Source organism: Barbatula barbatula, assembly GCF_947034865.1.
Source record: "Barbatula barbatula genome assembly, chromosome: 7".
Lineage (NCBI taxonomy): Eukaryota > Metazoa > Chordata > Actinopteri > Cypriniformes > Nemacheilidae > Barbatula > Barbatula barbatula.
The window spans coordinates 14,201,907-14,271,659 of NC_136770.1; the positions used below are offsets into that span (position 1 = coordinate 14,201,907).

General features: G+C 41.2%; 1 protein-coding gene across 2 annotated transcripts; it reads right to left on the reverse strand.

Moving 5' to 3' along the window:
* Nucleotides 1-47,728: 47,728 nt before the first annotated feature.
* Nucleotides 47,729-57,642, reverse strand: c1ql4b (complement component 1, q subcomponent-like 4b). 2 transcript variants are annotated; one of them, XM_079461109.1, is made up of 2 exons: nt 56,807-57,642; nt 47,729-48,200 (listed from the first exon to the last, which is right to left on the reverse strand). In XM_079461109.1, the coding sequence occupies exons 1-2, from the start codon at nt 57,338-57,340 to the stop codon at nt 48,075-48,077; spliced, it is 660 nt and encodes a 219-aa protein (XP_079317235.1). In that variant the 5' UTR covers nt 57,341-57,642; the 3' UTR covers nt 47,729-48,074. The 2 variants fall into 2 exon arrangements, with proteins under 2 accessions (XP_079317235.1, XP_079317234.1); XM_079461108.1 differs by having other exon boundaries at nt 47,729-48,276.
* Between the last annotated feature and the right edge of the window lie 12,111 nt (nt 57,643-69,753).

A 69,753-nucleotide genomic window follows, 5' to 3' on the forward strand; every position in this document is an offset into this window, starting at 1 on the left:
AAAATCAAGTAATTTTAATATTTTTACCATGTTGCTTTATTTAACATTTCTCACTTGCCAACAAGGCAATAGCACAATGGCAACGCTCTGACAAACCTCTGCTAGAGGTTTAATGGATTTTTGCACCCACATTTGAACCAAACCGTTTTAAACAGACCGCATACTCAAGAACATCAAAAAAAAATTTACAGATAGCGTTTTACATTATAAATGAAATACAATAACAATAGTGTAAATTATTAGATTTATTAAAATAATTAAATGGATGCCAACTAATTGGGAAAATAAAGACCTCCCCACTACCCCTAACCTCACACTTGATTCCAAAACCACTGTTAGGCATTTTGTAAGCAGTTTCTTTATTTTATTGAAAATAAATGCCTGTATATGATCTTAAATGTGGAAAATGCAGACAAACGAGTTTAGCCAAAAAGAGCTTCGAACCAACATTACGATGATGCCACGTCAAAACTACATATCTTCGGTCTTACCGACTACGTCAATGAAGCTAGGGTGACTTAACGGTGTTTATACATTCTCAAATACACATGCTTCCGACGCCTATGCTACATGTACAGATCAGTGTAAAGTAGTTTAATTATCTTTAATGAGTCTCATTATGCACACGTAATTGGTTTCAACAATGTTTTCTGAACGCTATAGGGATATACGCAAACGCCGCCCCTGAAATCAATAAACCTAAACCAGCAAAGAAGGCAATATAGCAATGTTCTGACACACCTCTGAACCTGACCGTGTTATACACGCAGCATAGAGCAAAGAAGAGAAAATAATCAATAATCAGCTGACCGGTCGTGATGTTTTCAAGTAAAAAAAAAATGTTATATTTAGCATTTTATATGACGCTATTGGCTACCCTTCCCTTGCCTTTATTCTTTATTCATATAAAAATACCCCCAAATCGCATGAAAATAACACACAAAACACATATTCTTCAATCGTGCATTTATTAGCTTCTTGTTTTGGTGAAGAAATGTCACTTTAACTTTATCACGGATGTCCTGAATGAGGAAGTGTATAGGACGTGTCATGCAGACGTGAGATGATTGACAGCTGTACAGCAAATGATAGAGCTCTGAGGTCTGGGTGATTGTTGCTGATAGGCTGTCCCAATAAGTGGTGCCTGCACAATCCAATCACGTTTGAGAGGGAAAAAACAAATTGGTGGTTTCCGAGATTTTTATTTTTTCCTTTTTAGAAGTAACGGGTACTTACGGTTATGGATAGAAATGTAGCGGAGTAAAGAGTACAATATTTGCCTCTCAAATGTACTTGAGTAAAGTCATGAGTACTCCCCAAAAATGATACTCGAGTAAAGTACAGATCCCTCAAAATTGTACTTAAGTACTGTACTCGAGTAAATGTACTCCGTTACTGTCCGGCTCTGGCTAAGGGAAATCATACTCACCACCCTCGGAATGATGCCTCACCTCCTCACTTCAATCTCCCTTTTGTTTTGACCTCCGTGCTCCTGGAGGCTCACGGCAGGCACTGCGCCAGTGCCCCGTCTTTCCGCAATTGAAACATTTCTCTGGATCATAGGTGCTAGAGGGTTTAAAACCTCCTCTCCCTCTTCCACGTCCACGCCATTGACCTCCTCTCCTCCAGTTTCCTCTTCCTCCATGCTCTACTCCGATATTCATTAGAGCCATGTGGAGTTCTTTATCTTGTGTGTTTTTCTTCTGAAACTGTTTCTTGTCTGTTTCTCTTTCGGCATGTACAGCATGACGGACGATCTCGCTCATTCTCGTGCGATCTGGCTCGATGCATGATTTTTCCACTTTTCGTCTCAGCTCTCCCCTTAGGTTTCGGAGAAAAGCGGATCTGAGATGTCCTTCGAACGGACCAATGTCCGCTCCGTCTGCATCAGGTTGAAGTCCAGAATGTTCTTTAAATACTTCCTCCAGCCTGGCCAAGAAATCCTCTACTCTTTCTTCCATTTTTTGCACACAAGCAGCGATCTTGTCCAGGTTCAGAGATTTGTGAAACGTAGTTATTAATCCTTCTAAGAATTTTTCCAGAATCCTCCTGTACTCAGCATTGCCTGCATGCGACCAGTTGACATGTTCCCTTCTATAATCCTCCACAGGCCATTTACCCTGTATATTTCTTAGGTCAGATGGTTTCAGTTTGACTTTCAACAGTCTCTGTAATTCTTTCATTGAGGGTGAGAATTCTTTGCAAAATGTCAAAAGTTGTCTGTACGTGGGTGCTGGACGCGCTCTTTCTTGCTTTTGACACACCACGGGCTGTGGTGAAGACGGCACTGGTGCTGGTGGAGACACTGGTGGGGCACTGGAGATACCTCGATGGGGTCTGGGATCGGGTTCAGATGTCGGTGAGGAGGGACACAATCATCCTCCGGTTGGTGTTTGTAACAAGTCATAGATGGGGGTAAAGAAGACAGAGGGGTTAAATCATTATACTCAGGCAAAACAGGGTACAATGGAGCATGCGGCGGTGGGGGTGTATGACACGGCGGTGGCAGTTCTTCCAAAGCCTTTTCTTTAAAAACATGGTCACGTCTATTTGCTTCCTTTTCCCATAATTCTAAACATTTACATGCTTCATCATATTTTTCCCTTTCTTTTTTTGTGTCTTTTTTCCCCATGTGTTCTCTTATTTTCTCTAATTTTGTGGTACTAAATGTACCGTTTTCTGGAAAGTTAGCTTTTTCTTTTAAATAGGGTACACCTTGTAAACTTCCCGTTCCCCAATTTTTCCTCATTTCTCTGTAATTAACAGACTGTTTTAAGCAGTCCCCTCTTTAACCAGACTGTTTTAAGCAGTCCCCCAGACTGTTTAGCGCTAAGTAGTCTCCCCTTTTGTTCCAGACTGTTCAGAAATCTATCTGACTCACCACTTTTCCTTTTTGTGCCTTGCACTGAGTTCTTTTGGGATCACGTCAGCTTGGGGTCCGGAGTAGAGTTCTCTCGTCCCTGTATGGGGTTAGAGCTGGATTTGCTATGTCCAGGATGATCAGTCAACTCTAGTCCGTTCTCCGTCAGCCTTGTGATCCCATCCCTCGTCGCCGAATTGTTGTGGAATTTTCTTATTCCTTAATCAAGGTGAGTCAATTTTGACAAACGCAACACACATAGACATCAGGTACTTTGCAAAGTATTTTATTGTAATTTAATCTGCATCATAAGCAATGAGCTGGTGCAGAGAAAAGGCGCTCTTTCCTCCTGCACCCAGAGTTTATATATTAAAACGTGACACCCCCTCCCTTTGCCCCCTAGCCAGGATCCCGAGCTGGTTTACAAGAAGTGATGTCCGTTATTCCAAACAGAACATCTTGGCCTCTGCTCGAGGGCAAAGGCAGAGTGGTATGACGTGTTTAGAGAAAAACATGATTTTTTGTTTAGAGAAAAACATGAACACATTTAATTCAAGATGATTGTGAGCAAATGACTAAGATGATTTAATGACTTAATGTTACCTGTGGCCTAATGGTTAGAGCGTTGGGCTTGTGATCAAAAGGTTGCCAGTTCTAATCTCAGTGCCAGCAGGTCATGACTGAAGGGCCCTTGAGCAAGGCACCTTACCCCTGATTGCTCTGAAGTAATGTGCCACTGTATAAAACTACTTGTAAGTCGCTTTGGATAAAAGCGTCTGCCAAATGAATAAATGTTAATGTTCTAATGACTTAATGTTACAATCAGTATACCTGTTTAGTGATTATTTACATAAAAATACTTATATAGCATGTTTAAGAATACTTTTCAACATTTTACAGCAATATAAAATCCAGTGATGTCTGTGAGGCCTAGAGCCCTGAGGCCTAAAGTTCAAATAAAGTTTAGAGGATGACATGCAGAAAACACTTTTTACATAGAACACCTGCACGTACCCTACACACATTTTGGTAGACAAATCCAATTTATTGCATAGAGCCAAGGACGCATCCAATTTATTGCATATAGCCAAGGACACCTTATGAGTTCACTAAGTTGCTTCACCGGAAGAGAACCGGAAAAGTGTCCAAATATGGGCACATGAATTATTTGTTTATGCGCCAACCACGACTCCACGATTAAAAACGCATCCTGTTGCCTGGGATCTATTGGTGGCAGAAGCAGGGTTATTAGTTATAAAAAATAAGAAGATAACGGGAATTTACCTGATTGGTGTAACAGACGAACCCCCGGCACCAGTTTCACTATAAATATGGGCTTGAAAACACTGTATTTTCAGATGCTTTGGGAAGATCTCACTTTGTTTGGCATGCGCAAATAAAGTTTACTCTTTGACACCTGGACCTTCTTTGTTTGAGCAATTTTTTGAAACTACAAGATCAATTTTCCACAACAATAGCTAAGAAGAGGTCCTGTAGAGGTGAAAAAAGAGACCTGTAATTCTGAAATGGTGGAAAATGAAAAATGTAATATGAAGACAATAAAATTTAAACCATATACACTGTAGCTAGAATCGTAAAGTAACCGGGCTTATAAACTTCGAAAAGGAGGGGAAAACATTTCCAGGAAACGTCTCGGTTCCGTATGTAACCTCTGTTCCCTGATGGAGGGAACGAGACGTTGTGTCGAACCGACAGATGGGGTTCGCCCCTGAGAACCTATCATCTTCTGACTATTTTGAAAAGGCCAATGAAATTGGCGAATGAAATTTGCATGCCGGGCTCCGCCCCCAGATATCCGGGTATAAAAGGGGAGCCGGCGTGCTCATTCATTCACCTTTTGTGCTGAGGAGCCTGAGAGCATCTCACGTTCGCTGCAGCGGACGGCTAATGTTGTGGCATGAGGGACACAACGTCTCGTTCCCTCCATCAGGGAACAGAGGTTACATACGTAACCGAGACGTTCCCTTTCTGTCGGTCTCTCGACGTTGTGTCGAACCGACAGATGGGGTTCCTATTGAAAACGCCACAGCACTAAGCCGCGTCTCAATCTCTAGCGAAGCGACGTTGACCGGCCTGGGCGAGCCACACGTGAGCGCTATCGCGAAATTTGTAACCTTCCAGTGGGCAGGCAGGGGCTCCCAGAGCTTTTGGCAAAGATGAGTAGCCCCTGCCCTCGGCCACCGCAGACGGAGGCCTTGTTCTCTAAACGAGAAGCCGTCCGGTACTGTAGGGCTACTGGGTAAGCGCTGTTCCCTCAATGTGGAGTGCCTCTGGTGCGATCAGGACCGGTAGCTGTGCCTGGGAAGGCCGGGGATTTTGACCCTCTCGGCCTTCCATATTCCGCTGCGGCAGAATCCCGGAAGCGCACTCACTCTGCTGGCGCTGTTGTGCCCGCCGACGTGGATGGCGCCGACGGGACTTCGTGGAGGAGTGGAGCGCGGTCCCAAAGTGAGTCGGAACGACCCCCACGCAGATCACCGGTACCGGACGCGCACCGTTCAAGCCACCGTCCAGCTCCCCAACGCAGTTCACGGATTCCTCCCCCGGGAGAACCTGACTGATCATCTCCTCCAGGGGAAAGTCGTCCGCGTACGGGAGCAGAACGGCGGCGAGCATGTCGTCGTCCAGACCGGTCAAAAACATACTGTTAAGTGTGGGATCGTCCCAACCCACCCGGTAACACACCCCAAGGAATTCCTCCACGTACCTCTCCAGTGGCTGTCCGTCTTGAAGAAGACCCACGAGCTGGTCCACTGGAGAGATGCAGATGTAATCCATTTTGGAGGTCGGTTATTCTGTCACGGTGTCGTGCCGGACGAGACAGACGAGAATCCAGGGGTTACGAAAACGGGTAACTTTTAATAACTTAAACAGACTGGTACACAAAACGCAAGACAAGACAATCAATAACCGACAATGGGAAAACAGAAACACAGAGTATAAATAGTCTTTGGTGATGAAACTGATGGCTGGCAGGTGCGGGAAACGACGTGATTACAAATGACGAACAGGTGCGGGATTGCGAATTGAAGTCCATGGGGAAAAACAGGCAGGGAAACGGACGGGAGTGTTACACACGCGTTACAAAAGATTGTAGCTACGGCATTTGTGCAAAACAACACCAGGACTTTGGTAATAAAACAATGTAAGAAGAAATTATACAGGAGTTTATGTATGCATGTACAGTAAACATAAATAATTGTATTATTATACATACATTTATGATGTTGTTCTCACAAACATAACAGATCAAAATGTTTTCCAATAAATATACAAGCCCATCAAGATATGTTTTGATTATTTTAAGATACATGTGTGTTTTGTATATGTATTATTTTGAAAATAAACTATTGCTCAACCCTGTCATTTTAAAGATGTTGCTGTTCGTAAATATGTAAATAAATATGTATGCTCTGTAAATATGTGAACGTGTGCACAAGCACCAGTAAATGTACAGTATATCATTGTACATATATTGTTTTCTTGTTAATATAAATACGATGAAACAGAATTGTTATCACATTGCCCACCACTAACGTTAATGAGTTTCTCACATCGATGGGAAAACTGGTGAGACTGTGGAGGATGCTAAACCAGTGTATTCTTATTAAGAGCTTTCTGTCAAAATGGGGGACATATTAAGCAGGCATCAAGATCTCTCATGTCATGTTGACACCACAGGATGAGACAGAATGCCGGCCCATCATCACCCCTTACCCAATATAAATAGACATACAACGAAGAATTAAATCAAAGTATAGACCAGATTACCAACTTACATAGGTAGTCTTACTATACATGCACTGAAAATAAATGATTATTACCTATGCATATGCATTTATCAGTCATTGTTTATTCACCCACACGTCCTTTACGGATACTTCATCCAAAAGTTAAAATTCTGTCATCTTTTACTCACCTTTAAGTTGTTCCAAATGTGTATAAATGTCTTTGTTCTGATGAACACAGAGAATTTGGAAGAATGCTTATAACCAAACTGATTTTCCCCCCCATTAACTCCCAAACTTTATCATTTTATCAAGACGTTATGAAGCATGTAGGACAGCAAACAGTTCTGGAGCACTTTCGACTACCATTGTATTTTTTCCTACTATCGAAGGAAAAAGATGTCCAATATAGATAGATGTGTCTACCTAGTATTAAAAGCATGTTTAGACAGATGTTTTTCAATAACAACAATGAAATCAGTAAATATACACAGGGGTATATTCAAGATGTTAACTTCACAACTGTGGTGTTTTTGAATGAATAAAATTGTCATCAGTTATTCATCCCCACGTCATGGAAAACTGTATACTGTAAGACTCTGTGAAACAGAAAATAATACAATTGGTCTCAGTGGCTTAGTGTGTCCATACAATGAATGGGACTCAAATGAGGGCAAATGTTGTTTGGTCACCAACGTGCTTTTTAGTGTCCTGCAGAAGTCACATAGATTTGGAATGACATGAGGTTGAGTAAATACTGAAAATAACCAAAATTGTACATTTTATTTCCCTTTAAAAACTGTGTACAGTATGCCATTTCAATGATGTCAATGAGTATTAACTGAGACACATCATGCAAAGGGATGCATTATTCAGCACAAAATTGATGTCAAAACAAACAAGCACCACATACAGGGCTCTAGACTGCGAGCATAACATTGAATGTGATTTGAGAGTGTTAAACGACGCGCTTGTGATAAGTGCAGGAAAGAGCGAGCAGAGAGCTTGTGCACTCCCTCTGTCTCCAAACTAAAGTTTGTGTGTTTGACTTCATTCGGTACCAAACAGCATAAAAGCATCGCGGGACAGAGTGCTCCATATATGCTTTCAAAACGCTCTCGTGGATTATTAGCCAGGTTTCCATTATGGATTTGCGCCAGATTTAAGCGATGTTTTCTAAATGTCGATTAAAACAATATTGTTTGACGGAATGACTGCGTTTCCATTAAATGCGATTTAAGTGTATTTTGATTTTCTCGCAATAAGTCATTCTTGCCGTACTTCTTTTGTGTACGTTATATGGCAGGTTGCAAACAAACTTTACTGCATAGAACCTACTGTGATGAAAGAGTGAAGAGAAATGTCTATATTTCATTATATTTTTTACCTCACTGTTCCTTATAGAGCTGCATCCTGCATTCACTCGTTTTCCTGCATTTGGGCCATCATATAAGATATTACTCAATGTGAATTACATCCTATCTTTCCAAATGTTTTGCTAAAACATACCGCAAATGGTCATGTGACTTTTTTATAGGGCTGAACGATGAATTGTAGTTGCGATTAAATCCCGATGTGGTGAAACACGATTTTCGAATCACAAAGACTGCGATTAATTATGGGGATGCACAGTGTGATGCGACCCTGCTCGGAGCTGACCAGTACCATCTCAAAAGCATAAAAAATGTGTCCTTTTACCCAAAGTGCATCGAGACGAAAGCTTGCTCTGCGAGTGAAGAGAACTGGTTAAACCGTATTCTCTATTTCAGAGTGCTTGCTGTGTCTGTATTTGAACCATGAGCCACGGCTGAAGAGTGCGTTGCCCCACATGTCTCTATTTTAGGGGGCTTCCCGCACGTCTGCATTTGCCAGTGGCAAAATTACAGCTTTTTGCCAAGAGGGCAATAAAGAAGGATTATGAAGAGTGACAGGTTATATTTGTGTCAGATCATTTCATTGCAATTGTATAACTTGAATATTCAACTAAGTAATAACAAATGTATAAAAGAACACATTTTCTTTGTATTTACTTTGGATTTATTGGGCTTTGGATTTATAGCGCAAATATAAAGCAGTCTATAGCCGACTATTTTAAAAGACAAATGAATGTAACGATTCATCAACTAAGGTCATTATGATTACTATAAAAATGGTGCGACCAAATTGTAAGTTGGTACGACCAAATGAGAACGTGTGAAAAAATGAGTCAATTAGACATAGACTGAAGCTTTCAGACTTAATGCGTCGCTGTGCAGACCGATCAGTGTATGACATCGCAATACAGTACGGTATGTAAGGTAAGACAAAAGCTACTCAAATTTCCAGCAATGTGTTTTGAATAGGATTTCAAACCACATATGAATGGAGCCTGAAACAGATTTGTAAAAATCGGATTTCATATGATTTTGCTGTTCACACATGTTAAATATGATCGGTCATTGTCCGAACGTAGCTAAAAGGGTTTCAAACAAAACTGATTTCCACCTGCAACCCAGTGTCCCCTTTTGCACACATTAAGGAGAGTGCTGGGAGATCACATGATTCACCGGTGAAAGAAACTTAAAACCAACACCTTCTGCGTCCAAGAACATGTGATGCTCAGAACTTGCACACACACACACACACACACACACACGCAGAAGACAAGAAACCCTCTCTAATTCAACTAAATCTCCACCCAAAAGACATCCTGAAGTGGTCCTTCATCCAAATAGCCATATCATTTACAGCATCATGCACTGCACATGCTCCCTGTGCCAATTTATCAAAGCTGAACACTCAGCGAGTAACCAGCGCGGGCAAAGAACCTTCAAACCAAATAATCCAACCATCCATTTGTCTGTGAACAGAGGTAGTTTATTAAAAATTCATTAGGAATAACCAGTGGTAAACGACACAAATGAGGGAATTTTGTATTTACCGTAGCAGTCATAAAGAGTAGAATAGGAATTACATGAGAGAAAGTCCGGTATTTGAAGGTACCTCTGTATGCTCTTATGTAAGTGTTAAACAAAATATGATCTGTGTGAATCTCATGAGCGTCTAGGGACCAAGAGCCCAAACGTCTCCATCATCCTACACCTCTGAACAGGGACACATGGATTAACAGTGGAGGAATGGTGGGGTACAACTGAGCACAACTCGCATCATCAGCCCAGCGCTGAAATGAAGACAGGGTCTATATTTAACCCTGACTCTACACTGTTGGATGAGAAAAAGAGTAGAGGCGCACAGTCAGCATCTGCATGAACAACAGATCTGACACATCTCGCCGTAGAGGAGACACACTGCGTATAGCATGCACATATACAGGTATATGTGTACACTGTGCCCTAGGACATAATGGTTCGTTGTCAAATCTTTATAATGGTCTCTCGCTACAAAAACAGTTGTTTAACTACGGTCATACTTTTAGAACATCATGCAACTTACAAATAAAATGAAATACTGTATGTATGAGATAATGTAGACCGAATGCAGCGAAAGACCAACATAATAACCTTAAGAAATATATGCAAACATGTATTATTACAAAATTAGAGCCAAACTCAAATTGTTCTTGTGACTACTACTAGTAACATGTTTACAGTCATTTTTGTCAATTGGCGAAAATACCACTTTTGACATCATTCTTTTAACACGCATCTACAAAACTCTGAATAGAAATGAATAAAAAACAGCTTTTTTACGCACGTTTCCATTTTTATTTCATAAAATCCACCTAGAATCTGCATCAGCTTTGCAGCATCCACCAGACTTTGTCTTAAATGATCACAAAGTGATAAAAATCTCAACTTTATATCCACATTTCTAATCGCATCGAATATCCCACGACACTTGACATGACCATTAGCAGAAAGACTTCAAAACCTGAACCACTTTTCAGGGACCAAAGCAGCTTTCCGGGTATCGCGTTAACCAGACCGACCAATGCATCACGAAGCACAGCTTTACCTTTCACGGTGAGGTCAGTTTTATTCCCAGATTTGATTTTTCCTCCAGCTTCTGTGTGCTGATGGTTCAGGCAGCTCGGGCTCCGACGCAGCTGCTGCTGACGTACAGGCGCGCTGAATGAAACCTGAGGTACGAACATAGACGCGCCGCATTGAGCCCTTTGGCCCGTTACTGCTATACGTCAACGGCGCCGCCATTTTGAAGCGGGCAAAACCAGACACGCCATTTTCCTCAATAAAAACCCTTTTGACTGCCGTTTGCGGTTGTCAACCGATTCCGATGCTTTACTATGTGCTTGAAGTACAAAAACGTCTCGTCTCAAAATACAGATAGGGTGGATATATGGCGATGAGTTCAGTGGCGGGAGATCGATAGGACATCGTGGTTTACCACAGGCACATAAAGTCAGGTAACGTTACAGTTCCAGTCACAATTTAAGATTATACTTTCATTTGTTCATTAAAAACAGCTTTATTGTATATACAAATGAGTGTGGGATATTTAATATCGGGTTAAATACGGTTCAATAGTAATACTGCTTGCCACCTCCTTGGTAGGCCTATACGCTAACGGTATTGTTTTTTATCGTAAAATATGTTAAAGATAAGCAGACAGGTTGATGATTCGTTCAATAATACAGTTTATTCAGCTTGTGAAGAAGCACTTCACTACTTTAGCATGAAGCGTGTACATCCAGCGCTAGGACACATACATACACACGCAGTCTCTCGTTATACACAAGTATCAACAGCATGTAACCAAAACAGACGAATGACACGAATGACTACATTCTCAAGTCAAATGAATGTAAAGTTTAGATTTCAAATGGCCGAACAGCGAGCACCGCGGCTTTGCATTTTTCAGCTGAGCGTTTGGCTCAGTGACGTCATCGAGTAAGACGTCAGACGCTGTCAACGAGTCAGACGCTGTCAACAAGCCAGACGCTGTCAACAAGCCAGACGCTTTCATCGAGTTCATCGAGACAGACGCTTTCATCGAGTTCATCGAGACAGACGCTTTCATCGAGTTCATCGAGACAGACGCTTTCATTGAGTTCATCGAGTCAGACGCTTTCATTGAGTTCATCGAGACAGACGCTTTCATTGAGTTCATCGAGTCAGACGCTTTCATCGAGACAGACGCTTTCATCGAGTTCATCGAGTCAGACGCTTTCATCGAGTTCATCGAGACAGACGCTTTCATCGAGACAGACGCTTTCATCGAGTCAGACGCTTTCATCGCTTTTATCGAGTCTTTTATCGAGTCAGACGCTTTCACATTCTTATCTGATAGAAAGATTTTATAAACTTGCTCAGTTTTCAACTCATTCGCTGACGGAAGACTACTAGTGCGTTTGACCGAAAGCTAAAATGGGGCAAAAGTTTTGCAAGTGCTTTAAAGCTGGAAACGAAGAAGGCAATGGCGATGTTTACGAGCGAAATCCACCTTCGCGATCAACCGACATCGACTGCGATCATTCTCCTCCATCCGTAGCTGCTACACATGGAGATGCGAATGGTCAACGAGATGAAGGAAAGAAAAAGAAGAAAAAGAAAAGGTTTTGGAGATCGAGAAAAGGTCGAAGAGCCGACGAAACGGATCCGAATAACGAGTGTAAGTAATGATGATAACATCTCATGACACGCTTTGACAATATGTAAAGTTTTTTTGACAGTTAATGTCAGTGAATTATTTTACATGATGCCTGTCCAGAAATGCGAGTGAAATTTGCTCAGTAGAGCTCTGCTGTGCGGTACAAGTTTAATCATTAGATTGGACCATTAATGTTAAGGTTCAGTATTGAATTAATATTATTTGATTTAAACAATCTGTTTGATATTATACCCCTCTACAGATGGGAATCGGGTAACGGTAGAGCGTGTTTCTACTGCTGCTGAGGTCCACCAGACTCCAGCCGTCACAGAGCCTCCAGTCCCCCCTGGGTCTGGCTCAAGTGATGGCCAGGCTCCGGTCAGGTTTATGCCCGGGCACCATGAGAGTGTGAGAATTGAGGGTGAGTTCTCAACATAACATACACACACATATGCAAGCTTTTCATACAATATCTGCACAACTGTGCCACTGTTTTAATGTCTCTGTCTTCTGGACATTGTCCTTTTCTATCTGGCTAAAGTGTGCTGAGTCTTGCTGTAATTCTTTAATCAGGTATAATAAGAACAAGAATAGAACAAGACAAATATTGTAAGTATTGTGTGTCAGCCAGTAGGACAGTACTGCTAATGCCTCGTATTTCATGTCGACTACATTTATCTTTGAACAGAAATCAACTCCTGCCAGTACGAGATCGGCGAGGAGCTGGGTAAAGGCGCTTTTGGAACCGTCTATGAAGGCACCCGCGTGTGCGATGGCTTGAAGGTTTGAATGTGTTTCTTCTGTCTAGTGCTTAACCTTTTGACATTTCACTCTGTCCTTTACCAATATTTTTTTGTCTGTGTGCTACATTCACTATAATGAATGCTTCAACAGACAGACTAATCAAACATATTTTACATTTATTACACATTTGCTCCGTAAGAAAGCTTTGCACGATAGGAATTCTCCATGCCTTTAATGATTTTTGTTTTTCAGGTGGCAGTGAAATTTGTGTACAAGACTGAGGGAGATAAATATATCAGCATTGTAAGTAGGCCGTACTGTTATTCGATTGAAAACATCTTCATTGTTTTCTATTTACGTCTGTTGACTTTGTCTGACTACTGAGGTAAATAATTGTTTGGAAAAGCACCTCTATCTAATCATAAAAATATTTGTCTTTCTACCAGCCGGGTCATCCAGAACCTCTGGCGCAGGAGCTGGCTCTTCATATCCTCATCAGTGAGGGAGACGGAGTTCCAGAGATCATTCAGCTTCTGGACTGGCAGGACCATGAGGACCGTTATGTCATGGTCCTTGAGAGCTTCTCTCCCTGCAAGGATTTGGCAATGTTTCTCAAAGACGAAGGTGTTCTCTGCGATGATTTAGCTAATGTTATCATGTACCAGGCAACCACAGCTGCCCAAATGTCCTGCAAACGAGGGGTTTTTCACAGAGACATCAAGCTGGAGAACCTCCTCATTAACACAGACATGTTTGACGTCAAACTGATTGATTTTGGGTGTGGCGATCTACTGAAAGTCTCGGCCTACGATACATTTACAAGATTTATGGGTATGTCACTTCACACATTTCCATATGAAACAGGTCTTTACATGAATTCTAAGATGATAGCATTCAAACAACATAAAATCTTGTATCCTTCAGGCACATTGGAATATCGCTGCCCTGAATTCTTCGAAACGGGAGAGTATCATGGGAAGCCAGCGACCGTCTACTCTCTCGGTGTGGTGTTGTTCATCATGGTCTGTGGGGACTTCCCCTGCTCTAGGGATCTTGACAGCATCAACAAAAAGATCTGGTGTAAAGACGGCGTGTCTAAAGGTGAGATCTTCATCAGGCCATTTCTAATTCGAAATGATATAAAACACATGTCCATTTTTATTGTCAAACACTTTGAATGGCACATTCAGTTAAAGCTGGTGTAAAGTGACATTCAGATGTATTTACAGTTTAAGGTTATAACAGACTCTTCTTTCTTTCCACACAGAATGCTGCAGTTTGATTCAGGCGTGTCTGCAGGCGAATCCAAAGAAACGCATACGATTGGAAGATGTCCTTAAACACAAGTGGTTTACGTTGGTAGGTTCAGATCACAACAGACTGGATGAGGAGATGCTGGAGGATGAAGAGCAGCAGGCCATCAGAATTGAGGGTGAGTTTACCTGCACAGCTGTGCCACCGTCTTTAATGTCTCTATCTTCTGGACATTGTCCTTTATGCCGTGATAAAGAAGTTTACTTCGTCTTGCAGTTATTTTAAGATCAAATAACTGACATATTTTGTACAAATAGTTTTTGACGAGGTTTTACACATCATCCATTAAGACAGTAGTGCTAATGTCGACTACATTTATCTTTGAACAGAAATCAACTCCTGCCAGTACGAGATCGGCGAGGAGCTGGGTAAAGGCGGTTTTGGAACCGTCTATGAAGGCACCCGCGTGTGCGATGGCTTGAAGGTTTGAATGTGTTTCTTCTGTCTAGTGCTTAACCTTTTGACATTTCATTCTGTCCTTTACCAATATTTTTTTGTCTGTGTGCTACATTCACTATAATGAATGCTTCAACGGACAGACTAATCAAACATATTTTACATTTATTACACATTTGCTCCGTACGAAAGCTTTGCACGATAGGAATTCTCCATGCCTTTAATGATTTTTGTTTTTCAGGTGGCAGTGAAATTTGTGGACAAGACTGAGAAAGATGAATATATCAGCATTGTAAGTAGGCCGTACTGTTATTCGATTGAAAACATCTTCATTGTTTTCTATTTACGTCCGTTGACTTTGGTTTGTCAGATTACTGAGGTAAATAATTGTTTGGAAAAGCACCTCTATCTAATCATAAAAATATTTGTCTTTCTACCAGCCGGGTCATCCAGAACCTATGGTGCAGGAGCTGGCTCTTCATATCCTCATCAGTGAGGGAGACAGAGTTCCAGAGATCATTCAGCTTCTGGACTGGCAGGACCATGAGGACCGTTATGTCATGGTCCTTGAGAGCTTCTCTCCCTGCCAGGATTTGTTAATGTTTTTCGTAGACGAAGGTGTTCTTGTGGAGGATTTAGCCAATCATATCATGTACCAGGCAACCAGAGCTGCCTACATGTCCTGCAAACGAGGGGTTTTTCACAGAGACATCAAGCTGGAGAACCTCCTCATTAACACGGACACGTTTGACGTCAAACTGATTGATTTTGGGTGTGGCGATCTACTGAAAGACTCTGCCTACGATACATTTATGGGTATGTCACTTCACACATTTCCATTAGAAACAGGTCTTTACATGAATTCTGAGATGACAGCATTCAAACAACATAAAATCTTGTATCCTTCAGGCACATTGGAATATCTCTGCCCTGAATTTGAGGAAACGGGAGAGTATCATGGGAAGCCAGCGACCGTCTACTCTCTCGGTGTGGTGTTGTTCATCATGGTCTGTGGGGACTTCCCCTGCTCTAGGGATCTTGACAGCATCAACAAAAAGATCTGGTGTAAAGACGGCGTGTCTAAAGGTGAGATCTTCATCAGGCCATTTCTAATTCTAAATGATATTAAACATTTGTCCATTTTTATTGTTAAACACTTTGAATGGCACATTCAGTTAAAGCTGGTGTAAAGTGACATTCAGACGTATTCACAGTTTAAGGTTATAACAGACTCTTCTTTCTTTCCACACAGAATGCTGCAGTTTGATTCAGGCGTGTCTGCAGGCGAATCCAAACGAACGCATACGAATGGAAGATGTCCTTAAACACAAGTGGTTTAGGCTAAAAGGTTCAGATCACAACAGACTGGATGAGGAGATGCTGGAGGATGAAGAGCAGCAGGCCATCAGAATTGAGGGTGAGTTTACCTGCACAGCTGTGCCACCGTCTTTAATGTCTCTATCTTCTGGACATTGTCCTTTATGCCGTGATAAAGAAGTTTACTTCGTCTTGCAGTTATTTTAAGATCAAATAACTGACACATTTTGTACAAATAGTTTTTGACGAGGTTCTACACATCATCCATTAAGACAGTAGTGCTAATGTCGACTACTTTTATCTTTGAACAGAAATCAACTCCTGCCAGTACGAGATCGGCGAGGAGCTGGGTAAAGGCGGTTTTGGAACCGTCTATGAAGGCACCCGCGTGTGCGATGGCTTGAAGGTTTGACTGTGTTTCTTCTGTCTAGTGCTTAACCTTTTGACATTTCACTCTGTCCTTTACCAATATTTTTTTTGTCTGTGTGCTACATTCACTATAATGAATGCTTCAACTGACAGACTAATCAAACATATTTTACATTTATTACACATTTGCTCCGTACGAAAGCTTTGCACGATAGGAATTCTCCATGCCTTTAATGATTTTTGTTTTTCAGGTGGCAGTGAAATTTGTGTACAAGACTGAGGAAGATGAATATATCAGCATTGTAAGTAGGCCGTACTGTTATTCGATTGAAAACATCTTCATTGTTTTCTATTTACGTCTGTTGACTTTGTCTGACTACTGAGGTAAATAATTGTTTGGAAAAGCACCTCTATCTAATCATAAAAATATTTGTCTTTCTACCAGCCGGGTCATCCAGAACCTCTGGTGCAGGAGCTGGCTCTTCATATCCTCATCAGTGAGGGAGACGGAGTTCCAGAGATCATTCAGCTTCTGGACTGGCAGGACCATGAGGACCGTTATGTCATGGTCCTTGAGAGCTTCTCTCCCTGCAAGGATTTGGCAATGTTTCTCAAAGACGAAGGTGTTCTCGATGATGATTTAGCTAATGTTATCATGTACCAGGCAACCACAGCTGCCCAAATGTCCTGCAAACGAGGGGTTTTTCACAGAGACATCAAGCCGGAGAACCTCCTCATTAACACAGACATGTTTGACGTCAAACTGATTGATTTTGGGTGTGGCGATCTACTGAAAGACTCTGCCTACGATACATTTATGGGTATGTCACTTCACACATTTCCATATGAAACAGGTCTTTACATGAATTCTAAGATGATAGCATTCAAACAACATAAAATCTTGTATCCTTCAGGCACATTGGAATATATCTGCCCTGAATTCGACGAGACGGGAGAGTATCATGGAAAGCCAGCGACCGTCTACTCTCTCGGTGTGGTGTTGTTCATCATGGTCTGTGGGGACTTCCCCTGCTCTAGGGATCTTGACAGCATCAACAAAAAGATCTGGTGTGAAGACAGCGTGTCTAAAGGTGAGATCTTCATCAGGCCATTTTTAATTCGAAATGATATAAAACACTTGTCCATTTTTATTGTTAAACACTTTGAATGGCACATTCAGTTAAAGCTGGTGTAAAGTGACATTCAGACGTATTCACAGTTTAAGGTTATAACAGACTCTTCTTTCTTTCCACACAGAATGCTGCAGTTTGATTCAGGCGTGTCTGCAGGCGAATCCAAAGGAACGCATACGATTGGAAGATGTCCTTAAACACAAGTGGTTTAGGCTAAAAGGTTCAGATCACAACAGACTGGATGAGGAGATGCTGGAGGATGAAGAGCAGCAGGCTATCAGAATTGAGGGTGAGTTTACCTGCACAGCTCTGCCACCGTCTTTAATGTCTCTATCTTCTGGACATTGTCCTTTATGCCGTGATAAAGAAGTTTACTTCGTCTTGCAGTTATTTTAAGATCAAATAACTGACAAATTTTGTACAAATAGTTTTTGACGAGGTTTTACACATCATCCATTAAGACAGTAGTGCTAATGTCGACTACATTTATCTTTGAACAGAAATCAACTCCTGCCAGTACGAGATCGGCGAGGAGCTGGGTAAAGGCGCTTTTGGAACCGTCTATGAAGGCACCCGCGTGTGCGATGGCTTGAAGGTTTGAATGTGTTTCTTCTGTCTAGTGCTTAACCTTTTGACATTTCATTCTGTCCTTTACCAATATTTTTTTGTCTGTGTGCTACATTCACTATAATGAATGCTTCAACAGACAGACTAATCAAACATATTTTACATTTATTACACATTTGCTCCGTAAGAAAGCTTTGCACGATAGGAATTCTCCATGCCTTTAATGATTTTTGTTTTTCAGGTGGCAGTGAAATTTGTGTACAAGACTGAGGGAGATAAATATATCAGCATTGTAAGTAGGCCGTACTGTTATTCGATTGAAAACATCTTCATTGTTTTCTATTTACGTCTGTTGACTTTGTCTGACTACTGAGGTAAATAATTGTTTTGAAAAGCACCTCTATCTAATCATAAAAATATTTGTCTTTCTACCAGCCGGGTCATCCAGAACCTCTGGCGCAGGAGCTGGCTCTTCATATCCTCATCAGTGAGGGAGACGGAGTTCCAGAGATCATTCAGCTTCTGGACTGGCAGGACCATGAGGACCGTTATGTCATGGTCCTTGAGAGCTTCTCTCCCTGCCAGGATTTGATAATGTTTCTCGGAGACGAAGGTGTTCTCGATGATGATTTAGCTAATGTTATCATGTACCAGGCAACCAGAGCTGCCTACATGTCCTGCAAACGAGGGGTTTTTCACAGAGACATCAAGCTGGAGAACCTCCTCATTAACACGGACACGTTTGACGTCAAACTGATTGATTTTGGGTGTGGCGATCTACTGAAAGACTCTGCCTACGATACATTTATGGGTATGTCACTTCACACATTTCCATATGAAACAGGTCTTTACATGAATTCTGAGATGACAGCATTCAAACAACATAAAATCTTGTATCCTTCAGGCACATTGGAATATCTCTGCCCTGAATTTGAGGAAACGGGAGAGTATCATGGGAAGCCAGCGACCGTCTACTCTCTCGGTGTGGTGTTGTTCATCATGGTCTGTGGGGACTTCCCCTGCTCTAGGGATCTCGACAGCATCAACAAAAAGATCTGGTGTAAAGACGGCGTGTCTAAAGGTGAGATCTTCATCAGGCCATTTCTAATTCTAAATGATATTAAACATTTGTCCATTTTTATTGTTAAACACTTTGAATGGCACATTCAGTTAAAGCTGGTGTAAAGTGACATTCAGATGTATTCACAGTTTAAGGTTATAACAGACTCTTCTTTCTTTCCACACAGAATGCTGCAGTTTGATTCAGGCGTGTCTGCAGGCGAATCCAAAGGAACGCATACGACTGGAAAATGTCCTTAAACACAAGTGGTTTCAGGTACTGCGCCTAAGATCAGATGTTTTTATTTTGAAATGTTTTCGGTTTGGTGCGGGCAGATAATTTACTTTAACTGTTATTATTTTCATTCACTGCACCCCCTGCAGACCACACTCGATCGAATTCCAGTTGATACTCTATCTGACGCAGATGAGGATGAACTGCCACCCACCTCATTCAATCTAAGAGGAAGCTAGTGTACAAAGAAAGTACAGTTTAAGAATTGAGGGTGAGTTTCCTTCTGCTTCTGATACTGCTTTTGTATTTGGATTAGAGAGAAAAAATTATATTTTCAGATATTTAAAGATCATATGGAATTAGATCAAGTATAGATCAAGTTAGACAAATATTGTTTAAATAATTTTCGATGAAGTATTGCATGGCATCCAATAGGACAGTACTTGTGATTAGATTATCTGTTACTATGAACCTCATCTTTGGTGCTGTATGCCCAGTCTCACTGTTGTGTTGTTGAGTTAGCAAATCAATCCTGTAGTCATTGTCATTTAATTAAAACCGCTAAGCATTTTGATGTTTTAAATGCTTTTAGTTTGTACGTATATTTTAATGGTAACTGTATCATTCATTGCACGTTTCTTCACACACTATTTACTCTTTTATACACTGCAATGCTACAATTATACATTTTATTTGAAAGTCATTTAATGACCCAAACAAGACCACAATGAAGAACAACAGGATTTCACTAGGATGAATGAGAGCAAGGTAGAATGAAACAACTGGCAATGAAGAGTTGTATACTGATAGTAATGTCCTTTTCCATGCAGTCAGAGCGCACCAACACACAGGATATAGAAAAACAGGCTAGAACACCAGGTAAGTTACTTTAATATTAGAAATACCAGAAGAACGAAGGGGATAAACAGGATCGACCTGGAAGGCGACAAGGTCAACACACAGAGGTAACACTACAGAACAGGTAATAACTTTATTAAGTGTTGATATCGAGCCTCAATATTAGCTGGTCACTTCGATGTTTTAGATGGTTGTCAATCAATTTACTAGGTGTTGCTAAAGTATTGTAGGATGTTTTGTTTGGTAACTAGGTACTCTATGTTGTAACTAGGACATTTTATCTGGTAATTAGGTGCTGCTAAGGTTTTTTTAGAGTGTTTCATCTGGTTTTTCGGGTCTATATGCTATGTTTCCTGTATGTTGCTTAGGTATTCATGGTTGTTACTAGGGTATTTGTCTAAAAATTTAAGTAGCTGGTTACTAAATGTAAAAGACTGTCTCCTGTGTGCTCTCTTCCACTGTCTCCTGTGTGCTCTCTTCCACTGTCTCCTGTGTGCTCTCTTCCACTGTCTCCTGTGTGTTCTCTTCCACTGTCTCCTGTGTGCTCTCTTCCACTGTCTCCTGTGTGCTCTCTTCCACTGTCTCCTGTGTGTTCTCTTCCACTCTCTCCTGTGTGTTCTCTTCCACTCTCTCCTGTGTGTTCTCTTCCACTCTCTCCTGTGTGTTCTCTTCCACTCTCTCCTGTGTGCTCTCTTCCACTCTCTCCTGTGTGCTCTCTTCCACTCTCTCGTGTGTGCTCTCTTCCACTCTCTCCTGTGTGCTCTCTTCCACTGTCTCCTGTGTGTTCTCTTCCACTGTCTCCTGTGTGCTCTCTTCCACTGTCTCCTGTGTGTTCTCTTCCACTCTCTCCTGTGTGTTCTCTTCCACTCTCTCCTGTGTGTTCTCTTCCACTCTCTCCTGTGTGTTCTCTTCCACTCTCTCCTGTGTGCTCTCTTCCACTCTCTCCTGTGTGCTCTCTTCCACTCTCTCGTGTGTGCTCTCTTCCACTCTCTCGTGTGTGCTCTCTTCCACTCTCTCCTGTGTGCTCTCTTCCACTCTCTCCTGTGTGCTCTCTTCCACTCTCTCCTGTGTGCTCTCTTCCACTGTCTCCTGTGTGCTCTCTTCCACTCTCTCCTGTGTGCTCTCTTCCACTGTCTCCTGTGTGCTCTCTTCCACTGTCTCCTGTGTGCTCTCTTCCACTGTCTCCTGTGTGCTCTCTTCCACTGTCTCCTGTGTGCTCTCTTCCACTGTCTCCTGTGTGCTCTCTTCCACTGTCTCCTGTGTGCTCTCTTCCACTGTCTCCTGTGTGCTCTCTTCCACTGTCTCCTGTGTGCTCTCTTCCACTGTCTCCTGTGTGCTCTCTTCCACTCTCTCCTGTGTGTTCTCTTCCACTGTCTCCTGTGTGCTCTCTTCCACTGTCTCCTGTGTGCTCTCTTCCACTGTCTCCTGTGTGTTCTCTTCCACTGTCTCCTGTGTGCTCTCTTCCACTCTCTCCTGTGTGTTCCTTCCACTGTCTCCTGTGTGTTCCTTCCACTCTCTCCTGTGTGTTCTCTTCCACTGTCTCCTGTGTGCTCTCTTCCACTGTCTCCTGTGTGCTCTCTTCCACTGTCTCCTGTGTGCTCTCTTCCTCTGTCTCCTGTGTGCTCTCTTCCACTGTCTCCTGTGTGTTCCTTCCACTGTCTCCTGTGTGTTCCTTCCACTGTCTCCTGTGTGCTCTCTTCCACTGTCTCCTGTGTGCTCTCTTCCACTGTCTCCTGTGTGCTCTCTTCCACTGTCTCCTGTGTGCTCTCTTCCACTGTCTCCTGTGTGCTCTCTTCCACTGTCTCCTGTGTGCTCTCTTCCACTGTCTCCTGTGTGTTCTCTTCCTCTGTCTCCTGTGTGTTCTCTTCCTCTGTCTCCTGTGTGCTCTCTTCCACTGTCTCCTGTGTGTTCTCTTCCACTGTCTCCTGTGTGTTCTCTTCCACTGTCTCCTGTGTGCTCTCTTCCTCTGTCTCCTGTGTGCTCTCTTCCACTGTCTCCTGTGTGTTCCTTCCACTGTCTCCTGTGTGTTCCTTCCACTGTCTCCTGTGTGCTCTCTTCCACTGTCTCCTGTGTGTTCTCTTCCACTGTCTCCTGTGTGTTCTCTTCCACTGTCTCCTGTGTGCTCTCTTCCACTGTCTCCTGTGTGTTCTCTTCCACTGTCTCCTGTGTGCTCTCTTCCTCTGTCTCCTGTGTGCTCTCTTCCTCTGTCTCCTGTGTGTTCCTTCCACTGTCTCCTGTGTGTTCCTTCCACTGTCTCCTGTGTGCTCTCTTCCACTGTCTCCTGTGTGTTCTCTTCCACTGTCTCCTGTGTGTTCTCTTCCACTGTCTCCTGTGTGTTCTCTTCCTCTGTCTCCTGTGTGTTCTCTTCCACTGTCTCCTGTGTGCTCTCTTCCACTGTCTCCTGTGTGCTCTCTTCCACTGTCTCCTGTGTGTTCTCTTCCACTGTCTCCTGTGTGTTCTCTTCCACTGTCTCCTGTGTGCTCTCTTCCTCTGTCTCCTGTGTGTTCTCTTCCTCTGTCTCCTGTGTGTTCTCTTCCACTGTCTCCTGTGTGTTCTCTTCCACTGTCTCCTGTGTGCTCTCTTCCTCTGTCTCCTGTGTGTTCTCTTCCTCTGTCTCCTGTGTGTTCTCTTCCACTGTCTCCTGTGTGCTCTCTTCCACTGTCTCCTGTGTGTTCTCTTCCACTGTCTCCTGTGTGTTCTCTTCCACTGTCTCCTGTGTGTTCTCTTCCTCTGTCTCCTGTGTGCTCTCTTCCTCTGTCTCCTGTGTGTTCTCTTCCTCTGTCTCCTGTGTGTTCTCTTCCACTGTCTCCCGTGTGTTCTCTTCCACTCTCTCCCGTGTGTTCCTTCCACTGTCTCCCGTGTGTTCCTTCCTCTGTCTCCCGTGTGTTCCTTCCACTGTCTCCCGTGTGCTCTCTTCCACTGTCTCCCGTGTGTTCTCTTCCACTGTCTCCTGTGTGTTCCTTCCACTGTCTCCTGTGTGTTCTCTTCCACTGTCTCCTGTGTGTTCCTTCCACTGTCTCCTGTGTGTTCCTTCCACTGTCTCCTGTGTGTTCTCTTCCACTGTCTCCTGTGTGTTCCTTCCACTGTCTCCTGTGTGTTCCTTCCTCTCTCTCCTGTGTGTTCCTTCCACTCTCTCCTGTGTGTTCCTTCCTCTCTCTCCTGTGTGCTCTCTTCCACTCTCTCCTGTGTGTTCTCTTCCACTCTCTCCTGTGTGTTCCTTCCACTCTCTCCTGTGTGTTCCTTCCAGTCTCTCCTGTGTGTTCCTTCCACTCTCTCCTGTGTGTTCTCTTCCACTGTCTCCTGTGTGTTCTCTTCCTCTCTCTCCTGTGTGTTCTCTTCTACTCTCTCCTGTGTGTTCCTTCCTCTCTCTCCTGTGTGTTCCTTCCTCTCTCTCCCGTGTGTTCCTTCCACTGTCTCCCGTGTGTTCCTTCCACTGTCTCCCGTGTGTTCCTTCCACTGTCTTCCGTGTATTCCTTCCACTGTCTCCCATGTGTTCCTTCCATAGTCTCCCGTGTGTTCCTTCCTCTCTCTCCTAAAGGAACACACAGGAGACAGTGTAAGGAACACACAAGAGAGAGTGGAAGAGAACACACAGGAGACAGTGGAAGGAACACACAGGAGACAGTGGAAGGAACACACAGGAGACAGTGGAAGGAACACACAGGAGACAGTGGAAGGAACACACAGAAGAGAGTGGAAGAGAACACACAGGAGACAGTGGAAGGAACACACAGGAGAGAGAGGAAGGAACACACAGGAGACAGTGGAAGGAACACACAGGAGACGGTGGAAGGAACACACACGAGACAGTGGAAGGAACACACAGGAGACAGTGGAAGAGAACACACAGAAGACAGTGGAAGGAACACAGAGGAGACAGTGGAAGGAACACACAGGAGACAGTGGAAGTAACACACAGGAGACAGTGGAAGGAACAGGGCAAGAACATATTTTCTGTAAACAAAAAACAGTTTAACCCTTGTGCATCAATTAAAAAAAACTCTCACTTAACACCGCATCCTAACCAAACACGATGTGATGAGATTTCCGCGATAAGCAATTTGTTTGTCCATACCAAACGCGAAAAAGGTGCAGGACTCGACAATCGATAATAAAACCCAGCCAACCAGAACAGTTTTTGTCTCTCCACGCACTGTCTCTCCCGCTGCAGCTGAAGAGTGCACATGCAGAGATGCGTCCTGTACTCATGACTTCAGTGGTGCCTTACCAGACGCTATGCTATAATTTCAGAATTTTACGTATGTAATCAATTGTATATAGCCTATCATCATCCATGTTTGGTGATTAATATTCATGAGGTGCAGAATTTATATCAAATAATATCCTTATCTGGGCAGAGCTCTCTCTAAAATAGAAACGGCCGTTGCTCGTCACGGCTGGTTAGGACAAAACATGGTAAAGATACCTTTTATCACGTGTCGTTAAACCTTATGTTGGCTTGACAAAGCATGTTCTATAAAGTTTAAAATAGTCTGAAAGGTTTAGGTTAGACATTTCTAACATGATGGAAACAAACATTATAACATTGCAAAAATTGCTTTGACCAGTCTTTCAAAAGCAGTCACATAAAAAGGTAGATTGGTCTTATTAAAATCTAAAAAGTAAGACTTATTTGTCCTAATTAATGGTTTGTCAGTGGGACTAGTTGTTAAGACATAGTCTTAACTTAGCAGTTATGCTTATGCAACTGGCCCTAGAGTTCAAAGAAAAACGGTCTGTTTTAGCATGCATTAACATGTCACTAACATGATGCTTTCATGATTAGCACATTGTGAATATGATGTTAACGCTATCAACATTTGCTGACATGATTATAATGCAGTAGCATGTTTGCTAGCATGACGCTAACAGGAGAAGCAAGTTTGCATGTTTCTAGCATATTCCTAACATGATTTGCATGTTTGTTAAAACGAGAAGCATGTTGCTAGCACGATGCTAACACAATAAGCATTCTGCTAGCATGACGCTAACACGATAAGCATTTTGCTAAAAGGAAAAGCAATTTTGCAAGTTTCTAGCATAATGGTAACATGATTAGCATGTTTGCTAAAACGATAAGCATGTTGCTAGCACGGTGCTATCACGATAAGCATTCTGCTAGCAGTACGCTAACACGATAAGCATTTTGCTAGCATGATTAGCATGTTTGCTAGCATGATGCTAACACAATTAGCATGTTATTAGCACGATGTTGACGCGATAAGCATTTTAATAGCATGATTAACTAGTGAAAACTAGTAACATTGTATAAGCACCTATCGTACTATTTCTTTGTATAAGCACCTATCGTACTATTTCTTTGTATAAGCACCTAGCGTACTATTGTATGACGTATCGCTTATTGCTCACTGAATTCTTTGTAAGTCGCTTTGGATTAAAGCATCTATTAAATGACTAAATGTAAATGTAATTAACATGTTGGTAGCTTTCCTAACATGATAGGCATGTCGTTAGCGTGATGTTAACATGTTGTTAGCGTGACGCTAACATGATTAACATGTTGCTAGCTTTATATTAACACGATAAGCATGTTTGCTAACATGATGTTAACATGATTGGCATTTTGCTAGCATGATACGCCAAGCCATGAGTGAACTCCCGTGTCTCTACGATGTTCTGTTGCAGAGATATAGGTTTTCCTGAATGGTTGCTATGGGCGTGGCTTGGCTTCTGCCAATCGATGATACCTTAAGCTATGAGTGAAATGAACTAACCCCCATGTCTTTACAATGTTCTGATGCAGAGACATATGTCTTGTTAAACGGTTGCCAAGTTATGATGTTTTGTTGCTATGGGCGTGGCTTCATAGCTTAATGAAGTTCCTTTGACACTGATTGGCTGCCTGAGTCAACTGAGCCCAACCACATGTCTCTACGGCACTGTGCTGCAAAGATATTCATCTGGACTTTTTATAATGGTTGCTGTAATTGGTTGCTATGGGTGTGGCTTAATAGCTTCATTATGATAATGTGACAGTGATTAGTTGCCTGAGTAAAATAAGCCCACCCCTTGTCTCTAAGTGGTTGTACTGCGAAGATATTCATCACGGGACGTTTTAGTCCTTATATGGGCATGTTTCCTGTCAGTGGGGAATTTGGGGGGGTTCTTACGATATAGAGATATAGGTCTTGGTAAACGGTTGGTAGGCTGATGTGTTTGATTGCTATGGGCGTAGCTTGGCATCTACCAATTTATGCCATGAGTGAAACAAACCAAATCCCATCTAGGCGATAGTCAATTTATCGACTTATCGGGCAATATATGGAAATTAGTGCGATAATTTTTGGTGCTGCGATATATTGCGATTGATTTTTAAATAGTTATTATATTATTCTTTACATTAAATGTCACCAACATTTTACACGATTGCGCTGCATCGTCTGCTCTCTGTGGCAGAGGCGGGGCTTCAGGCAGCGCGTCTATCCACACACACACGTGAGAGGCGGAGTCGGCGGAAAGCGACAGGTTTCAGAGAAGTGAAGCCACTGCGTTGTAAAGTGTTTCATGGCAACTACAGACAGTTAGGAAGAACAAGTCCCAATGAATTTGGTTTTTAAAGCCGCATCTTCAGACTTTTCCCGTCAGTGCAAATACAAACGTGAAACGTGAAATTTATTATTATTTATTTGGGTTTCTTGAATTCATATTTTTAGACAATGTCTAAATATTCTTAAGAATAAAACGTTCTTTGTTCTTTGAAAGAGTACATTTGTATGCTATTATATTGTAATTCTGTCATTATATAACCAGTAGCATTAAATAGTCTTAAAATGGCAATAATATCGCATATCACAATTAATTTTGTTGCAATATATCGCACAACAAAAAGTAGTTATCGCGACAGGCCTACTCCCATGTCTCTACGATGTTCCTATGCATAGATATTGCTATTGCTAAAGGGTTGCTAGGCTAACCTATTTGGTTGCTATGGGCGTGGCTTAGCATCTGGCAATTGATGATGCTCTAAGCTATGAGTATTACGAACCAACCCCTGTGTGTCTACGTTGTTCCGATGCAGAGATATAGGTATTGCTAAATGGTTGCAAGGCTGACATGTTTTGTTGCTATGGGCGTGGCTTCGAAGCTTAATGAAGCTCCTGGGATACTTTATGGTTGCCTGACTAAAATGAGCTCTACAACACTGTGCTGCAAAGATATCCATATGGACCTTCTACAATGGAAGTCTATGGGATCAATTGCTAGGTTGCTGTAGATGGTTGCTATGGGCGTGGCATAATAGCTTCAATATGACCATGTGACAGTGATTGGTTTCCTGAGTAAAATGAGACCACCCCCTTGTCAACATGATAATCAACATGGGACGTTTTAAGCCTTATATGGGCATGTTTCCTGTCAATGGGGAATTTGTATAAGCGATCGGGTGGGGGGAAAAAGACCACCCGAAAAATGGTGCTTTGTGGATAACCGCGGAACTGGTTACTAGGTAGATAACACATTAAGCCACAAATGAATCTAACCAGTCCTCATATCGCTACGATGTTCTGATGCAGAGATATACATATTGCTAAACGGTTGCTAGGCTAATGTGTGTGTGGTTGATATGGACATGGCATGGCATCTGCATTTGAGAATACTGTAACCTATGAGTGAAACAAATCAATCCCTTGGTCCCTATGATGTTCTGAAACAGAGATATAAGTGTTGCAAAATGGTTGCTAGACTAACCTGTTTGGTTGCTATGGGCAGTGGCGCAAAAAGTGGATATGCGCTATATGTCCATATATGCACCATGGGGGGCGCCAACGCGATGGTTTAAAAAATGTGAAATAATAAAAGTTATATAAATTTTTATCAAATTTATATGTTATTGTATATATAAAAAGTTATATACATTTAAGAGGACTAACAGGCTAGGCGGCCCCGGTGCCCTCATAAGATTCCATCATATAATTTATTTAGACATAGAAGAGTAATATCGCGAGTGGGCGGGGCGCCGTGAGTTACGTTAAGTACGCAGTAACGTTAGTGAGTTGTCGTTGAAATTTGAATTTGAAAAAGATGGATAAACCAAAGAAGCCTTCGGGGGCTAAAAATAGTAAAAGAAAGATGGAAAAAGGAGATGGCCTGTCGAGGGATGCGACAGCAGCTAAATACGTGGATGGTGAAAGGCAACATGTAGGATTTAAAATGTGACGTCTATTCTTGCAAATACAATATTCATGTTAACAGACTAACGTTAGCTAGCGAGCTTGCTGAGCACCCAACCGTGGAATCATGAATAGATTTGCTACCAAACTTGGAGGCTTGCAAATATAAATATTGACTGGCAAGTGTTTGCTAACTTAATGCAAAATAATGTTGCTGCTGATATCTACATTTATATTTTGGTTAAACCCTATTGTACCAATGCCATGCATGACATATAGCAATTTTATTAAAGTAAAATAAGAACCGGTAAATATAAGGTAGCACTCACAATAAATGACTAGAAGCTGGAAAACATTACTTATGCAATAAGGCTGGTTTATCATGGATTTTTTTTACCATTAGCTTCATGTTAGCTCAGCTGTGCTGTCAGACATACAGGCTACTTTACATCTGCTGGGTGACATGGAAGCTGCAAGGGCCACATTTCTCCTTCTTTAAAGATCTGTGCTATATGTGTATGTATGTGTATATATCAGCACAGACCTTTAAACAGAGAGAGATGTGACCCTGTAATTACTTTTCTATATGTATGTGTGTGTGTCATATTTGTACGTTTTAGATACGGCAAAAAGAAAGAAATGGCAGAGAAATTTCCATGAATACATGTCCATATACCATATAATTATGGTAGGCTTACAGTAGCTGTCTGATATATTTTTAAAATAAACCTTTATTATTTCAAGCCCATACATGATGATGTCAGGCACACTTTTTTATTTAGCAGGGGGGGCGCCAAAACTGTTTCTGCATACCCCCCTAACACTGAGTAGTTGCGCCCCTGGCTATGGGCGTGGCTTCGAACCTTACATCCCAGGGGTACAACTTATATCCCTGTGATGTATGTTCTTATAGAGCCTGATAGCCTCCTCACATGTTTCTACGAAATCCTCGCTCGGAGCTACGACCTGTCAAAGTTCGGCGCAATGTTAAGTCAATGGGATTTTTTGGGCGGTCTTTTGCTATGGGTGTGGCTTCGAAACTTAATGAAGTTCTTGGGATACCGATTGGTTGCCAGACTAAAATGAGCCCAAAGACACTGTGCTGCAAAGATATCCATATTGACCTTTTATAAATGTCCAATAACGGTCATAAAAATATGATATATCCGTATTCTTTATCACTTTCCATCCATCCATTTTCTTCCGCTTATCCGGGACCGGGTCGCGGGGGCAGCAGTCTAAGCAGAGATGCCCAGACATCCCTCACCCTAGACACTTCCTCCAGCTCTTCCGGGGGGACACCGAGGCGTTCCCAGGCCAGCCGGGAGACATAGTCCCACCAGCGTGTCCTAGGTCTTCCCCGGGGTCTCCTCCCGGTCGGACGGGCCCGGAACACCTTCCGAGGAAGGCGTCCAGTAGGCATCCGTAACAGATGCCCAAGCCACCTCAGCTGACCCCTCTCGATGTGGAGGAGCAGCGGCTCTACTCCGAGCTCCTCGCGGGTGACCGAGCTTCTCACCCTATCTCTAAGGGATCGCCCAGCCACCCTGCGGAGGAAGCTCATTTCAGCCGCCTGTATCCGGGATCTTGTCCTTTCGGTCATGACCCAGAGCTCATGACCATAGGTGAGAGTAGGAACGTAGATTGACCGGTAAATTGAGAGCTTCGCCTTGCGGCTCAGCTCTTTCTTCACCACGACGGACCGGTACATCGACCGCATTACTGCAGAAGCTGCACCGATCCGTCTGTCAATCTCCCGTTCCCTCCTCCCCTCACTCGTGAACAAGACCCCGAGATACTTAAACTCCTCCACTTGAGGAAGGAACTCTCCACCAACCTGAAGAGGGCAAGCCACCCTTTTCCGACTGAGGACCATGGCCTCGGATTTGGAGGTACTGATTTTCATTCCAGCCGCTTCACACTCTGCTGTAAACCGTCCCAGTGCATGCTGAAGGTCCTGGTTTGAAGGGGCCAACACGACGACATCATCCGCAAATAGCAGAGACGAGATCGTGTGGTCCCCAAACCTGACACCCTCCGGCCCTTGGCTGCGCCTAGAAATTCTGTCCATAAAAATTACGAACAGAACCGGTGACAAAGGGCAGCCCTGCCGGAGTCCGACATGCACTGGGAACAGGTCCGACTTACTGCCGGCAATGCGAACCAAGCTCCTGCTTCGGTCGTACAGGGACCTGACAGCCCTTAGCAAAGGACCACAGACCCCATACTCCCGAAGCACCCTCCACAGGATGCCGCGAGGGACACAGTCGAATGCTTTCTCCAAATCCACAAAACACATGTGGATTGGTTGAGCAAACTCCCATGCACCCTCCAGCACCCTGTAGAGGGTGTAGAGCTGGTCCAGCGTTCCACGGCCTGGACGAAAACCACACTGTTCCTCCTGAATCCGAGGTTCTACTATCGGCCGTATTCTCCTCTCCAGTACCCTGGCATAGACTTTCCCGGGAAGGCTGAGAAGTGTGATCCCCCTGTAGTTGGAACACACCCTCCGGTCCCCCTTCTTAAAAAGAGGGACCACCACCCCGGTCTGCCATCCCAGAGGCACTGTCCCCGACCGCCACGCGATGCTGCAGAGGCGTGTCAGCCAAGACAGCCCCACAACATCCAGAGACTTGAGGTACTCAGGGCGAATCTCATCCACCCCCGGTGCCCTGCCACTGAGGAGTTTCTTGACTACCTCAGTGACTTCGGCTTGGGTGATGGACGAGTCCACCTCTGAGCCCTCAGCCTCTGCTTCCTCAATGGAGGACGTGACGGTGGGATTGAGGAGATCCTCGAAGTACTCCTTCCACCGACCGACGACATCCCCAGTTGAGGTCAACAGCCTCCCACCTCCACTGTAAACAGCGTTGGTAGGGCACTTTTTCCCTCTCCTGAGGCGCCGGACGGTTTGCCAGAATCTCTTCGAGGCCAGTCGATAGTCCTTCTCCATGGCCTCACCAAACTCCTCCCAGGCCCGAGTTTTTGCCTCCACAACCACCCGGGCAGCAGTCCGCTTGGCCTGCCGGTACCTGTCAGCTGCCTCAGGAGTCCCACAAGCCAACCAGGCCCGATAAGACTCCTTCTTCAGCTTGACGGTTTCCCTTACTTCCGGTGTCCACCACCGGGTTCGGGGATTCCCGCCTCGACAGGCACCGGAGACCTTACGGCCACAGCTCCGAGTGGCCGCTTCGACAATGGAGGCGGAGAACATGGTCCACTCGGACTCAATGTCTCCAGCCTCCCTCGGGATCTGGTTGAAGCTCTGCCGGAGGTGGGAGTTAAAGATCTCTCTGACAGGAGACTCGGCAAGGCGTTCCCAGCAGACCCTTACGGTACGTTTGGGTCTGCCGAGTCTGTCCAGCTTCCTCTCCTGCCATCGGATCCAACACACCACCAGGTGGTGATCAGTTGACAGCTCCGCCCCTCTCTTAACCCGAGTGTCCAAAACATATGGTCGCAGGTCAGATGAAACGACCACAAAGTCGATCATTGACCTGCGGCCTAGGGTGTCCTGGTGCCACGTGCACTGATGGACACCCTTATGCTTGAACATGGTGTTCGTTATAGACAAACTGTGACTAGCACAGAAGTCCAATAACTGAACACCGCTCGGGTTCAGATCAGGGGGGCCGTTCCTCCCAATCACGCCCCTCCAGGTGTCACTGTCGTTGCCGACATGGGCGTTGAAGTCCCCCAGTAGGACGACGGAGTCCCCAGTCGGAGCACTTTCCAGCACCCCTCCCAGAGACTCCAAGAAGGTCGGGTACTCTGCACTGCCGTTCGGCCCGTAGGCACAAACCACAGTGAGAGACCTAACCCCGACCCGTAGGCGCAGGGAAACGACCCTCTCGTTCACCGGGGTAAACTCCAACACATGGCGGGAGAGCTGGGGGGCTATAAGCAGACCCACACCAGCCCGCCGCCTCTCACCATGGGCAACTCCAGAGTGATGAAGTGTCCATCCTCTCTCGAGGAGTGTGGTTCCAGAGCCCAAGCCATGCGTAGAGGTGATCCCGACTATCTCTAGTCGGAACCTCTCAACCTCCCGCACCATCTCAGGCTCCTTCCCCGCCAGCGAGGTGACATTCCACGTCCCTAGAGCTAGCTTCCGTGTCCAGGGATCGGGCTGTCGAGGCACTCTCCTCCGACTGCCGCCCGATCCACAATGCACCGACCCCCTATGGTCCCTCCCGCACGTGGTGAGCCCACGGGAAGGTGGCCCCACGTCGCTCCTTCGGGCTGAGCCCGGCCGGACCCCGTGGGGAAAGGCCCGGCCACCAGGCGCTCGCATACGAGCACCGACCCCGGGCCTGGCTCCAGGGTGGTGCCCCGGTTGCGCCATACCGGGCGACGTCACGGTCCTTGTTTTTGTCAACATCATATGGGGTTTTTGAACCACTCTTAGTCTGACCCGTCGCCTAGGACCTGTTTGCCTTGGGAGACCCTACCAGGGGCATATAGCCCCCGACAACATAGCTCCTAGGGTCACTCGGGTGCTCAAACCCCTCCACCACGTTAAGGTGGCGGTTCAAGGAAGGGCTTTATCACTTTCAATTATTTAATATTTTCAGCAGAATGAGTTCTTATAACAACTCAACAATCATTCATTTTCAGAGTTTTAACCCTTTAAATCTTTGTTTCCTTGTTTACATGGGGCCTGTTGTTTTACCTGAATAAAAGAATAATTCTAAATATTTTATACAGTGTGTACCACAGATGTTTTCATTTTTATTGTTACAGTCTTGGATTTATAATTAACAACAATATTTATTTTATTGCACTATTATTTTTTGTGTGAAATGTACACAAATGTACATGTCCAAATACCTTCTTTCACTCTTTACCAGATTCTTTTTCAGATGATAACTGAAAATGAACGAATGTTTGTTTTAACCCTTGTAACCCTTAATCCTAGTTTGTTTACATAATGCCACATATGCAATCTATTGTCTGTCTATGCCTTTATGGTGAAAACTGTACTGAGGGGCTTCTAAACTTCTACATCAAAATCAAGCTCACCTTAAAAATATAAAGAATAAATAAAAATGCAAACAAGGCAAAAAACAACAATGAACGAGTCCGGCGATAATAAACGAAATGTAAACACTGCAAAATGTTTCGTCACAAATTCAACCGACAGGCGATTGATTGCACAAAAAGTATGCTTTGTTGTCTCTTAACTTTTAGGAAAGAGCTTGTTTTCTCTCTATGCTTTTGAATGGTGCTCGTGTTTCAGAGGTTTACGTAATTATCTGATTTATCACTCGGTGTCTTCTTTTTAAAATCAAAGAGCATCGTGCAACACTAGTCACTGCAGATCCATGTGATGGTAAGGCGTTTTACACTATGAGCAAAATACAATTTCGGTCAACCTCTAATGATAACTAAGGTGGGCACAGTTTGTCATGATCCTGCCTCTCCTTGTCTTGGTTTTCGAGTCTTGTGGCAGGATCATGTCAGTCCCATGTGTTTTGTGTGGAGAAAGAGCATTGTTTTGGTTTGAGAAGCCATGCTCTCTCTCCGGTGTCACGTCCTTTAGCCCCGCCCCCTTGTTTCCCTGTTTGCAGTCCATTAGTGTTAGTCTTGTCTCCAGCCCTGATCCATCTTTCCCTTAGTGTTTCAGTCCCCTCACCTGCCTCGTGCAATCCTCCTGTTAGCTTTCCCTTAGTGTTTCATCCATGTCACCTGTGGCCACTCTCCCTGTGTCATCTGTCCTTGTTAGTGTTTCCCTTTATCAAGCCCCAGTTTTCCCTCTGTCCCTTGTCGGTTCATTGTCATTTTGTCATTATCGTACCTCCTCACGTCACCTTGTTGGATTATTCCTGTCTATGGATTATCGTGTTTGTTCCTGTTCTAAGTTTGTGGATTTTGTTGATTTATTATTCAAAGGACTTTGTTTGTTTTGTTCCCCTTGTGGAAAGTTTTAGTTTACATTTTTGTCTTGTTTTAGATCATGTTCTCCCCATCGAGGGTCTTTTGTTTAAATAAAGTTTTTGTTATTTAACTCTGCTGCCTGCGTTTGGGTTCTGTCCACACACCGTGACACAGTTCCTGCGGATAACGATTAATTCTGAATCAAAACATAACGCTTAGTAAAACAGCAAGAAGTTTATTATTTTACAACATAAACATTATCACCTGAACCATGAAACTGTAATGTTCCTTTAAATAAAACACCTACATATCTACATTGAGAAGTATTAAACTGAACTGTATGGTCTAGGTGTTTTCTGTCAGGATTTCGGGGAGAGATCTCAGGGGAGAACCCAAATGCAGGCAGACACAGGGATGAAGGGGTTAACAAGGGATATAATGAACAAAACAAAAGCCCACAATGGGGTAAAAGGATATACAAGAACTGGGGGAGGAGGACTTAACTAAACTAACAAGGATTTAAACAACACTAGACAAACAACAACGGACTAACCAATAACTAAAACTCACTTTGACTCAGGCTCTTTGAATAGCTCAAAGATATGACCAGGGCACAGGGCACAGGGCACAGGGCACAGGGCACAGGGCACAGGGCACAGGGCACAGGGCACAGGGCACAGGGCACAGGGCACAGGGCACAGGGCACAGGGCACAGGGCACAGGGCACAGGGCACAGGGCACAGGGCACAGGGCACAGGGATGTTTTAAAGGGAGACAGACAAAGGATAATTAACAAGGAGCAGGTGCGGGTACTGAAACACTCAGGGAAGGTTAACGAGGAAACGAGATGGCGGGAACAGAAACACAGACCGAGAGAGTATTGAAGGCCGATAGGGCCAACATCTCTCTCTCTCACATAAAACATAAGACTTCGTCATGAATCCGCTTCAAGACCAAGAATAGACATGACATGAAGGCAGACTCATGACAGTTTTCTACATTGACAAAATACAAAATAAATTATTTGCATCAAGTTAATGAAATCTGAGCGATCAATAAATTTTTTTATGTATTATTTATCGCATGGCTTCTGTGATTAATCGCATTAAATGTAAAATTCACTACTGAATTCAAAAGTAGTGTATTATGCACTTTTCTTTTAAAGGTACTGCTATATGAACAAAAGTGCAATAAGATTTGGTTTGCAAACACTTTAAACAAAATCATATTTCTTGTAAATCTCAACTTAAACATGAATGTAATCAAATTAAATATAATACCAAAGCTATCTGCCACAGCCTTAACAATCTGTCTAGTTTGATATAGAAAAACAAGTTATAATGATTATTGATTTAATTGCTTATACATAAACTCTCTTTCAACACTCGTTTAAAATGTATTTAAAGCACAACTTTAACGTCTAAATTATTACTTGTTTCTTTATCTTAACAATTCATATAAGGAGAACACAATTCCGTCCAGATAATGTTGTTTTGCATTTGACGCAAAAATACTAAATAGCCAATAACAGACACCTACTGTATCAGAGACCATTTGTGCTGAGACTAATACAACTGTCATGTAAAGAGGAGCAAACAGGTTATTGCAATTTATTACTTACTCTGATTATTGAAAATAATCGCATTAAACTTTATCATTGTCAAACTTTAAAATCTGTATGTATGCAGGCTTTTCCGCTCTGTGTATAGTGTATTCTCCTGTGTGTCTCCACAGGCTGTCAGTTTTATTTTAATTTCCGCCTCAAGAGGTCGCTGTTCTACTCTGAACTCTCTCATTTCATATCACAGTGATGCCTTTCCCTGCTGTGTCTGGATTAAACGCAACCAGCAAAAACTATCGGTAGGGATTTTTGCAGATAATTATCGGGGCCGATTAATCGTTTTTGTCGATCGTCGACCTCTATTTTACACAGCTAGCTTTATACCATAAATAAAATTCAGTAATTGACAATCAATATTTACGAATCAAGTCTTTTTACAGGTTTGTGATCCTAAACGTATTCACAAACATTTTTTTAATCCACATATGCACAAAAAGCGATCCATAAATATATATTAGACGTTCCAAATATTAGACGTGCAAATAAAAATGATTTACAAATGTATTTTAACTATATGTATTTGTAGATCGCTTTCTTCACATTTGTGGATCGCGTTCTGTGTATTTGTGAATCGCTGCATGCATTTGTGGATCGGTGCACACATTTGTGGATGGCTCTCTGTGCATTTGTACATTTCTAACGTCAAACCGTGCGCACAATCCACAAATAGGTGGACCCGGCCCACTATCTACGCAAGCCAATCGGTTAACTTCCGCTTTTGTTGTCCAATAGGCCACGTTCTAACTTCAGCCAATCACCTTTTGCTCTGCACTAAGATTCAGGGAGCTAACATGGCGACTAGTGGTGATCTAAAATGTATGATATACTAAATGATAATGGCCTCTTCTTTATACTATGTAATGATTGCTTGTGTTTATATATGTACATTGTCCGTATTGTTTCATATATGCTGTATTTAAACGTTTTTCGACTTGATAACAGCGTGCACGGACAGGAGTGGAAAATCCCGTTGACTGACCCCATATGGATATGTTTGAGTAAGTTATATGTTAAAAATATATCAGTGCTATATTACCTGAAATTGCTCAAATGTAAAAGGGCTTTACAGCCTTGATAAATAATACATATTTTAAGCATGAACTTAAAAGTCTGTAACATGTTGTGTATTTGTTCAATAGCTGGCGGATTTTAGATTTATTCTCTCTTTGATTGTGATGAAAGTGTGTTTCTTCACCTGTGCTGTTTATTACTCTGAAGTTTGTGTTTGAAGGGGTGATGTCTCTGTCCACTCATTCTTTTACTCTTTATTTGTAAGTCTCAACTCTGTGTTTTGTGAGCGCTGTGTTTTCCAGGCGCTCGTGTTCTTTATGTCTCTACGCAGGTACCTGCGATCCGCTAATGTCGGAGCTGTAGGATGTGGCAGTCGGAGATCCTGAAGAGGGATTTTAGGGAGTCTGATCGAGGCGGTACGCAACGCATCGCCCGCGGCAAGGATCATCGTATCAGGGCCGCTTCCTACCTATGTCCTACCGACGAGGGAATGAAAAGTTCAGTAGACTATTTTCGCTTAATCAATGGTTGATGTCATGGTGTATTGAACAGAAGCTGCTCTTTGTTAATAATTTTGATCTGTTCTGGGAGCGACCTAGGCTCTTCCGCCCCGGCAGCCATCACCCCAGCAGCATCGGAGCGGATGTCCTGTCCGACAACATCTCGAAGGCGCTACGCACCGTTTGACTGTCTCCCACCGGTAAGACATTCAAAAACTTTAACCATAGTCTGTGTTCCTCCCACTGAACTGTTATTAATGTTTCTGCTTCCAAATTTATAGAGACCGTATCTGTCCCCCGAATAATACTACAAAATAATAATTTTTTCATAATACGAGTTGAAGTTGTTTAAAATAGAGATGGTTATATGATTATTAGTCTCATTGTGTTGTTCTTAGAATATTGCCACATAAAAACAAAAACAAAAAAACCTGCACAACAGGCGTCGGTATCTGCGAGTACCAGGGAAAAAGTATCAGTACTCATACTCAATCCTTAAAAAGTGGTATCGGTGCTTCCCTAGTAATAAACAACCAAAACCAATTCATAAAGTTCGGCCTACTTAATATTAGATCACTAAATTCAAAGGCAGTTATTGTAAATGAAATGATCACAGATATACTTCAGATTATTTTGGTCTAAATGAGTGTACCCCACCAAGCTACTTTTATATGCATGAGCCACGTCCGGTTGGTCGGGGTGGTTGTGTCGCAACAATCTTTAGAAACTTTCTCACTGTAACTCACAGAAAAGAGCATAAATTTAAATCATTTGAAGTGCTTGCTTTGAACATAATTATTCCTAACAAAAGTAAAAAAACATTGCTTTCTTATACATTGCCTACGGTGTATAGACCTCTCTGGTCCCTAGACTGATTTTCTGAAAGAGTTTGCGGACTTCCTATCGGACCTATTGGTTAACGTTGATAAAATACTAATTGTCGGAGATTTTAATATCCATGTAGATAGCGCTAACGATGCATTAGCACTGGCATTTACTGAACTACTACAATCTTTTGGGGTAATACAACACATTAAAGGACCCACTCATCGATTTAATCATACACTAGACCTGATTATATCTCACGGAGCCGATCTAACCAATATAGATATTATGCCTCAAAGCGACGATGTCACCGATCACTATCTTATAACAGGTACACTGAGCACGTCAGGAATCAGCCCTTTAACTCGTTATCGACAGGGTAGAACAATCACCTCCGCTACTAAAGATAGCTTCGCAAAGAGCTTGCCAGATCCGACTCCTTTAATAACCATACCAATAAATAAAGAATCGCTCGATGTCATGACCAGCAAATCGGGCACTATTTTCTAATACATTCGAAGCTGTCGCACCTATGAAGTCAAAAAAGTCAACATAGCACCATGGTACAATAGCACCACTCGCGCCCTTAAAAGAGAAACACGTAAACTTTAGCACAAATGGAAACAAACCCAATTAGAAGTCTTTAAAATTGTGTGGAAAGAGAGTGAAAACTGTTATAAAAAGGCACTGATAGCAGCAAAGACTGAGCACCTCCGTAACCTCATAGAAACGAACAAAAACAATTCAAGGTTTTTATTTAGCACAGTTGCTAAATGAACAAATAAACAGACACCACCTGACCTGGCTATTCCGCCGCACCTTGATAGCAATGAATTCATGAAATTCATTACAGAGAAAATCTACAACATACGAGACAAAATAGTAAAAACTCAACCTCCAAGTCTGTCCTATGAATTTGTACCAACCTGTCATGATCACGGGAAGGTGAGACACGGACAGAGGACCCAGGTGCAGACAGCGGGTATGGGGTAAACAGATATTTTATAATAAGACAAAACAAAAACCCACAGGGGGTTAACATAACAAACACGGTGTAAACATCACATAGAAACAGGAAAGGGGATAAACTAACTAAACTAGACAACACTTGATACATATAACTGGACTAGACTTATCTACACTGAACAGGAACTCACCACACGAATAAAAATGAACTAGCACAAGATAGAAAAGACACAAGGGCATTAAATAAGGGAATAATCAAGATGGGGACAGGTGCGGGGCATGAACTAATTAACAAGCATTAACAAGGAAACGAGAGGACGGTAACAGAGACGAGACCGGAGAGAGTCTATGGAAGGCCATAACTGCCTCTCTCCACACAAAACATGAGACTCTGCCATGATCCTGCCACTAAACCAAGAGAAACATGACATGATGTGGCAGAATCATGACACCAACCATCGCTCCAAAAGAAAGGCTACACCGTGTTTTTCACCTATAAAACAGGAGGATTTAATTAAACTTATTGCAACATTTAAACCTACAACATGCTTATTAGACCCCATACCAACTAAATTATTAAAAGAGTTACTACCGGTTGCAATTGAGCCCATTTATAACATTATCAACTCGTCAATTAATCTAGGCCATGTCCCAGGACCCTTTAAGATGGCCGTCATTAAGCCTTTAATCAAGAAACCAAACTTGGACCCCAACGAACTAGGAAATTATAGACCGATTTCAAATCTCCCCTACCTGTCAAAAATACTAGAAAAAGTAGTGTGCACTCAGTTGTGCTCTTTCTTACAAAATAATGACAAACACAAAAAGTTTCAGTCAGGTTTTAGACCGGGACAGGCATTACAATGGTTCAGATCTTACTTATCAGACAGACATCAATTTGTCCATTTAAATGGGGAATCATCCAATCTAACGCAAGTAAATTATGGATTACCTCAGGGATCGGTTCTGGGACCCGTGCTGTTCTCCATATACATGCTGCCCCTCGGAAACATTATTAAAAAACATGGAATCAGCTTCCATTGCTTTGCAGATGATACTCAGCTATATATCTCATCAAGACCAGATGATTCCACCCAGCTGGCAGAGTGCATCGAAGATATAAATCATTAGACGACCTGTAATTTCCTTTTTATGAAACAGAAATATTACTTATCGGACCAAAGACACGTAAACCGAATATTTCTGATTATAAACTGCAAGTTGAAGGATGTACTGTTACTCCAACAAATACAGTAAAAGATCTAGGCGTTATATTAGACAGCAACCTGTTTTTTGGAAATCACATCTCAAATGTCACAAAAACAGCCTTTTTCAACCTAAGAAATGTTGCCAAAGTAGGAAATATTCTGTGTGTTGCTGACGCGGAGAAGCTTATTCATGCATTTATGACCTCAAGACTTGACTACTGTAATACGCTACTTAGTGTTTGTCCTGCATCATCAATAAACAAACTACAGTTAGTTCAGAACGCAGCTGCCAGAGTTCTAACCAGGTCCAGAAAATACGATCACATAACCCCAATTTTATCAACCCTTCACTGGCTACCCATTAAGTATCGTATTGACTTTAAAGTTCTTTTAATCACTTATAAAGCCTTAAAGGGTTTAGCCCCTACCTACCTAACAGAGCTTCTATCACACTACAACCCATCACGCTCTCTAAGATCTCAAAACGCAGGACTTTTGATAATACCTAGAATAACTAAATCCACCAAAGGGGTCGAGCTTTCTCATACGTAGCACCTAAACTCTGGAATAGCCTTCAGATATTATTCCAGGATCAGACACACTCGCCCAATTTAAATCTAGATTAAAGACGCATCTTTTCAGCCAAGCATTCACTTCATGCCAAATATGCTAAATAAACCACCAAGAGATGCTGACATTAGATATTATTTACTAGAATATTTGAACTTGTTATATAAACACCATGATCTGTGTTTTTCTTATTTTCCCATGTAAAGCTGCTTTGGAACAATGCACATTGTGAAAAGCTCTTTATAAATAAAATTGAATTGAATTATTTGTAGCCTGTGTGCAGACATTTTGTGTGTGGCCAGCAGAGTTTTATTGCAGTTTTATAAATTAGAATTGGCTTTATTTTTTAAATTATGTCACTTGTAACCACAAGAACCAATGAGATTCAAAAGAGGAGCTTCGGTGCTGATGTTTTGAGTGAGGACAGTGATAATCATGTTTACATCTAAACGTGACTTAATTCACTCAATATATTCATAGTTTTTGATCCCAAATGTATTGTTTTGTGTCATGACTCATGAGGCATTTATTAACCCTGGAGATGTGTGGATTACTTTTATGATGGACGATTGATCGTAGAATCCTTAATGGGTGTTTTTTTAATCTTTGAAAATGGAGCTCTATCCATCATGCTATTTAAAAGGAAGTCATACGGATTTCATGTGGGTGAGTATATTATGGCTTAAATGTCATTTTTGAGTGAACTATTCCTATAATTTAATGGTTTAATTTGTATTTCATGTTGTAATAAAAGAAAAATCCCATGTCTCTTGTCCTCATTGTGTAAGGATTATTATGATTTTTTTGTTTCATTCAACAAGTAGTTGTCACATATTGTGATTATTCAATTTCATCCTTATCACTATAATATAAATAGACTTAACACCATTACCCAATAATGTATTCATTAATGAACAAATGTCTTTTAGAACAAATGTCTTTTAGAAATGTTTAAGTTCTGTAAACAAAACAAGTACTATTAACAGAAAAAAAAGAGAATGATGACTCCTGAAAACTCAAATTAAACTATTTCAACAACCACAAATCTGAACATGTTTACAAATTGACTAAACACAATAAATTATTTTAATGTGTGATCTTTTTAATAAGGAACATTGTTATCAACACTGCATGATTTTGAATTATCAATGTATGTGATTCAGGAAGTGATATTAATAATCCCAATGATCATTTTTTATTCGTTTAAACAAAGTATTAAGTAAGTTAAAAAAGTAGCTCAAATCTGAAAACTGATGACGTCACAGTAGATTGTGTGTATGGACGTAGCGCCATCTTCTGGTGTTTTAGAGAAATGTATTGGGCTTGTTTCGTTAGATTATCTATGAAGTAGTGTGTCTGTACACATAACTTGTACACAATGAATAAAGATTTTATCATGCATTTGAACAATAGCCTTGCAGGCCAATATTAAGAAAAGTAGTACAATTATAAGTCATTGCATACTTAGATACACAACTGAGATACAAAAAATCTGGAGAATCTTAAGAAACCCAAGAAAACTAAATGTGAAAAACAGAAGATAAATACACTGTAAGGGCTTAAACAAAACCATATCTTTTAAACAATTACAATTATTTCTTTGCTTTATCACATTTCATAAATGTAAGGCCTTCATATATGGAAAGCTCTTTTTTATAAACACAAACCTGGTGTACAGTTTTTGCATCTGTGAATAAACCATTTCCAAATTTAACCCACATATAGATATTTTGTTTTATCCAATTAAATGACTCATTAAAAAATAAATCCACCAAAGTACATTTAAAAAGTTAATGGTCAACCGTTTCAATATCATTGTTGCAAATGTGGAAAGTGTTTGAATCCACATTGAATCATCTTAGAAATTCGTTACATTTGATCTCTCTGTTAACCCCCAGTGGTATATCAGAATCAGAAATCTCGGTGATCTTATTTCATTCTGAAATTCAATGATGAATTGATAAACATCCATCAATGCCTCGATCTTCAGGGACATTCCTGGAAAAATAAAACATTTTTAATGAAAGAAACATCGAAATATTTTTGCGTCCACCAAAATGCATTAGTTGACATTACAGTTTGATCAACCATATAAATGCATTAAAAATGATTTTGGTTATTAATGTGGCTACAGTATAGTTGTGTAAATGAGGATAACAGCTATTGTTTGTGGCCGAGTGCTGTGTGAATGAATGATTTCTGTATCACTATGTGAATGCTGCGGCCATTTCAATTCACCATCAGTAATGATACTGTTTCTGTGATTATTGCTCCTGTATGACATATCGCTTATTGCTCCCTGAACTCGCTTTGGATAAAAGCGTCTGCTAAATGACTAAATGTAAATGCAAATGTGATTTCACAAATACATTTCTATCTACTTTGAAACAAGTAGGTTTATCATTTTCAACGCTTTATAATTATACGTGCCCTGTTTTATTGCAGTAAAAAGGATTCATTTTAAAGGTGAATTTCACATTGTTCATTCGTTTTTTCACCCCAAAAATCCACATGTTTATCTCTCTTGCTGTATTGTGACAGTGTATCGTGTCAATCGACAGACAATCTGACGTTACAGATTTACTTGCATTCAATTCGAGACTTTACTAAAAGTTATGAAGTTAAAATGATGCATTGCCCTGCGATGGGGAAGCAGTGATGTAATAAAGAGAAATAAACCGAGGCAGACCATGGCCAGTGTTTAAACGGATGAGCATGTCATCAATCTGTTAATGTAAAAAGAGTGATACTAAAGACATTTACAGAAGATATTGAAAAGATATATTGAATGCCAGCATTAATAAATCCATTATTCATATGACAAAATATTCATATTTGAGACATTTGTATATAAAAGAAAAATAAATAGGCATAAATAAAAAGACATTAATAATCAATAATTTAAATAAATAATTTAGCAAACAGGACAATAAACACAAGTAAACAATAAATATATGTATTTTTGATGAAATACATAAACGGAAGAGCCTGACTGACAGAAATGTTTTTTAAGGTTTTTCTTTGTAGGCTTCAGCTAAACATGAATGTAGAAGGAGAAAAATTCCAGCTGTTTCATGAGGCTTATGACTCGAGCTCTGATGATCTCCCAGCCTGCATCCTCCTGACAGAGAAAAACAACATCATTTACATGAGTTCACATGCTCACACAGTGGCGGTTCTACATTGAATTGCACCCCGGGCGAGACCACCTTTGAGCACCCCCCCCCCTCCCCCGAAAAATGTATAAATAAAAATAAAACACACACACAAAATTATGACAAACAGTCATTTTTTTTATAACAACATAGGTGAAAGAGAAAATTATAATCCGTAAAAATCCGTTTTTTTGTGCACCTGATGGCTTTGGCCTTTTCCTGTCCATCTCTGTTTATTTGGCACTGGACAATCACAGATTTCCCATTCCCCCAACTTACGAAACGAGTCACAGCCATAATCGTTTTGTATTGCTTATGTTTTAATAGCCATTTCACACAATTAAGAAAAACAAAAATGTGCAGAAACTATAGGTTTGTATTCATTACATTATGGATAAAACGTGCGTTATTTGGAAGAAAGTCGAGGTGGTGTATGACTGACTTTAGCTCACTAATTGAATTCGCGTCATGGGAGGGGCTTCTACCGCTCGCTACGTCATAATAATTTCTTCCAAATAACGCACATCTTCAGCGAATACCTGACAGATAAATAAAAATTGAAACGTAGACTAACACTCTTCTCTCAACAGGTAGCAGTCTCGCTTTTGTTGAACTTATTGCTCCGTGAACTCTTTGTAAGTCGCGTCTGCTAAATGACTAAATGTTAATAATCATGGCTCAACTAGAGAAAGCTCCTGATTAGCAGCCCGAATTTTCGCCAAAGTTCAGATTTTTCAACTCGCAAGAATCACGCGAACGCTCAATCGCCTCATTCACGCGAATCGCACCGCAAGTAGGTCTATCGCGTCTTTGCATTGACTTAACGTGTAAATCACTCGCGCTTAACGCTTTATTCGTGTTCGGTGTGAACACCCAGAGGTGAAATATCCCCTGCGCGCCCCTCCCCTTTCCCCTTCACACACACGGCACCTCTCAGCATGCAGGGGCGCCAATTTGCCGATTCTCCACACAATGAATGAATGATAGATAATAGAAAACCGCTTCGCGTTCGCTGTGGCCCTGAGTTTTCTTTTACTGCTCGTGCCGCTGCCGCCCCCCATGTGCAGTGTTGCCAACTCCACAGTAAGGAAAGTAGCTATTGGCTGTCCTAAAAGTCGCTAGAAGTTGCCAAATGATGTCATCACATACTTTGCATAATTGACCATGTGCATTGTGCATGTAATTGTGATGGACGCTGTAGGAGAGAGGATTTTTCCTACTTTATCCGGGCTTGGGACCGGCAAAAGTGACACAAAAGAGACATTTCTTTTAATTTTGGGTTGGGTTTTAACCTACAACAAGACATAGTAAAACATGAACATTTTTAACCATACATTCTTTTTTTCTTATGTTTGGTTTTTAACCTTATGGTTTACTTAGGAGCCTACAACAAGTCACAGTAAAATATGAAATTTAACCATAACATTTAAAAACTAAATGCTTACACAATCTAGATTAACAAAATTTAGACTGAGACATGATGAGCTAGCAAGCTAATTGATCTTATGTCACAGAGAGGCACACATACAGTGGACGAGAGTAAAGTGACTGAGGTTGTGAGAGGATTTATTTTTCTGCGGTGATTTAATTAGTTTAGACAAAGAACATTTTATATTTCATGCTGAATTGTAAACCCGGGCAGCATCAGCCGGCGGCGGCTTTCTGCACATGCGCGCGATCATTTGCAGTCTGGACGCGGAGGGGTGAACATCTCCTGCTCTGACTGCAGCTGGGGGAGGGGCTGCTTCGCGAGGACTGAGCCGCCTGTGAGTGCTTTGGTGCGGGCGTGCGGCTCAGGGCAGCAACCGCTGCTCGTTGTGAAGAGTAAGAACGATATGTGCTTTCACTTCAGAGTCTCCAAAAGTCTCCAATAACATCAGAAAAAGTCGTTAGATTTGTCGCTAGTCGCTTTTTTGAAAATGTGTCGCTAGAGGGGTCTGAATACTCGCTAAATATAGCGACAAAGGCGCTAAGTTGGCAACACTGCTTGTGGGTATCCAAAAGATGGCGCAATTGTGTATGTTTGGAAGTACCTTGCACGAGCGCAATCGTCTGTTTGTAGTACCTGAACCTCTCGTGTTCTATCAATGAGACCACGTGGTTCATTAAAAACACTATATAACAGTTAACATCGACGCATTGGCATGAACCCTCGTGTCTCAATATCATGGCTTATTATATATAAATTTGCTTCAATTGGCTTGAAGGAAAATTGTGTTATATTTCAATTTAAAATGTATAAAACATAAGGTAATGCACACGCACGCACACACGCGCGTGGTTTACATGATGCAAATAGGGTGTATTCTATCCCCTCATACATACACGCATTTTTACAATTTTAAATAAACATTTGATTTATATGCTGAAAGTTTGCTGTGGGTTTACCAGCACCTCACACACCAAATACAATCTGAAAAAATCTGTTTTTGTCAGTGCAGATTGACACAGTGAACATTTATCCTTTCTAACCTTGTTTCTGTCAAGAGTTTTCATAATTTCAGAGACTGTTTGTGTTCTTGTCCAGCCAACATCTCTTTGACCTTTTTACTATTGTCCTTCAAAGGATGCCTAGCCATCTATCTCCCTCATTACCAAGGAAATGTATGTGTTTGTGTGTGTAGGCCATGTGTGAGGAACAATGAATAATCAACACTGCCAATCGTTTCCTGACTAATTAGAGCTTTATTTTGTGTGAGAAAAGAGAGTGTGTTTTTGTTAACAACGTGTTTTGTTTGTTGCTAATGGGCTGATGTAAATCTTGTTAACTGTATTTATTCCCTTACATGTTCTGTTCTTAGCAGTATACCTCACTTTTGAAATGTGGGGGCATGTATTGCTTGTTAGTAAGTGGTTTGTCTAGTCTTTTTACCTTCAAGCCACAAAAACACATTCACCAACACCGATTGCTTTAATAAAACGTCATTAAATTGATCATTTTTGTCCGAAAGACAGACACTTCTGTGTTTATTTTTTATTATGTACAGTATGTACGCTTTAACATGCCAGAACAAAAGTCTATAATAATTATTAATTACACAGCTGCAAAGATTTACAACAGTAATCAATCTACAAGTGAAGTATTCAGAAGCAAATCTGCAACACTTTATAATATTAGGGAACACATGAACCACATGGCAGTTTCATGCACACACATACACTAAAACTTGATGTTTCCATCTTACAATCAAGTCATTGTAAAACATTTATCCATATACCACAACAAATTTAGTGACATATTGTAATTTAAACGTTTCTTCCTTATTAACATATTGTACATACTTAAGACACAGAAGTTAAAAACATACAGTTTCCATGCCATGAAATGCATTCCACTTTTGTTCATTAAGTCCCTGTTATGCAAATTCCAAACAAACCTACACACCGACATATTTAAGGGGAACAAAGTTCTAGTACAATGCGACACGATAATAGGGTAATCTTCAAAAGTTTTGTATAATTTAGGAAGCCTGACAGGTTCAGGGTTTTTTTAGTGAACAATATCAACACCATAAACATCTTGTGCAGCAATGTTGGGCCTTTCAAACACCAGAATTGAAACACTTGCTTAATAGTGAGTTGTGCAGTTGCAAATAAATCTTGATTCCATGCAATATTAAGTAATGAGTCAATGCATAATTTGTACAATTTCATTGAATTCAATAAGAAAATCAAAATGTCCTTTAATTATTTCCATAATACACATTACTGGTCTTCAAAGCTTAACTAAACGTAAATACTTGTTAGAACTCGAAATGTCTGAAATGTCCAGTGGAGGTCACCAAACTTTTCATGATCAAATCAATTTCTGATGGAGAAAAATATCACATATTTTCTGTTAAAGTGATCAACTTATGATCACATTATGTAAGTGGACTGTAAACACTGTTTCACATTGATGTTTAATACTATAATACGAAATAAACTTTCAGTATCAAAGCTACAGTTTTTCCTCTTGTTATTTAATTGTTATATCCACTGTTACCTATGCACACGTACAGTATAATAGTCTAATGTTAATGGTGTCGATAGAGATCACTACCTTCATGACAGCGACAGTGTTTTTAGCATGTACGTGTCGAGGTGTTAGTCGGGGTAGATAAGAAAGCCACTGAATGTGCTGTATTTGTTGCTGGATCCTCCGTGCACCTTTCCACCATCCAGCTGCACGCAGACCTCATCTCCCACGTCTAAATGCAGAATCACACTGTTAGAGGCGTAGTCATAATTCTGATCTGCGTCCTGAGCGATTGCACTTGCCCTTACCTATGAGAGGAGAAAGTAGAAAGAAAAAATACTAGTTATAATGATGTTAAATGTTGCTCTCTTTCTAACATCACACCTACTGCTGCCTCCTACAAATCAATAAATATGCTAATTTCAAACATAGCCCTGTTTACTTTCTCAGACATACACAAGCATAAAAAACGGTTCCTCTCTTTTGTTTTCGTTTCTTCTCGCTTACTCCCATGTGGGATACAAAGGAAAGACAAGAAGAAGGAAAGACCAAGAGAGATCAGTTCCAAGAGAATAAGGGTAATTGATTTATGTATAAGTGCGCTACTTATAATGGATTGGAAGGGCCCCTCGCCCTGTACCCCACTTGCACACCTTTACATATTCATACATATATAAACACACACGTACACACACACTTTGCGACTCATCTATCTCCATTGAGAGCTTTTATATAGCTAAGCAGAAATACTATCATATTAACCCCCTTTTTGGGTACAAATTTGTATAGATAACACCCTAACATAAACACCAAGCACGCATGTTTAACAAAACAGTTTCTATGTATATTTAGATTAAAATACTGATAACTGTACACGAAGCTTCAACCAAAGCTTGGTTTGTCCTGTGCTGATAATTAATGCATAATCTTTTAATGAGTAATAAAAACTAAAATTGAATAATTAATGCTTTTTGTAAGTAGGCTAATAGTGAATGCAATAATATCCTATTAAATAATAAACTCATTCTTAATGCAGCTGCTATTATTAGCAATATCAGCTTGCTAAAGTATCTATCCATGACAAATTTACATTTATGCATTTGGCTTTTTATCCAAAGCGACATACATCGCATTATCCTATACACATGTTTTTAAGTAGGCCTATGTGCAATCCCCTGGGATCGAACCCATGAACCTTGGCGTTGTTCGAGCCATGCTCTTACCACTGAGCTACAGGAAAGCTTATCTTAAAGAAGAATGTAATGAGCGTGAATAATCATTTTCCAAATATGCACCCATGTTTGTAACTCGCGTCTCCAAGTGATCGACGTTTTGTTGTGCTCTTAATTCTTCTCACATCTCCTCATTAATTATCCCTGTCTTCCCCTCATCTTTCTTCTCTCCCCCCACCATCTCCTTATCCCTTGCACCGTCTATCCATCTTTTTCTCCCGGAATAGAAATAAAATGCAGGTCACGCGCGTGTCTCCACCATGCGTCTCGTGTTGGCGCGTGTCCCTGTCCAGTCTAAATCGGATTGATTAAAGGCGTGAGGTAGCAGCTCCCGCGGGAGGTCTAGGGCTGCGTCGGGTCCTCGCTCAGTAATTGCCCAGCACAGCGGCTCGGCTGTTGCTCCTAATGGGGCCCACTCCTCAATAACTCCACTGTATCACAATAAATGGAGCCTCGAACCGACCAGCGGTCAAATGGAGTCACCGAGTATTAACTGGGTGTGTGCGAAATAGAGAGAGATAGGCTGCATGCTCACAAATCTCTAAATGATGACATGGATGTTGTATTTTATTGAATGTGCAGTGCTTTTCCCTCGGTGATTTGAACAAGCCGTTATCAGATTAAACAGCAGGCATTCAGATAAAATAATACTGACAGAAAAACAAGCAAACATGATTTTATAACAAATTCAAGAAATAATCCAAGTAAGACAATCGCCGGAAAATGAAAGTATAATACAGACACATAAAAAGTGCCACTGGAATTTATTTGACTGGAATTTTTGAAAGCCAATAAAACAAACTAAACATGGCACAGGACTACAATTATTAACATCACTTTCCCCTATGAAAGAGGGCATTTATTCATTTTAAATTGTAACTTTGTTTGGCTCTAATTTGTCTGGCAATTTGTCAACATGCAAGAAACCACAAGAACAGCAACAAAAAACATTTTAACAAAGTAAACAATTTGTCTAAAAACTGTGGACTTAAAATATGTGTAATTCTTATGTTTGACACTTGTACAGTTTTGGTGTTACTTTGTTTGTTGGGTTAGGGTTAGTCAGTTCCACTGCTTGTGTTTCTGATATAGATATATAGATAAATTCTGCTTGCATTCTGTGTAGAGGTTTAGCTATATTTTTGAGGGCCCTCACTAAATAAAAAATCTCATAATAAATAAATAAGACGCTCATAATTCGGTCAAACACGTTTTTTCTTTAAATCTAATGTCTTGCAGATGTTTGTGTTATTATTAGGTTTAGGTGTTGGGGTAGGGATAGAATATTTCATAAGCCTGATATAAAATCAGTGGAAGTCTTTTGAATGTCTCCACTATCAAACCAAACCTGTGTGAGTGTGTGTATTACATGTCACTGTGTATGCCCTGGGAAACATGTGAATCATCATCATGAAGTAATAATAATTAGGTAACATTTTAGAATGTCAGTCCTCTCATTGAGGAGCGTAGCTTTATCAAAGATCTTTATCAATCATCCTCAAACATTCACTTAATACATTTAGCTTGTCCACAGAATCTGTTCTTCATCGTTAAAGGTTGACTTTGTGTTTTAGAATTCATGAATAATCTTCAAAAATGTGGCATTAATATAAATATGCTATTTCCCACATTTACTGAGCTAATTGGTTATGACTGCAGGGCTCCTTCTCATGACTGCTTTTGAATTCACCTGCGTGCACTTCTGTGATCAAAATGGCCTTTTATTTTATAAAATCATCTTCAAAAACACCATAAGAAACAAGAGAAACAAACAAATAGAGAATTTGACAGGGCTTGTTTTTGTGACAACATCAAAAGTGTCTTTATCGCTCAGTTTTATCTCTTTTCCCCTTGTTACCATGCAACATATGTGTATTCATATACTGTGTGAACAATACGATTTGGTTGACTACAGCCAGACAATGAAGTGAGACACTGCTTTATATGCATATATACATATGTAAAAATTACTGAAAAGAAAAACTAAATGGAAATTTGTCAGTTTTATGGCAGAACCAATAGATATAGACAGGGTTGTCATGTGCAAGAGTTCTGAAGCTCAGAAAAACAAAAAATGACAAATATGTGTTACAAAATGGCAAGTGCAGCTGTTATTTTATGTACCTGGGGAGAGTTGCACTTCATTAGGAAACACATAATTATACAATGTTTAAACACCAAAACTATTCACACATAATAGGCCAAAAAGGAAACAAAAAATGGTAAAGAATAAGTATTCACCTGAGTTTACATGCAGCAATTCATAAAGCTTCCTTGTCTGCCTTTTTTGTTGTACTACCTCAAGGCTAAAGGCCTCCAGTGTGTTTCTTGGTGTGTGTCCTTGTTTAAGAAAAGAGCTATACATTAGAATCTAAGTGCCTTATGTGCAAAAGGTTCATATTGTGCATTTTGTTTGTCCTCACCAGAACAAGGCTGTTCACAAACCCACCCTGACGTTAATCTCAGAGTTTGTATTAGATCGACCTTTTGGCTATTCAAAGGGCAGTAAAAGCGCATGAAATTAAAGCTAGGGAGACAACTGAAGAAAACACAAGGCAGTGAAAGTGCAACTCTGGAATCATGGGTTTAAATGGGTATAAAAGCTTGTGCAGCAAAGATGCAAAAGCCTTTCGGAGTAGCGTCAGATTTCATGATTCACTTAATGAATGAATGAATTAATTGGAGGATGTAAACTCATTAGCTGTGGTATAGTTGACAGGGTGTACTAACAAGTTCTCTGTATCACACTATAATTAGTGTTGTGTTGCTCTAACAAGATGACGGAGCACAGAGAGGGAGAGCTTTTTAAGAGGGCTGGTGAGTTAAAATGGACAGAGAGTAAAACAGTAGTCAGTGGGATGGGAAGAGACGTGTTTACAAGGCAAGAATCAATGATTGAATTCATTAATTCAATCCGCAATGAGAAACAAATTGGCTAGGTATTCTATTTGAGTGACATTAATTTGTGGGGTGTTGAGGTTCCGCCTGGAGCCCATATGATGCTGTTTTCATTTCTTATTTAGACCCATGCATATTCCTTCCATGAGAAAACTTCTTGTAGCTGCACTAATAAGTGAGATTTCACAAATTAATATTCAGAATTTAAAAAATAATTTCTCACTATAGTTACAGAACAGTTTGCAGATATTGCGTAAACAAAAGCCCTATTCCAAAGGTAAATATTTCATGAGGATGTCTGTAAAAATAAAACTATGTGGCTCTTATCTTATCTTTGATAAATTCACAGTGGAGTGAGTTTGTTATCCCGCAAACCCAGAATATGCACTTCTCACATGCTCAGTCACATGACAATTCACACATATATAACGATAATGGAATAAAATCAATATTTTAAAATGCCAATATCTAATGTTTTCATGTTTTATTTGTCTTCTTTCTGTTAATCTCCCATTCTATAGGGAAACAGCGAACCTGATCGGTCAAGTTATCTTATGTGAACTTTTGAGTGTTTTTATGTTGTGTGTGGACGCGTGATGCATCCGAAACTTATAAAACTCCCTATCATCTGGTCGTACAGACATGTATGAAATCATTCAAAGCTGTACAGGGTTTAAATTTATGTGTAGATCCACGATAACTATTGTGCTTTTGTAAAATAAAGAAAGCCAAAAGGAAACCCTTTCTGCCGTCTATGAACTGTTTCTCTCCATCTGCATAAGCACTTCAGGTGTGTGTGTGATATGACGCAATGTGAGTCACGTGGTGCTCTTTATGCTGCCATTTACGTCATTTTTAATGCATCAGACACTATAATCCCTGAACCTCCTAAAGAGTAACACTATATGGTGCTTAAGTGGTCAGAACAGGCTTAAAAAAATTATTTTGGATTTAACACCTGTTATAAACTGTTGATTCAGACGGCAATTCCATTTCCGCCCGACCTTGAAGTTTATCAAAAACAGAAGGTAACTCGGCCGGGAATTTTTCTGTGGGTGGTGGGAGAAAAACACAGACATTTGGATTCAGACTACAATAAAATCTCCTTTACCCCAAATGGTGAAAATATCTTACATCCCAATTATCGTCTGATAAGGGAAAATGTATATTAAAATACACCAATACACTGTAAAAAAATATTGTCGCTTTTTGATGGTTCATCGTAAAAAATATTATTAATTTAAAAATATAAATTAACTCAAGAATTTGATATAATCTCATTGTGTGGACTAATATTTTTTAAGTTGAATTAACTCAAAAAGGCAACCAGGTAACTTACTTCTTTTCATTGTGTCAAGGTTCACCCCAATAATATTCCAGCTGCTCAACCAGTATAGCATAATGCTAGAACCCCAAGGTCACAGGTTCAATTCCCAAGGAATACATAAATTATTAAAATGTCAACCTTGAATGTGCTGTAAGTTGTTTTAGTTATCTACCAAATGCATAAGGTAAATAATAATAAGTCTGCATTTCTTGTGTATTTCTATGACCTGCGATAAGGTCAGTGGTTCTTTTTCTTACACATGCGCTCATACTTTCTCTCTTGTTTTGCTCATCTATCTTACTTACACTGATCTGAAGCTGTCTGTGTCTGGCCTCGGAGTAACACTTTCTCCCGACCTCTCTGTCGGCTCTCCTCTGATTAGCCATCCATCTTCTTATCCTCCGTTCATCTCTCTATCACCCTACACCATTTATTTCACTGCCTCCCATTGCCCGCACTCCTCATCTGGTAGGCTCATATGTTCAGATCTTCCCCTCACCTTTCTCAGTTTTGTCTTAAAATATCTCAATTCTTTTTCACCTAAAACATCAGTGACAAGTGCAGGATTTACATAGAATGGCTGTCTTTTTAATGTCTTGAAATGAGACAGGACCCAAATGTACGCAAATCAAATCTCATACCTTTACCTGAAATGTTGAACGGTGGTTGATGTTGTTCGGTGTATGTTTGTGAAAACGCTCTGAGAAGACCTTGAGATGGGTTAAATAATTTAGCTAAGGGGAGAGATAATTAATGAGGGTTGAGATAGACATTTGGGAGAGTGTGGCTCGGTGTGTGTGTTTGTGTGCCACAGGTGAAAAAGAGGGAATCTCATCTTAAAGACATGAATGATTTAACAAGAGGGAAGATCACTGGAATGACAATATATGCAATGCAGCATGACATACACTGGGTAAGCCTACACTCCTCATCTCCGTACTCTCTGTATGTCGTTGTGGTGAGGAAGGCGGGACGTGAGTGATAAGTGCAAGCAGCTGTACGCGCACCGGTCCCGCATCTTATCACGAAGGAGATTGGGAGCTTAAAAGGACGATCGGCAGGACTGTTGACGAGAGAGGACCGGGCCCGGACATATGTTTAGTTTGTGTATGTTTTATGGCCGGCAGTCTACCGTGAGGTGGCTGTCGGTCAGTTACTTCAGTGTTTATTGTTTATTTAATTAAAGTTTTAAAGTTTGAATGTTCGACGGTTCCCGCCTCCTTCCTTCCCTTCTAACGAACTTTATTACAGTCGTCCTTCACTTAATGTAGGCTGTGCTGAATATCCGAGCAGACTAGTTCTGGCCCACAGCACATGAGCTTTTGGATAATCAGCACTAAAACATTTTTATGAGTAGCAGCCGAAACATGTTGTTCCTTTTATGGATAGATTGACTAATGTTTTATTTGTTATTCAGCATTATTTTAAAACAATTTTTACAGTTCAGAACTGCACTGCACACTTTTTGAGATTTCTGTTTTACCAAATTCACCTTAAAAGGATACTCCACACAAAAAAAATAAAGACTCTGATTTGAATTACTCACCCTCAAATCTCCGTCAGTGAGGACACATTATCTAAAATCATTTAAATGCAATAGGGAAAATATTTTAAAAGAATTCACAGTTTGATAAAGGAGTCACAGCCATATGTCCAGGATATCAGTTAAAAGGATAGTTCGCCCAAAAATGAAAATTCTGTCATCATTTACTCACTCTCTAGTTGTTCCAAATCTGTATAAATGCCTTGTTCTGTTGAACACAGAGAAAGATATTTGTAAGAATGTCTGTAACCAAACAGATCTCATCCCCCTTGACCACCATAGTTTTTATTTTCCTTTATATGGCAGGAAATCTGTTTGGTTACTGACATTCTTACTAATATCTTCGTTTGTGTTCAGCAGAACAAATATATTTATACAGGTTTGAAACAATCTGAGGGTGAGTAAACAATGCAGAATTTTCATTTTTGGGAGAACTGTCTGGGTGTCTTGGGTGCCGGTTAACAAAATATCTTCTTTTCTGTTCTGCAGAAAAAGAAAGTTACACAGACCACGAAAATGTGATTGGTCTCGTGTGTATTTTGGTTTAGCCTGTCATACTGACTGAATGAAACCAAATAATATGCTTATTACCAAGGCACAAGTTTAAGGTACCTGGCAAAAAATTTGTACTATAGTCCACATAGGATAAACCCACTTTAACACTCCTTTTTAGCATCCTCACATTATTATTCACAATACTATTTAGTCACAAATTTTACACTTTTCATTAAAGACCTTTCGTCATTTCCTGTCAGATACATCTCTAAAACTCTAGGGAACTGTGTGTGTGAGAAAGATGGAGAAAGTGTATATTTAAAAACATCTCTTTGGATAATCCCTACTTTCTGTTCCACTACTAACACTAAAACCTAAGCAGTTGAGTTGAGAGCGCCTGAATCCCAGATCCATGTCATGTTTCACCAGATGGAGAGGTTTTTTCTTTACTTTTCATTTATTCTACATTCACAGGTCCTGGGAGATCTGCATCCAGCTGTTGCATTTCGTTCCACTCGAGAGAAAGCGAGACAAAAAAACAGTGTGTCTCTGTGTTTCTTTTCGTTGTATTACACATGTAACTGTAAATAGGAAGATTTAAGGCTTCTCCTAATTCCGATTCTTAAACTATAAGTTTATTCTAATAAATAAACATGCATTGAAGCCGTTTTGGATAGATAGAATTTTCTTCCTCATACCTCAGTGTGAACCAAACTACACAAGCACTGTTATATGGTCTATGTATATGACCATATTTTAATAGTTTGACATATTTTGTGAGACATCTTTTTTGCTGTGGCTTCAGAAAGGCCTCAAGTGATAGACTGAGAAAATGACTGCTGAATTATTGAGGAGCTGCCTTACAGGGCCCTATTTGAATGTTAAACGCTTTTCTTAATCCTGTCTGAGTAAATATAATCATTATGAGACATTTCAATCAAATCAGACTCTTATTAAATACAATTCATTCACTCCTACTGTAGCTTACTCTAGTCTGGTTGGAGGGATAGTTTACCCCAAAATAGAAAATGTATTCACCACTATGTCATTCAGAACCAGTTTATGACTCTTTCTTCTGTGAAGCTGATAAGAAGATATTTTGAGAGAGAGTGCCCTTTGCAGTCAATGAAAGCCGATGTTGTTTGGTTAATGATGTTCTTCAAAATATATTTTGTGGTGTGCAGATGTAAGAAAGTCCTACAGGTTTCGTATGACATGAGTGCGAGTAAAATAAAGGATAAAACATGTTTTGAGTGAACAATACCTTCTAAAAACGGTGTAAACTCAATCCAAATAATTATTTTCCAACATGAAAACACCCAACCAACTCACAATTATCCTACCTGTCCATTTTTCTTGAGGTCGGCCCACATGCTAGCTCCATCCCCGCCTTTCATGAGCACATGATAAGTGAAGAAGTAGATTCCATGAAGAGGGCTGGTAAACTTTCCTGTGGTCGGCTCATAGTAATTCCCCACATTTGTGACCACGTCATCAAACTTCAGTATCTCAGTTCCTTCATGCTCCTTGCGCAGACCGGCATAGAAGGCTATTTTGGGGCTGTAGAAGGATGGGATGTATCCCCCTGGGCCAGGACCTGGAGGTCCAGGAGGGCCTGGTTTTCCTGGTTCTCCAGGGGGCCCACGTGGGCCTGGTGGCCCTTGGCTACCACGAAATCCTGACTTACCACCCCCTCTGCGTCCTGGTATGTCATGAGGAGGAGGGGAAACAGGTGTTAATTCATTGGTGGGTGTCAGAGAGTCACAGACCATCTTACAGCTTCCAAGCATTTCATAATGTGTGCCTCTGCCCCCTGACCCACCCAATTTGGTGCTGTGCACCAATAGTGGTATAGTGATCAGTAATACTAACACCATTGCCACACCCACTGCCGCCCCAATAACCCGCTTCCTGCCGCTGAAACGTGAGGCAGCAATAGAGAGGAAGTCCTCCTCTCCTTTAGAAGAAACAGGCCCGGCCAGAATGAACTCTGGGAAGATAAAGGACTAAAATGAGATTAATGTTAACAGGAGAATAAAATACGATGAAACGTGCTTGTGTCTGTGATATAAGCCACTCAGACAGAGTTTTTAGATATGAAAAAAATCCACCTTTAACAAAACTAATCAAATATCCAAAGTGGAACACTTATTCCAATCTGATTGATCTTAAATGTCGATTGTGCTCATTTCCATTTAATGTTTCAATTTCTGATAGTTCCTCCGTCTGCAAAATCCGTACAGCCAGCTGAATAATCCTCACTTCTGAGTGACACACTGGACCGAGTTCTCACTCCATAAAAACTGCAATTCTTGGTGATCCAGAGGGTTTATATGCTCATACAAATATATATAGCTTGTCTGATATGAGCAACATGGGGGATTTGGTGTCCCCAAATCTTAGTCCTCGGAAGCGGATTCTATCAGATGATGTGGAGGTGTATATCTGTCTCTGGAGTTGCCGGGTGGCGGTAATTTCTCTTTATAGATTTGCGGACTGACAGCTGTGTGGCTCTGTGATATTTTTCCACGAGAAGTTCAAGAACTGTTGTGATTCTGTAGAATTCCCAGATGAGTCCATATTCACTGCAGCACTTAAACAAACTCGACCCCTCCTCTCACAGACGCTGTGGTTATGCTTGGTTTTCCTGATTGAAACTGACCAAGAAAATCCCTTATTGTTCCATATCATATATTATTTTGTATTTTCGTGAAACTCTTAAATCTCTTAACCCTCCAAGTAACCAGGATTAACCGTTCCGGATACAAATATACAAATATGATTGTCCAGTGCAAAATGTTTTTCAAACAGGTTCACAGCAAGACTTGCTAGTCTTTATTAAAGTCCGGCTTGGACATGTTGACACGTTTCTCAATGTTCCTTTTCTAGAATGAAGAAAATACAAATTAGATTAACTGTAAAACATTTGACATCATTTTTAAGGTTTATTAGATACATGGATACTTGTCACTAGATCTAGAAAGTGATTTATTTTGCCTAATGCTGCGCATTTTAAGAGTACTTGAATAATTTCTTTGCAATATTTTCCTACACGATCTCAAAAATATAATTAATAAAATTTCACATAATTATTTAACCAGGCTCCATACATACCTTACATTATTACTTACAAAAAAATCACAAATGTATTTTCCTTTTTCACCTCTTGTCCATTTACACTTAAATGTTAAGACTACATATGCATAAGACTATTATGTACGTTGTGGAAAACTTTTTCTAAATCATTTTGATCCATTTCTCTAACTTGGATAAAATCAGTTTATAAAAACCTTTAAAAGTTTATTTTGGAAAGAACCACGGTTAAGAGGAAGGAAATCAATTCAGCCTACCTGATGTATTCCTAGACAAAAAGAAGATTGACGCCAGATCGCGCGCTACAGCGCAGCTCCCCTAGTGCGACCGAGCGAACAGCTCAGAATATGTCAGCGAATTTTCGCGCTTTCGGGCTTCTTATTTTAACGGTCACTCTGCTCAATATTGCCAGCTTTAGGTCTCCTGTGTGTCCGTCTTCTCCTTTTGCAGCTGCAGCCTTTCCTGCTCCTTCAAGAGAGTTCTCTTCAGAGACGTCGACTTTAATCGAACAGTTCTTTGGGTACCGTTTTCATGAAATGCTTCAAGGTGAGACTTACAAAAGCATTAACAGCACCAGGTAACTTTCTCTCTTTTCACTTAAATTACGAAACGAGGAGGAAAGCCTCAATTTGAAAGTCAAATATGGTAACGCAACCGTCCCTTTGTTAAGATATAGCCAAGAAGCAACAGTTTCTCACTTGTTCGATTTCTGTGAGGAAAAGACGCTTCCACCCACGGGATGTGTGTCTCGCGCTTCTCCCGCCCTGTATACAATTACGCGCGCGCGCGCTCACTAGCACAAGTCTCCGCAGATCAAGAAATCGATTTCCCGAGGAGGCGACTTGCTGAAGATGTGCATCCTAATAGGCTTGCTGTCTACCCAATTAGTACTTAAAAAATAAGTCAGGTTGAACTGTTATAGTTTCATTACAGGCAGCAATGAGTCATAAACATGTTAAGTACAGATCTATTGCATTGTGGCTACACCTACATTACATACATAATTGGTTTTATAAGCTAAAACGGAAGCAAGTATTAACTAGTCAAGATTAGTTAATGATGCACATGTCCCGTAGTCACTTAATAATTGATTTCATTTCTCCCAAGACAATCCATGTGTGTGCAACTTGGTGAAAATACACCATTCGATAGCTTCCTATCGTGGTTAAGTTAGGGTGCTTTACCTAATTTAAAGATGTTGGGATCTGTTAATTATTTTCCTAAAGCACTTTCCCTTTTTCAGTTTGATCTCACACTGCTATCTCAGACATTTTTGCTATGTGTCTTTTTCGTTGTGAAGTTAAATTACTACCTATTTGTATTGATTGCTGATTATTCAGCATTATTCTGTACAGTTGAAAATTTTGGGTACACGTACACGTTAACAACGAAATAGCTTCAGGAAAAAAGCAGGTTGTGGATTCTTTGCAATTCTGTCATCATTTACACACCCTCGGATTGTAAAATGTATTCATATAGCAGACGTTTTTTTCCAAAGCGACTTCCAAAGTAGTGGAAACCAATAAAAGCAATATGTGCAACAAAACAACAACAATGCATGGTGTGGCAAAGCAGACACAAGATGAATACAGTTGCAGTGCAAAATAACCCAGAGGGTGATTTACTAACAGAATTAACCAGTGAGTAAAGTTTCTTGGGGTGGGTTGACTCTTGAGGTGTCCTTCCAAGTGGACGGTGAGGCTGGTGAGGATTTGTGGTAGCTGTGAATTCCTGTGAACCGGTCGTCAGGCACTTATAGGGAGACAAAAACAGTCTAATAATAACAGTCAGGGCAATCTGCCTCGAACCGTTGGGTAATACCGCGACTCCAGGACTGCCCACTTAATGGCCTGGGCCTCTTTCAGGAATGCACGTACCTGGGTCTTGCTGGTTGGCCTGGGGGTGTTCCGCACTGCTTCTACCTTCTTCCACTGGGGCTGGATCAGGCCACGGCCGACCCGGAATCCCAGGTACTGTGCTTCGGCGAGCCCCAGATGACACTTTTTAGGGTTCGCCGTCGGACCCGCTCGTCGCAGCTCGAGCAGGACCCTCCGTAACCGGTCGGCGTGGTCCTCCCAGCTCCCTGAGTGAACGATTACATCGTCTATATAGGTGGCTGCGTAATCCTGGGTTGCAACAGGACGTCCATCATTCTTTGGAATGTTGCAGGTGCCCCATGTAGGCCGAAGGGTAAGACCCGGTACTGCCACGGGCCCAAAGGGGTGTGGAACAGCGTTTTCTCCCTGGCCGACGGTGACAACAGCACCTGCCAATATCCCTTGGGTTTTTTTGCACACACTGTCCTGCGCTTGGGTTCTTCCCTCCTCTACCCTGACAACAAGGTAGAGGGTGGAAAAAAACGGGCCTTCCCGAGATGATCGAGGAGTTCGTCCACCCCGGGCATCGGATATCCGTCGAACGATGAGACCTCATTGAGACATCGAAAGTCGTTGCAGAAACGGAGGGTGCTATCCGGTTTGGGGACCATGACGATCGGGCTGAACCAGGGGCTGCGGGAGGGCTTGATGACCTTTAGCTCCTTCATTCGGTTGATCTCTTCCTTTATAGCCAACTGGCGAGCTTCCGGGACACTATACAGCCACTACTTAATGATCACCCCTGGTGGCGTCCGGATGCAAAGATTATTAGCATTGCGTTGCCTTTTCCTCGTTAAGTATCCCATCAGTGTTTTATTCCCCACACCTGCCTATTGGTAATGATGCCTTGTTGGTTCCCCTTTATCATATCCTCGTGTCTGCTGTCTTGGCCTGTGGGATTTGTCAAAGTAGTGTGTATGTGGCTCTAAGGGAAGTACTGTTAAAAACAACCAACATTGACTATTTTGTACCGCAGACCAACGTCATACTCGAGAGGGTGCAGTTTCACCTGCGAACCCAAAGACAAGGGGAAAAAGCAGAGACATTTATTCGTGCATTATACGAGTTATCAGAAAACTGCGACTTTGTCGCTTACAGAAATGAGAACATCAGAGACAGATTGGTTGTAGGAATTAGAGACAAGGACCTTTCCAAACGATTACAACTAATTAAAGATCTTACACTGGAGTTTGCGGTACAAATGGTAAGACAGGCAGAGGAAGTTAATCACCAAGTTAGCCAGGAGGGGATCCAACGTGCAGCGTTCAAGAGATCAGGCGATCCAAACAGCACACTACCTACAGGTCAGAGTACAGCAGGGAGCGCCAACCTGGAAAAACAAAGAAAAGTGAGGACAAATGCAGCAGATGTGGAAAATATATCCCTCATCTAGCAACGCTGGGATGACTTGGCACAGGAGCAAGCATTTTGTCAAATGAAGGAAGCGCTTTTGACATCACCAGTGTTGTCATTTTATGACGCTGAGAAGGCAACAACTGTATCTGCCAACGCAAGCATTTATGGATTGGGAGGAGTGCTACTCCAACAACACGGAGATTGCTGGAAACCTGTAGCCTACTGTTCGCGAACACTTAATATTGCTGAATGTCAGTCCCCTTGGCTCACGGAAGTCTGAGCGTGCGAACATTTCAGCAAATATCTGACGGGAATGGCGCATTTCAAACTCATTACAGACCACAAGCCAATGGTCCCTTTGATAAACTGAAAAAGATTTAGACAACGTACCGATTAGATGCCAGAGACTTCTGCTCAGATTAATGAGATTCAACATGACAGCTGAGAATGCACCAGGTAAAACACTTGTAGCAGACACTTTGTCGCAAAGTCCACAAAGCAGCCCCACAGACACCACCACCGAAACGGACATCTGCTGCGATGTTAACATGATTGTTGAATGCTTACAAGCTTCAAAAAGGAAAATTCAATGCAATTCGCGAGGCAACGCAACAAGATGGAAAATTGCAGAGAGTGAGGTACTTGATTAAAATAGGATGGCCTTAGCATGCCCGAGATGTTCACCCGGAGATCAGAGATTTTCATGCATTCAAGAGTGAATTGTCTAAGACTGACAGTTTGCTTACCAGAGGAAACTGTATCATCAAACCTTAATCTCTTTGAGGAGAAATTATTGAACGAATACATGAAGGACATCTGGGGCTGATTTTCTTCTGAACTAAAACAAAAAGTTGAAAAGTGCAAATTCTGCTGTGAACACAGGAAAACGCAGAGAAAAGAACATCTTAGCCCGACTCCTCTACTTGAGAGACCATGGCAGCGCCTAGGAGTAGATTTGTGTGAGTACAAAGGGAAAAACTACATACTGCTTTCCAACTATTATTCCAGATTCATGGAAATCTTATACCTATCAAACACCACAGCCGAACAAGTCGTCATCAAGCTCAAAGCAACATTCGCACTATTCGGCATCTAGGAGGTAGTCTTTTCGGATAATGGCCCTCAATTCACTAGTGAAACATTCCTATCATTTAGCAGGGAGTTTGATTTTGAGCATGTAACATCTAGTCCATATCACCCCTTGAGCAATGGACATGCTGAACGTGCAGTCCAGTTGGTAAAAGTCATCTTACGGCAAAAAGATCCAGTCTTGGCATTGCTGAGTTATAGAACAACCCCACATGCATCAATGGGGTGAGCTTAGCAGAGCTTCTAATGGGATGGAGGCTAAGAAATACATTACCAACTTTGGGCTGCAACTCATACAAAAATGGCCGGATCAAATACTGATACGGAGAAAAGACGATGCTGCTAAGCAAACACAACCATTCTATTTCAATAGAAGACATTTTGTGAGAAACTTACCTAAACTGATAAAAGTAGATGAAGTCTTGGTCAAGCTGGATGAGGAAAAACATGGAGGACTCCAGTAACAGTAGTGGGGCAGAGTGCGACAGAGCCCTGCTACATGATCAGAAGCCATGACAGGGGAATGAAAAGGCAAAATAGGCGTCACTTACAACATAGCCCCTTCTGAGAACAGCGCTGATACTGAAACAGCAGGACACTCAGAACAAATGTGTGATGACGACACGACAAGAACAAATGTCTCACTGCCCACACAGAATAGTGAAGGATGGAGAGTAACTAGGTCTGGTAGAGTGAGTAAACCAACTGAAAGACTAAATTAGTGATATATTAAGTCTTACAAGTATGTAAGAAGTGCAGTTAACATACTGTTCAAATGTCAAGGTCAGTGGTTACAGTAAAGTTAAAGTAAAATGTTAGTAAATGTGAAAACAACTATGGTGTTGTGTGAGTCAGCATACTGTTCGATTTAAGTGGATTAAATAACACGTGTTTGTTTCAGAGAAAAAAACAATTGTACTAATAAATGGATGGGTAATGTACTTTGTTCAGTGTCATGCTGTTTGGACAATAAGCTTCCTGTAGCATCAAAGGTTTAAGTTCCTTAAAAGGGGGAGGTGTCAAAGTAGTGTGTATGTGCTTTAAGGGAAGTCCTGTTAAAAACAACCAACGTAATACGTAAGCAAGTGTACTTGAAAACCCTCATGTATCTGTACCTCTGTTCTGTTGACTTTCTCATAAAAAAAGACAAAGAAAGAGTCATTGTATTCCTCCTTTCTTGACAGGATTGTACGTTAGTTGCTGTGTCTGCCTTGTAGTATGTATATACTTACCTTGTGTCTTAACACCTTGTGTTATCTAGCCTTGTCAAAATTCTGTGAAGTTTTGTTTAGTTAGCCCGATTCTTTTTTTTTGCCCCCTTGTCTTTGTTTTTTTATTTAATATTGTTCCGTTCTTTTTCCCCCCATCGGGGACCTTTGTTTTGTTCATTAAAGTTTTGTATTTTTGCACACGCTGTCCTTCGCTTGGGTTCTTCCCTCCTCTACCCTGACAACTATTTATGTTTTTATTTTTTTTTATTAAAACTTGTTTTATGGCTGTATTATGTCCATTGATCTAGAGCCCTATGATCTGCATGATTTTAGAAAACATGGAAGGAATCACGAAAGCAAAATTCTATTTAAATATGTCCTCTGCTTGTCCTGCATGTCTATCAGTGAATGAGTTGCACACTTTAACATGTTACAAACGTGACACTCTTGGATTTGTCTGTATCTATGAGGACATGAACACAAGAACTTCATCCACAGATTTCTTCTAGTTCTTCTTATTTTATGAGCATTTCACTGTTTGAGTAAAGCTACTGTCAAACACATGGAAACTCAAGCATTTTTGTGTTGACGTGGCAAAATAAAAGTCAGCTTAATTTGAACCAGATGATAAAATAATAACTTTAATTTTAGAAACTGTAGTAAACACTAAAGTATACTTTAATTTTTGTATAGTTCAAAAATACTATAGTACAAAATAATTTTACTGTAGTTTACTGTAGTAAATACTATACTACAGTATTTTTATTGACAAATGTCTTATGTGTATAGTAAAGCATTGAAAATATATGGTCCTAATTTATCCATATGAAAAAAACTTTAATATCTTTTTTCAGTTACCTGTCTATTAATGTGATGACCTGCACTTGTTTTTTTAAGGATGATAACAGACACAATTACTTGTGCTGCAACTGTTTGACAAAACTTTAAACCTCTGTGGCACCGATAATATGTGCAAAAAAAGTTAACGTAGGCTACAGCCCTGCATGTACTACTGTAACTGTGGCTGTTATTATTGCCATATTGTTTGTACATGAATATTTGTTCAATAAAGGAAAAAATTATAATAAATTATTAAAAATATAAAGAAACTGTGGCAAACGTTAGCAAATGCAACTACTTGAACACACACCCGACACATTACATGAGGGTTTTCATTGTTCCCCCTTCTTTTCTATCTATGCACTTATGGCAACTGAAGAAAAAGTCTCTGGTAGCTAGTTAACTGCTAGTTGTATATCTAACAACGTTAGCCAACATAGCATATGTGCTAAAAATGTATCGTTACGTGAAAAATTACATTCCCAGTTTCTGATTAGGTGGGCATAATGTTACGTTATATTTTTAGACACGCACCCAAATCATGTCCTCATATCAAAATGTATTTATTCTTAAACACTTTTGGATGACCAAAATTCTTTTGTCCAGTCAGCTCGTTTTATAGGTTTTAACTACAGCTGTCGTCGTTTTTTTTCTGTCAATGGGAGCAGGTATGTGTTTAAATTTCAATTGGAGCCTGTATTCCATCGATTCTGGCACTCAACCTCACAATAAGAAAACATTTGTATATTTTATGTAGCTGACTTTGCCGGTTTGTATTGGCCACCTCCAGATTTTTTCTTTGTTTTTCCTCCAGCTAATGCCGTGACGTAATCATGACATCGACACTTAAAGGGTCTATACAAGTTTGGAACAACTTGGGGGTGAGTAAATAATGAAATATATCCTTATAGGTCGGCATAAGTTGGGAAACAGTGTTTTACAGCAGAATATAAAAATGACATAACGCTGATATTAAAAGCCTGAGCAAACTGGAAAAATATATGCTATACACCCATGAGCGCATCTCTAGAGAAAGAAAATGTAAAGCATCAGCAGGGCATCTACATTACGTTTTGTGACTGTAATACTGCAGCGCTTGGGCTTAGAACTAACCTAATGTTATTGTTAACGTCTGCTTGTGTGGATGCAAATAAAGTTGTTATAGTTATCTTATGTAAAAAACTTCTTTAGTCAGTGATACACAACAATACGCTCAATTATGGCATATTAGGACATTGGGTGAAAATAAACAAATGTGCAGAGTCAACCAACTCCTTAATAAAGCAATAAGCTCCAAGAAGCAGTGGGTTACCCGGGTATTTTTTAACGGCTTAGAACTCGGCTTAGCCAATCAGAATCAAGGACCAGAAATTATGGTTTTATAACGACAAATGAGTTACAGTGGCATCACGACAGCAAGAATACTGCATTACAAACTGTGTCAAATTGAAACAGTCCAATATTGCAGATTAAAGCTGAGGGACAGTAAATGGAAATTTCTATTAGCTTCCTTATAAAACCACATTTGAGTCTTTACAGATAAATGCAATTCACTTTTATTTCTAATAATGGTCTTCCTCAAGTACAGAGAGTACAGAAAGAGGAAGGCCACCCTAAGAAGAGGGCTCTGCTGAGTGGTGTCACTGTGTGTACCATAGAGCGATATACATTTCTTTGTTTTTTTACTTTAATAATTGATGTGGGTAGGCCTAGGGTTCTATTGTTAAACCTATTTTAAAAACTGTGTGCTTCTGTTTTTATTTTTTTGAATGTCTGTCTATGTTTTTTCCTCTTTAATACTTATTGGGGAAGGAGCAGCTCCCATGAAAGAGCATTCACCCTGTCAACTTGTCTCAGAGGCACATGCTTGTGTCTGAGGTCACATTAACAAAACATAAGTCTTCACTAATTAAGCAGATGGTTATTTTAAAAAGATAACGCTAGTTACGAACGTATGACCACCAGAGGCAGTTTAACACTAGTGGCTCAAGAAAATATACCAACAAAGTCACATGGTGATGTATGCTGAGTGTCAGGTGTAATAAGCCTGTGACGCTCACCATTCTGTCTCGGTATGCCTTTCTCGCGTATTCTGAGTGACAAGAAATGTGTATGGTGACACATACTAACTAATCAGGAGGAATGCAACCTACCTAGAAAAAAATCAACACTGCTCCTGAAGGACTGCTACACTCACAGGTTGAGCAGCAGCCACGTTAACCTTATAGAACCTAGCAAAGGTACATGGAGAGGCCCAGGTAGCAGCGGCGCAGATGTCAGCCTAGGAAACTCCTCTAAAGACAGCCCACAAAGATGATACAGCCCTAGCGGAGTCACAAGTTACGCCCTGAGGTAATGGCTTCCCTGCCTCTTTGTAAGCCAAAGTTATCATCTCCACTATACACTTTGATAACCTCTGCTTTGACAGAGGAGAAGTATTCCTCACACGTCATAGCAAACAAACAACTGATCTGAACGCCGTAACCGGGCAGTAGCTTCCACGTAATGCCTTAAAGCATGCACTGGACATACGAGGTGCTCATTTAACGAAGACCCAAAGAGTGACTGAAAAGCAGCAAGTTGATGTGCTGGTTTACAAACTGAGGGAGGAGAACTTTAGAGAGAAAAGATGATTGGGTCGCAAGACCACCCCTGACCCATCAGGCAGCCAACTTAAACAAAAGGTCACCGACAAACCGTGCATGTAATTCACCAACTCTTTTCACAAAAGCAACCGCCAAAAGTCTTAACCACTTCATATCTACACTTTCCAAGGGCTCAAACGGAAATTAACAAAGGAGTACAAGCTTTAAATCCCAAATGGGAAAATTATTATTCAAGGCAGGCTTCAAACGACAAACACCTTTCAGAAACCTGCATACCAGACTATGAGACCTGAGAGAAGCACCCTCAACCAGAGCGTGATATGCAGAAATCGCAGCTACATACACCTTCAATGTAGTAGCTGCTTTTCCTTTATCCATTAAATGCTCACAATTCGTGAGCATTACGTCAAGTTGTGGGCTCAAACTCACTCACCCTGCACCACAACGAGAATAGTCACCAGCGAGAGGTGTAAATCTGCTGTATTGAAGGAGCTCTAGCATTGGAAATAGTATGGATCACAGCAGGGTCACTGTAACAAGGATCCATAAAAGGAATGGAAGGAGGCGAACGTAAAACAAGCTTTTAATAAAATAAACAAAGTAAAACATAAAACATAAAGTCCAGGCCTGGTCCTCCCTCGTCATACACTCCTGTGGCTCGACCTTTTATGCTCCCAAAGCTCCTCCATGAGAGATGTGAGACTGGTTTACGCACAGCTGACGCTCGTTATCACTCACGTGCCCGGCCTCGCCCCTTTCCCTCACGGCTCTTGTCCCTCACTGCTAGTCACATACCTCATCACCCTTCGCAGGCCGGGGGGTACTCCTAAGACTGCTCTCTACCCAACCCACAACTGTAAGCGAGATGGGTCCGGATGCCAAACGCCGCCCTCTAACGGAGTCCAAAGTCAGCATGATGAATGTATTTGACTGCAGGAATCAGGCAGCTTTTCTTCTCATTTACTGCCAGACCCAACCTCTGCACATGGCTCAAAATCATGCACGAGTTGTGAACACCCTGCTATTCTGTGGGGGCACAGATAAGCCAGTCATCTAGATAAGGTGACAGAGGCGTATTCACACACCTCGTGAAAACAAGAGACAGTCCGAATGGCAGAACTCTGAACTGGAATACATGGCCTATGGAATTTTCAGTGGTACACAGCAATAGGAACGTGAAAGTAAGCGTATTTTAGGTCGACACAAACAAGCCAGTCGCCTCTCGTCACAGCCCGAAGAACGTCGGTTGTACACAATATGCGAACAAGGCAGAACCTTCAGAAACTGATTAAAATGTCTCAAATCTAGAACTGGACGGAAACCGCTGTCCTTGTTTTCAACGATAAAATACCCCTTTGAGCTAACAGGACCAAATCTCTAGGGAAAGCTCAACAGAGCGAGTTGCATCCCTGACAACTGCGGGAAAAATTGCCGAAAACCTGCGGGGGAGGTGTCGAAACTGTAGTGCATAACCCCTGCTCATAGTCTTTAGAACCCAGGGGTCTGATATGATATTAGAAAGTGAGGTTTCCTTCTTCTTTGACGGGGGGGGGGGGCGCTCATTGCCACAGACTTGTGACGCTTGTTAATCCGCTGTACCGTGGGATCCGTCTGCCAGAGATGCACTGTTGAATTGGGTTCCAACTCCGCGAGACGGAGTCGCCGCACACACAGAGGCAGGGTTCTCAAGGTTTATCAAAAGCTTGGAGTGAGATCACATGCGGTTAGGGGAGGAGCCCTAATGGAGTAAAATTTTATTTTACTAGGCCTTTTACTTTCATTTACTTTTGGGGTTGCTATGTGAATTTTAGAATATATTGTGTGCACAAGATCATAGTCAAAGGATCGACATCCTTAGTTATGGCAAAGAGTTAAACAGTTTAAACACAGCAGAGATCATTCCGGAATGGGATAAACCCCATGTTTGCTCCCTGAATCTTAGTGCAGAGCAAAACGTGATTGGCTGAAGTTAGAACGTGCCCTTATTGGTCAACGAAAGCGTAAGTTACCCGATTGGCTTGCTTAGATAGTGGTCATATACGTGCAGCGATTCACAAATGCGTGCAGCGATCACAAATGCACAGAAAGTGATTCACAAATGCACAGAAAGCGATCCACAAATGTGCAGAAAGCGATCTACAAATAAATGCCATTAAAATAAATTTGTCTTATATATCTCATTGTATTTATTTGTGAATTCCGTTTTTTTGTGGAACTT

Coding starts and splice junctions, on each gene's coding strand:
- c1ql4b (XM_079461108.1), bottom strand. CDS start 57,340: ATGGTGTTAGTATTACTGATCACTATACCACTATTGGTGCACAGCACC. Junction 48,277..56,806: donor ACCTCAAGAAAAATGGACAG/GTAGGATAATTG, acceptor CTCCTCTCATAG/GTAAGGGCAAGTGCAATCGC.